Raw genomic sequence first — 72,089 nt, forward strand, 5'->3', positions numbered from 1 at the left:
ATAATTATTCAAATTGATTATGAGCCCTAATACCTATTCTTATAACATTGTTTGTCATATAATTCATATAAATATTAAGAAACATGTATGGGCTCAACTTTCATTAAATTTCTCATATGCATATACTTTTACACATCATTTATTCACATAACTTATAACAATCATATCTATGTATTTTAAGTACGCTTTCATAACAATTTGTCTTGATTTCAGACTATCTCACATTGGAACTTTACTCATCAAATCATTTGAAATACTATCTTTATACAAATAATACACTTGAGTTGCACAATTCTATAATTATGAACGAACACATTTATAAAATATATATTCCATGTTCATATATCATAGTCTCATGTCTCCATATATCAAATATATAATCATCATTTTCTTGTGTTTCAGATAAAAGTATATAACCATACATAAGCATGCCATTCACTATTTTTTCCTATCTATCACAATTTCAAATGACAGATTCATGTGAATGAGCTCAATAATTACCATGAAAATATTTACCACATTCTTTCACACATGTTCCACTTATAACATATTTTTTTTTATATTTGGCTTGACATTTACTGAGCAATATCGGATATTCATTTATTAGGCAATATCAAATATTCAAATTATTCTTTAACATATATAACATTTAATTCAAACATGAATTTATAACATTTTTCATTTTAACAAAGTTTAACATTTACCAAATATAATCGAGCATGTGATCAATTTATGCATAATTCACTCACATATTTTCCTCCTCCTCTCCATTCCACATCCTTAATGTATATAGCACGCTTATAAGTAATATTATCTATAATTTCACTATTTACTTATATTTATATTCCAAAACTGTCTATTTGTGTCATAGTTACTAAATTATTTTTAACTTGAGCTATGGAGTTCCAAATTAAGATCCGCTAATTTTCCCTGAAACTAGACTTACATATCTTCTTACCATAAAATTTTCAGAATTTTTTATTTAGCCAATAAGTACATTTTATTCTTTAAAGTCACCCATGTTCTGCTATCTGACAGTTTCGGCTCTTCTTCACTAAAAATTAATTATCTCCTCGTACGGGGTTCTAAAAATATAAATTTAAGCCCCTAATTATTTTTTTTCAATTTTTTATGATTTTCTAAATTCAGAATAGGGGAATCCGAAATCATTCTGACCTTGTCTTACAAAATTTATTATATCTCATGATTTACAATTCCATTGCTTACATCGTTTCTCTATAAGAAATTAGACTCAATAAGCTTTAATTTCATATTTTATTCATCCTCCCATTCGATTTCTACTATTTTTGGTGATTTTTCAAAGTTAGACTATTGATGCTATCCAAAACAGTTTTAATGCAAAATGTAGATTTCCATTTTACCCCGAATTTCACAGTTCATACAATTCAGTCCTTGCTCAATTAACCCCTCAATTGAGCTAAATTTTCTCAATTAATACTTTAGTATATCATTTTAAACTACTTCATAACCCTTGAAATTCAGAACTTTAGCACTAAACCTTAATTCCAAACTCTTTCATAATTAGGTCTTAAAATCAATTTCCATCAATTTTACTTGATAAAATCATCATATATCAAAATTAAAGCTTCAATTCTATATTTATTCATCATATGATTCCAGCACTCATCCATAGTTACTTTAAAAATTAGCCATGGAATAAAAAACTAATGACATATTAAGTTAGACCCAATTGTAAAAGCCCAAAATCTTAGAAATTTCAAGGAGAAAACAATAATTAAACTTACATGAAGCTAGAGTATGAAAACCAGCTTGAACCCTCTTCCATGGTTGTTTTTCAGCTGATGAAAATGAAGAGAAAATGAAGAAAATTCTAAATATCCCAATTTGGTCCCATTTTTATTTAGCTAATTTTGGCAATTTTTCAATTTTACCCTTATTTCACCCATTTCCTGATTTTTCTCATCAATTGCCGCCCAAAATATCTTCTTTGGGATTATTTTCACTTCAGATCCTTCCTCATTTGACAATTAAGCTATTTAATCCTTCTAGCAACTTTTACACCTATTTCAATTTAGTCTTTTTTTATTTAATTAATCACCCAAACGTCTAAATTTTCTAATGAAATTTTAGTACTACCTTATTGGCACTCCGTAAATATTTATAAAAATATTTATGCCTCGGTTTATAACACCGAGATCTCGATACTTTTTTTTCTCAATTTCTTGACCAAATAATTCTTTATAAAACATAATTTACTATTTCAAAAATCTTTTAAAAGCTACATTTGGCTCATAAATATTAAATAATATAATATACAAGTTTATTTTTTGGATTTGGTGGTCTCGAACCACTATTTCTGACATCGTTGACATTTGGGCTATTACAAATATAAGAACAATTGCCAAGTTTAGGACTAACTCAGACCAAAAAAAAAAAAGAAAAGTTGTGGCTCTAATGTGGGAAAAGTTATCAAGTTTAGGCCCTAAATAGTGATATAACTCTTTTTAAAATTTTCTTACTGTAAAAATATTTATTATTCCTTGTACTTTACGAAAGTTATGAAATTAGCCCATATATTTTAATTTTATCATTTTAGTCATTGTATTTTTCAAATTTCAAAAATTTAGTCATCACCAAACAATAACTATTAAATTCATTCAGTTAAGATATGTTAATTCTAAAAGTTGATGTGGCAAATATATTATCATATATGAAATGTCAAGTCAACTTGTTATTTCCATATATTACTCACTAAAATTTAGTTAATGAATTGACATCTGTCACTAAAAATTATTGTTTATTTATGACAAATATATGTTATAAAAATGTTTTAGCGAGAGGAAAGTTAATTTTGTAAAGGAAAAAAAGTTTTCCTAACTAATCATAATAATTTAAAATAAATTTAGCTTTACACGTGTCAATAACTCAAGGAGTTCACGTGTCAATAAAATAAGTTGTCTATGTCAACTTTGAGACTTAGACCTTATAATATATATGTGTGTATATATATATGTATATATATATAAATGCAAGGGCGAAGCCAATTTTTTTTTTACGGGGCCAAAATTAAATTGTAATTATTTTAATAGCCTATATCTTTATAATTTTTAAAATATTAAATCAAAATTTTATCATTTTTAGGAGATCAAAGTGCAATTTTACCTTTATTAATTTAAATTTTTAAAAATTTAAAGGGTCTAAATAAAAAAAATCATTTTAGGGGCCTTTCAGCCCCTAGCTACACCCCTATATAAATTTGAATTTTATTTTTATTCTTAAGAATTTGGCTTTTTATTGTTGGATTTAAAAATACAAATTTAATTGTTAAAATCATTAAAATTATTTTGTTAAATTGAAATCTATTATTGTCTCCAATTTTTTTTATTAGTTACTAATTGAGTAATTTTTTTAATTTCAAAATGTCTCACGAGTAAATTTAATAAAAAAATATTAATGTGCTAACAATTAGACCTGAATTTTAAATCCAAAAAATAGATTGACTAATTGCCTAGAAATAAAAGTAGGGACTAAAATTTTAATATATGAAGAGTATGGGGACTTAGAGTATATTTTACCCATATAAAAATTAGTATTTTTATTTAGGATCAAATTAAGTTCTTGATCCTTATATTTTTTGTATATTAGAAATTTAATATCTCTATTTTTTTCTTTTTAGAATTATTTTTAGTTTTTTCAGTAAAAAAGAAAAATATAGGATTTTATAGATGGGTTTTTGATAGAATTTTTTTTCATTTTAAAATTAATTTTAATTTTTTCAATAAAAAGAAAAAACATGTAATTTTACAGGAATTATTGAGGGGTTATAGGAAAAATCAATTTATCTTTTTAATTTCATTTATTTTTTTCCTAAATATGAGGTTTTATAGAAAAATACTTAGGTTTTTATAGAAAAAACTATTTCATATCTTTATTTTCTTTTATTTTTTCTTTTTAGAAATAAATTTTAGCTTTTTTAGTAAAAAGGGAAATTTTTGGTTTCTTCAAGGAAAAAATTGGGTTTTTAAAAAAATTTCCTATAAAAATTCAGGTTTTCTTGAAAAAAATATAATTAATTTTTAAAAAGTAGATGAGTGACCAAAATGAAAACTTATTAAAGTTGAGTGAATAAAATGAGTATACAATAACATTAAATTAATAGGGTGATCAGAATGAAAACTTAATAGAGTTGAGTGAATAAAATTAAAATGATTGTTTACATTAGTGCCTAATTTATAATTTTTTTATTTTTAGTGCCTAAAATAAAAATTTATAAAAATTCAATGACTAATTATATAGTTTATTTTAAAAAAAAAATACTCACGTAATTTTTTCATAGAAGCCATGTAAGAAAAAAAAAATCTCAATTGTCACTCAATGTTTTCTAAAATAATGATGAGCAACCTTGCATAATCAAATCAAGAATAAAAAACCTTATAATTGCATATTCAACCTTTTCATTTGTTTATTTAGCTTTAAATACATGTAATATTTGCCATGTGAGTAAAGGAAAAATATTTAGAAAATGTTATATAATCAAATTCAATAAAAAGTATTTTCCATTATATTAGAAAATTTATCACATATTATATATATATATATATGAAAATAACATATTTAGAATACAAAAATGTGTTTAAAAATAATATACAAGAAATAATAAAATATATAGTTTGAAATTAATTAATAATAACACATGATATGATATTAAAATTAGAAAAAATAGATTAAATTATGAGTAAAAAGAAATTTAAACAAAAAAAATATAATATTAAGAATACTAAAATAATACAATTATTTATCATGGTATTGTCATCAATATTGAGTTGGTGTTGAGTTAATTTGTGACACATCAATCAACAACATTATTAATACTAGAAATTTTATCACACGAGTATGTTTGTGAAAATAATGTATTTAGAACATAGAGGTGTATTTAAAAGTAACATACAATAAATAATAATAAAAAGTATGATTTTGAACTAATTAATGGAATCACATGAAAATGTACTATATTAAATTGAAAAATATTAGATTAAATTGTAGTAAAACTAAATTTAATCATAAAAATATATCAGATTAAGAATACTAAATAATTACAATTGCTTATTATTGTTTTGTCATTAATCCTGAGTTGGTGTCTAGTTAATTTGTAACACTAACCGAATCAACATTATTAATATAAAAATTCCATTACACGTGTATAAGTGTAGAAACCATAAATTTAGTACACAAATGTGTATTTATAAATAATATACAATAAATAATGAAACTAATGGTCTGAAACCTATCAATAATAACACATGAAATATGCACATTGTAATATTTAAAAAATTGATTAAATTATTTATCATTTTGTTGTGATCAATCTTGAGTCAGTGTCGAGTTAATTTGTAACACTAACTCAATCAACTGCATTATTAATATATACAATCGGTGGAGGTAATAAAATACGTATAATAAAATTAAAATGTACAAAAATATCAAGATGAAGCTTTAATTGAGTGGTAAATTAAAAATTTTACTAATGCAATTGATGTGGGTTTAAATCCCACTATTTGCATATTTTTATTGGTTTTTGTTAAAATGAAAAATTAAAATACCCTCAAACAATATGACTTATTTTACATACGGGATGATATTTTTGTAATTTACGTAATCAAATCAGTGAACGATTGACTTGTGACACCAACTCAGTAAGAGATTTGATTAATAGTATATATATACAATTGATGGAGGTAATAAAATGTGCATAACAAAATTAAAATGTATATATTGTTAAAATAAAATTTTGGTAAAGTGATAAATTTGAGGTTTTACTAACCTAATTGGCATGGCTTCAAATATCATTTTATGCATCTTTTTATTAATTTTTTAAATAAAAAATAAAATACCTTAAAATAATATAATTTACGACATCAAATTAATTTCACTTACTATGTTAGAACCTGATTGATTGATGGGTGATACCAACTCAATAAATGACCTTATAAATAGTATAGATATACAAATATATAACAAACATGTTTATTAAAGTCAAAAACACCTACTTAATCATATAATTTAATTTGCAAATAAAATGATTTTTTATTTTATAATTCCTTTTTAGAGTGGGCACCTACTTTTTATAAATAAAATAAGTATAGATGCAAATATAATATGATAAAAGAAAAAAAATTTATTCACATGGTGTACTTGGTCCAAATCTTATTATAGACAAATTTTTATTGATTTATAAAGATATAAAAAGTAAAAAATACCCACATAATCATATAACTTTTTAAATAGAATGTGTTGTTTTTATAATTCTTAATTGAATTGAGACTCGGTTGATTGGTGACACCCACTCAGTAAATGATTTTATAAATAGCATGAATATAGATATATAAAAATAAAGTGAACAAAACATAATAAAATAAAACTTTGATTGAACGATAAAATTAAGATTTTATTAATATAAATGACATAAATTCAAAATCTCATCGCATTACATTTTTTTATGAATAATGTAATATCTTAAATATGAATGAATATTTATATAATTTTATTAATAAAATTGATGTTGGATTTCACTCGTGTTTAAGTGTTTAAATGGTATTATATATTATGAATTAAATAAACAGTTAAAAATTTAAGATGAGTAGTAGTGTTTCTTCTTAAACAACGGCATGGCACTTGATAAAAAAGTCACGGTTTGATTCACGGGAAGGAGATAAATCGGGTGAACCGGGTAAAGGAGTCGGTTAGGGCAGTTTTAGAAGATATAAAAGTAAGAAGAAACATCTGGAGAGAGCGGCTTTAGGGCGTAAAAGAAAAGAAATATAAGCCGTAGAAGAGGGCTCTCTCTTGGTTGAGCTTATTCCCCCCATTATTTCCTTTACTACTCCTTTTCCAAATCCTTTCAGGTTGTATTTTTCAGATCTAATCCTATTTTTCCTTCGCTTTTGCTTCTCTTTCATCTTTTCTAATTTTTTTTTGGGCGGTGGATAGATGGATCGTTACCAGAGGGTGGAGAAGCCGAAAGCAGAGACACCCATTGACGAGAATGAGATTCGGATTACCAGTCAAGGAAGGATGCGTAGTTATATCACTTATGCTATGACTCTGCTCCAGGTTTTCTTTTTTCTTTTTGGTTTAATTTCTGGGTATTTAGAACTTTATTTCATTTGGGTGTTCGATGCTTTTGAGAAAACTTTCGATGCTTTTGAAAAAAGTCTAATATCTTCAAGTGTTCGTAAAACGATTTTTGTTTTATAGGAGAAGGGATCGAGTCAAGTAGTTTTTAAGGCAATGGGAAGGGCCATTAACAAGACTGTGACCATTGTGGAGTTAATTAAGGTAAATTAAATTACCTTTTTAATCTATGTGAAGGGTTTTATTCTTTTGATTCTTGTTTAAGGAGGCTGACAATGTCTTCCATGTACTTCTAATGCAGAGAAGAATCGTTGGTTTACATCAGATTACATCAATTGGATCCATGGATATAACAGATATGTGGGAGCCTCTGGAGGAAGGACTTCTTCCGTAAGAGCTATATTTAAAACCTTTTTGCAATAAAGGTTTAGAGTTTTCTATGAACTTAATCTGTTTCTTTAGGGAATTTAGTAATTTGTTTAATTATCACAGATTGGAGACCACCAGGCATGTGTCAATGATCACTATAACCCTTTCGAAAAAAGAATTGAATACGTCCTCTGTTGGGTAACTTCCTGCACTTGTTTTTCTTTACTGATACAAGTACATTGTTCCTCATTATACTTGTTTAGCTTTAATTTTTAAGTGAAGGTCAAATGGTTTCTTTTTGTTAATATGAAGCAAGTTGGACTTGGCTTTTTTACAACCGTGCTAGTTTATTTACATTTTTATGAATGTGGGAAACTGGAGAATTTTAGCAAATGGAAGGTTTAATGCTCTCATGATGGTGGCTTGATGGTTTAGTTGACTTTGAATTCTCAAAGTTGGTCAGTGACTCATGAATCACTTCATCCAGGTACCAGCCTCCATTACCAGCTGATCAGGTGAAAGCATCCACAGAAGTCGATCATGAAGGAGGTACTGGACACATTTCTTTCCTGCACTATTTCTTTGGGTTATGCTGAATGCCCATATTTCCTTTTATAGATTTCTTTTTGTTTAGCAGAGGGCTCACCTAATGACCGAGGTAGGGGCCGTGGTGGTAGAGGAAGGCCGAGGAGTAGAGGTATGCTGGTTTTGAGTGTTTGATATGCACCCTGTTAGATGTAATGTTTTGTTGTGTTTGGTTCAAGACTTACCATGGCTCTAAATTTTATTGAATGTAATGTAAGAAATATTGAGGCAGATATTTAATTGTATTCTTATTCAGGGAACGGTTTTGTCTCTGCTGAGTATGAGGACGGAAGCTGGGACCGCACTCGTGGCTATGCTAGGGGTAGAGGTCGAGGAAGAGGACGTGGGGTCCGGGGCCGTGGACGTGGAGGATACAATGGACCTCAGTTCGATAGGCTGCAAGATGAAGGCTACAATTATGAAGCCCCTCCCCAAGGTGGCCGTGGTGAGTTTTCCATGTTTTAGTTTCCATAAAGTGTTAGCATGTTTAATGGTTTTCCTCATGGACTGTGGTGTGCATATACATAATGACCCATTTTTTTGGTTCTATTTTTTCCCTTGACGTGTTGCAATTTGAACTATTTTAAACACGGTGAATAAAAAAATGCACTTGGAATACTAGTAAGATGATGTGGCACTAAAAGAAGTTAATGAGGAGATGCAAGCATAGACTTGTTGGCCTGAAGGGGACTTGCTTAATGGTTCTTGATTTGCTCTTTGAAGGTCGTGGTCGTGGCAGGGGATACCGTGGAAGGGGCCGTGGGTTTAGATCTAATGGGCCAATCCATGCAGCTGCATGAGGTGGTGTGTGGCATTCCTTGAATGATATGGAAATGACGGTGGTGGATGCTATGCTTATCTAGTTATATGTTTATGAATTTTTTCTCCTTTTCGTTTATCTTGTCTGTTCTTTATTTTATAGTCTTAGGGTGTTCTCATTTTTTTCTTCGTTGTTTATTACTAGCAGTTTTAACTTTAGGATGTTGAATTTTTTCTCCTTTTCGTTTATCTTGTCTGTTCTTTATTTTATAGTCTTAGGGTGTTCTCATTTTTTTCTTCGTTGTTTATTACTAGCAGTTTTAACTTTAGGATGTTTTCGTGTTGATGTTCATGGGTAGTCTTAGAATAGTTGCATTTAAGGTTTTCAATAGTGCAGCCGCCTCACACCATAGGGAGGCAGAATGTCTTTCTTTTTTGGTTTATTTTGTAGCCTTAGCTTTATATGTTTTGAACAATTGTAAAAGAAAATTTTTCCCTTTATATTTTGTTTTAGAGTTTGCTACTTACACTTCGCCTTCACTAAGCTTGGGTTAAAATAAAAGATTCCATTATTTGTTCAACCCAACTTATACACAAATCACTAGCCATTTGAAAGGTCAGTAGTGATACCTCCGCACTTTTGTTTCAGCTAAGTTGACTAATTTAAGCTTAATGCAGTAGCAACTGCTCGGTATCCAACCTTTGTTGAGGAGCAAAACACTGCACCTTATATTTTTGAGGAACAAGAAATTGAAACACAATAAAAACAAATAACCTAGCCAATAGCGGAAGTGATCACAAGCCTGATCAAAATTAAAAGAAATGAGAAGGCGGCTGTCATGTTCACGAGCAATTTGAAGACCAAAACAAGAGCTGCGATTGAGATACTTTAGCAGTCGTTTTACTGCCTTCTAGTGTGCTTGGCGGACAATACACGAATTGTGAAAGCAGGCAACGTCAGGTCACGTGAAAGCTAAATATTGAAGCTTGCCAACAATCTTTCAATAGTAAGATCCATCAGCAATGGGGTCGTCAGGAGGAACACTCCAAAGTAGTACAATCTTTCATACCACCTTTGGTATCATGTATACTGACATAATGCAAAAGATCAGCAATATATTTGTGTCGAGATAGGTAAAGACCCCTAGTATGTGGAATCACCTCAACATCCAAAAAAAAACGCATGAAGTTTACCAAGCCGTAGAGAAAATGTATTAGAGAGATTATGAATAGTATGACGAACTCTGGATAAATTATTACTAGTGACAATTATGCAATCCGCATAAATAAGTACATGAACAATGAGCCCAAACTTTTTGAGAATGAATAAAAATTGAGTCTAATTTAGACTTGAAGAAATTCTGTTATCAAATTATTTCATAGTATTAGACTCGTGAAGCCTATTTGACGCCATAGATTGCCTTGTTGAGCTTACAGGCACGGGTAGACAAGAAAGTATGTTCAAAGATCGCTGGTTGTTCCATATAGACATTTTCCTCCATGTGCCCCTAGAGGAAAACATTGTTGACATCTAATTGATGAATAGGCTGGTTACATTGAACAAAAATATTGACAATTAAGCGAATAGTTGTGGGTTCAACAATTAGACTAGAGGTGGAATGTTAATCACGTCTCGATCTCTGAGTAAATTCTCTAACCAACAATCATGTGTTATACATGTTAATAGAACCATCAATAATGTTTAATATAAAATAACCATTTACAATTTTTATTTGAGTCATCTTGTTGTCCCAAAATATACCCCATGAACTGACACTACCAAATGTAAGATCAAAGGCCTCCTTTGCACTAGTGACGTAATCAAATATGCTTTTATATTTCTACCATTGCTATTTTTCCGGAATAATTTGAAGATAGGATCACATTTGGCAATTAACTGAGAGATGAATAGGGATATACAATTCAATCCTAAGAATTCTCTCACTTATTTTTGAGTTCGTACCAAATTTTGATTGTGTTGACTTTGTTTGGATCTACTTCGATGCCTCGTTTGCTCACTACAAAGCCTAATACTTTCCTCGACTTCACACCAAAAGTACATTTTGCTGGATTTAATCTCAATTTGTTCTTCTTAGCCTTTCAAACAATTTGTGAAGGTTTTCCATGTGATTCTCTTCTCTTGCTAATTTGGTGATCGTGTCATCTATATAGACCCCTATCTCTTTATGCATCATGTCATGGAAGAGTGTCACCATGGCTTGCTAGTATGTAGCCCTAGCATTCTTCAAACTAAATGGTACAACCTTGTAACAAAAGTTCCTTACATCATAATAAATGTGGTTTTTTCCATGTCTTCTTTGGCAATTTTGATTTGATTGTCCCTCAAGAAAGCATCCAAGAAGGAGAAGGTACAATGTCTAACAATGCTATCTACCAATGGGTTAATAAATAACAAAGGGAAATTGTTTTTGGGACTGTTTCTATTTAGATCTCGGTAGTCCACATACATTCTTATTTTTCCATATTTCTTCGGCACCGACACTTTGTTTATAACCCCCTCTGGCTATTTGGTTACTTCCAAGAATCCTGCATTGAATTGTTTGTTGCCTTCTTCTTTGATCTTAAGCAGCTTCGGGCTTCATTCTCATCAACTTTTGATAAATCGGTTTACAATCTGACTTCAAAGGAAATCTATGCTCAACAATGCTCACATCTAACTGGGCATATCTTGATATGACCATGTGAAGACATTTGAATAATCACAAAGTAAATCCTTTAGTTGTTGGTGCTGGGGATTGATCTGTATAAACAACGAGATAATAAAAGTTGAGAAGAGTGAATACAAATATTTTACGTGGAAAAACCCCTCTAAAGAGGATAAAAAATCACGGGCAAAGATAATTTCACTAAAATGGAAAAAATGAAGGGTACAAAAGATGGAGATAAAATTAAACTCAAAACCCGAAATAAGAACCCCCAAAGCGTAAACACAAAATTCTCTGAAAGCTTGTAAAACCTATACCTAAATGTGTTATAAGTTATCTTCTTAAGGTGAAAAAAGGAGCTATTTATAAGCTAAATTCATAGGTCAAATAATATTAAAATAACCTACACTAATAAGAGTTTAGGTGGGAAACTAATATTAAAATAATCTACACTAATCAAAGTTTAAGTGAAAAACTAAAAATAGAGTTTAGCTGGGAGAAGACAAGTCAAAAAATGCGAGGCATAACTCAACAAATCTCCACATTGACTCGTATTTCCATAATGCCTTCTTTGCCAAAGCCAGCTACGGGCTTATCCTGAACTATGTAGGATGTTTAACTGATTCGAAGCTATGCTTAGAAGTTGGAAGTCTTCTAGTCTTCGACTTGTGCACTGCCAAATCAAAACTGACCTGAGTCTGATTTCCACGAACGCAATGCCCTATCTTTTCAAAACTTGTATCCAAAAGAGAACCTCTTTTCTACAAAACAATCATACTGTTAGCTCGATAAATCAAACCGAAATTGATAAGAGGGGTGAATTGACTTTTAAAAATTTTGTGAAAGCTAAAAAGAAAATTGGAAGATGAACACGATAATTTAGAGTGGTTCAGCCCTAATTACCTACTCCACTACCTTAGCTTTCTACAATTAAGGATTTTTCCAAATTCACTAATTTAATAACCTTTAAGGATAATGTTTAACCTTACAACTCCCTTAAGATTTCCACCCCAAATCTTAAGACACAAGCCCTTTCAAGGTACATATAAGCAAACAAAGAAATAATCTTTACAAGATCAAAGTGTTTACAAATTAAGCTTAAATACAATGAAATACACTTGAGCAAAAGAATAGAAGTAAAACTCACAAGTGTATGTAAAAAGAATATGGAAATAGTAAGCTCAAAGGTTGTTTGATTGATGATTTTTGCTTGAAAGTACTTTATTGTTGTTGTAGGATCTTAAGAAGTTAGTATTTATACTTCCTAATTGATTTCCAACCGTTGAGGTTGTTGGTGTTATGAATAGAGCCGTTGGGGATGTAAAAATCAGATCATATAATCAACCCACAGCACCGAGTATCGATACCATAAAAAATGGTATCAATAAATTTTGCAATAAATGCTAAATTCAGTGACTGTTGGAGTTTTACTATCGATATCAAAACAATTTTATCGATACTTTATAACAAGGTATCAATACAGTATCGATACTTTGTAGGTTTTGTGAGAAACATAATGCTATTTTGATATTGCTTTTAAGAAGGGGTATCGAAATTTCAAAAAATATTGACACTTAATCAAAAGGTATCGATACTTATTAGGGTTTGTGAAAACAAAATTCCACTTTGGTATCGTTTTTAAGAAAATGTATCGATAATTCAGAAAATATCAATACTTGGCCAAAAAAGTACCGATACTTTTTGGCCTAGTGCAATTTTGACTTGTTTAAAATTTGTTTGATTTATTAAAAGTCTTTTTACTAAGTGAAAATCATTTCAACTTTGATTTTAAAGTTGTTTCAAAAAATTTTTAAGAGTTCAAAGTAGATGTTCAACATTTTATCTCTTAGATTTTAATTTTAAATAAATCATTCTATCAATTTTGTTTAATTTTAATTTTTATTCAAAACTAGTTCAATTTCTTATATAAAAACATTTTATCAAAAAAATCTTGGTTTAATACATACCTTGTTCCCTTCTATGACCAAGTTGTCTCTGTTTTAAATGAGTCCACTTCAACTCTTTAACAGATGAGAGACGTCTTGTTTTACTAGTCACCGATTCTTCTAGAACATAAAGTCTGTCAATATTTTTACCTTTCATCGAAATAAGAGCCCCATGAGATACCTTAATGTCACTTGACTTGATGTTAATTCTACAACCTTTCTTGTCCAAAATTCCCATGGAGATGAGATTTTTCTTTAAGTTAGGCAAGTGTCTGACATCTTACAGTGTCCTAATTGTCTCATCGTGCATCCTGATCTAAACAGTCCATTACTGGTTACCTTACTAGGTGAACTATTCCCCATGTGCACAATTTCACCTTCAACTGAACTGTATGTGGAGAACCAGTCTCTATTGGGAGACATGTGAAACGAGCACACTGAATCTAGGATCTAGTCAGACATCAGCTCGAAGCTTTCACTTGTTGACACCTACAAGAAATCATCACCCTTGCCATTGGCCAAATTAACACCAGTTAAAATTTCCTCGTCGCTCTCAGCATTCATTTTATTTCACAGTTTGTAACAATTTGCCTTAACGTGACCTAATTTCTTACAATAGCAACATCTTTTGTCTTGCTTCCTTGATGCTACCAAAATCGAGGTTTGCTTATCTTACTTACTATCCAAACCAAACTTAGTGTCGAGTTTGTCTTTGCTCAACAGATGACCCTTCACATCCTCAAATGAGAGATTATCTCTGTTATAAATCAAGGTCTTCTTGAAAGACTTGTATGAAGGGGGTAAAGAGTACAATAATAGTATAGTTTGATCTTTATCGTCAACCTAAACCTCAAAATTTTTTAAATAATTTAAAAGAGTAATAAATTGACTGATGTGACCTCTAAGGTGCTCACTTTCGTCCATACGGAACGTGTATATACGTTGTTTCAACACCAATCGGTTAGCCAAGACTTAGTCGTATAGAGGGTTTCTAACCTTTTTCCATAAGGTGAATTTCGTTTTCTCCATCAAAACTTTTGCAACACATTAATTGTTAGACATAATTGAATCGTGGACAAATCCTTTTTATCTAAATTTTCCCATTTTGATTTATCCATGTTTGGAGGTTTGTTCTCTGTAAGGACCTTTTTAAGATCACCCTGAATCAAAATTGCCGTCATTCAAACTTGCCTCAGATTGAAATTTGTGATGCCATCGAACTTATCAATATCAAACCTTGTTGTTGCCATATTTGAATGGGTTGATTACGGAAATCGAACTAATTTTGATAGCAGTTTGTTAGGGATCGACCTGTATAAACAACGAGATAATAAAAGTTAAAAAGAATGAATACAAATATTTTACGTGGAAAAAACCCTCTGCAGAGGATAAAAAACCACAAGTAAGGATAATTTCACTAAAACGAAAAAAACGAAGAGTGCAAAGATGGAGATAAAAAAAACCCTGAAACTCGAAATAAGAACCCTTAAAACGTAAACACAAAATTCTCTGAAAGCTTGTAAAAGTTAATACCTAAATGTGTAATGTGTTATTTTTCTAGTTGGAAAAAGAGCCTATTTATAAACTAAATTTGTAGGTCAAATAATATTAAAATAACCTATACTGATAAGAGGTTAAGTGAAAAACTAAAAATAGAGTTTAACTAGGAGAATAGAAGCCAAAAAATACGAGGCATAACTCCATAGTTGGCATTGATCAGGTGCGAGGGTTGTCCTTATCTTAACTTCTCTCTTTAACTTCATCATCCCCCAAATTTATCATTTCTATCTCTTCTCGATGAGGCTCCATGGGTTTTTTCTCCTACTCCACCAATTTCAAGATCTCTTCTAGTATGTCAACTTTGTCTTTAGTTTCAAGATCATTGGAATGGATTGTATCATGAAAATTTGGTTCGATAATGTCATTAAGATAATTTATTTGTTCATTATGAGAATCCTTAAAATATCTATGAATACATATATTGGTATACATATAATGGAAACAAATGAACAAATAATATAATTTAACGAGTGAAAATATAATCTGAGCTCAATTTCATTAAAAAAGAACCATTTTACATAGTTTAGAAATACAAAAAAAGGGCCTCTCATTTACATAGTTTAGAAATACAAAAAAAGGCCTCTCATTAAATCATTGCCTTCATTGCCTTTGTTATTAAACATACAAGAAGAAAAACCTTGAAAACAAAAATGTTGAAAATTATATCTCAACAATTTCACGGATAATAGGCAACAATATGAGTTGCCAATTATTTAGCCCAGCCGGGTCATAGTGGACCTAGTCGTTTTCCTCTAACGACTCTTCCTTTCGCACTATAGTTAAATCCAATATGACTCCATCAATCTCCAACCTACTTGGAACACTGTTTAGATCCACATACCTCTTAGAGTGAAAAGTCTCGTAGAGCAAAAGAATTGCAAGCCTTTTAACTTTTCGGTTCCTATCCATTTAGCTGTGCCACTATCTTCTCTCCATTTTCCTTCCTAGTTCTTTCAACATCTTTCCTTGTCAATTTGTGGCCCATTCCTCTCATGTCTCTTTGGGTGGGAATATTTAAAGGCTTTTAGATGACTTACAAATACTTTTTCAATCTTGATTTAATTTGCCAAGCGTTCCTAACTATTTAAGCATATAATATATTCGTAGTTCGAGGCACATGAGGCTTAGGAATTCTCGCTTCTTCTGCAACATAAGAGGCATGATCGTGTCCCAGCGTGCGTGTGCGGAAGCTTAGAAACATGCAATTAAATATAAAAATAGATGTGGTATTTATAAGTGTACAAGTCGAATTGTAATATAATTTTGTTATTTACAACGAAAGACTTTGGAAATATTTTAAGGAATTATTACAAGCAAATTTGACATGAGCTTGTAGTAGTATTGGGCCAATCCCAGCTTTACAAAATTCAATTCGGAGTTCAGAAATGAACCCACTAATTTGGGTTTCGGTTGTTTTGGGCCTAAACAAAAGGATTACAGTCTTCTAGAATCTGGAACAGTACAAAGGAGATCAGTTAAGGAGCAATCAAATGTTCAAAATTGAAAAAAAGAGGAGAGAGTGAAAAACCCTTGTTCTCTCCCACGTTTTTATATCAATGTCGGATGTCATGGTCGACCATACACAAAAACTGGAAGAAACAGCCGTCCCAAACAACTTAGAGCAACAGGACAAACAAGACGAAGAACAACCGCAGCAATCAGTACAAGAAAATGCAGAATATGAAGATGAAGAGTTACACAAGCATCTGGTCCCTGACATAATCCAACTTCCTCTCATTCCCCCCTCTGCTGTTGAATTCAACTTTGCCTCTTACTTTGCTCCAGGTTCTCCACCCCTCTTCTTTTTCAATCAATAATGGATTATCTATTTTTTGTGGGTTTTGCTAAGGAACCCATAGGGCGTAGGCGCTTTAAGTTACATGATTTTATTTATAGTACCGGTTTTGTGTTAAACGCAATAGCTAATAACTTGGTTCGTGATTTTCTACGCATTGGTTGAAGATGTCAGTGAATAATAATTATTTTTAATAAAGTGTTCTGAGCCCTAAAATAAAGTTAAAATTTACAGATTTTATGAAACCAGGAAACGATCAGTATGTTTATCGTCATGCCAATGGGTAAGAATCCCAAACTTTTCTTGGGGTTTTATAAAATGGAAATTTTGAATTGAGAAAAGCCTTAAGTAATATGAATTTGTAGATTGTGTGTTGTTGGCCTGGCTTCAACTCATTTGGCATTTAAGGATAAGGGTGGGATCACGGCCGTTGATTTCAATGTTGGCAAATCCGATCGCAGTGGTATGAAAGTCACCGGAAAGAGAAAAAAGGTATATCTCTCTCTCTCTTTTATTTCTGTAATTCATTATTAACAATTTTTTTTTTGGGGGGGGGTTAAAGAGGTTTATCCTTGTGATACTTAATTGTTAGTAATTCTTTTAAATTGTGAAAACAAACATAAAATGCATTATCACTTGTTATTAGGATATCCAAGAGTTTAATCCCTGCATTTAGCTTTGACGAAGTCTTATTGAAGTTAAATATGTCACTTTTCTAGAATGCTCAACACTTCGAGTCCAATACAGCTTTGTGTAAGGTTTGCACCAATGGTGATTCATATATTGTAAGGTGGGTATGATTATTTTCGCGTTTTATCTCTCCCTCCTTTCGTTTCCTTTTTTGTCCGTATTTGAAATGAATAGCAGTTTCGGGCAGGTGTTGTGTTAAAGGCTCTCTTTTGGAAGTGAATGAAAGATTAATCAAACAGCCAGAGCTGCTTCATTCATCAGTGAGTATAATAATTAGCTACTCTTTTTACTGGTTCTTCAGTTCATATATGTTCATAACATCGGCATTTTGTGGTTGAAATTGAATGCTTGTGAGTTGTGATGGTGACATATCTTTGTCATCTCAAGCACTCCATGCTCTTCCCAATAATTCGAAAGGCATATGTTACGATAAAAGACAATTAATATTTTTAAAGCATCGCATAAGTTGGTGAATCAGACTATACAGTTCATGGAGAAGAAAGAAATAATCATATAACCTATAATATTGGTGTAAATGTTAGTCAAGAAAATTCCAAATATATTCATGCGAATTGTGAATAAAAAATTGTGGAGAACTGGTAATCTAAATCTTGTAAGCTCTTCGAGGCAAAGGTCGAATTTTTGTTACTGGGAACAACATTGTAATATTATTTAGCTTGGAACTCGTTTAGTTTAATAATGTCTTGTGTAAGTGTGACAAAGTTTCTTCTGTTGTTAAAACTAGGATTTATTGTTGTTTTTGAGTGCAGGCAGATAGAGAAGGATACATAGCAATTATAATGCCAAAGCCAGCAGACTGGCTGAAGGTCAAGGCTTCCTTGTTGAGCCTTGAAGAATTCAAGAAATTGAGAGTACTTTGCTGAACTTAAACTGCAGAAATACAGGAACCAAGAGAAGCCTGCTCTATACTTGATCGCAGAATTCAAGCAGAAGGAATCCCTTCATCAACGGTTTTTCTGATTGCGAAAAGCTCTATACTTCTACTTTCCTAGATTTGGGTCGGGTGAATTATGCAACACAATGCTTCATTTTTTGTTTGTATTTTCTTCAGCTAAATAATTTAATAGTAGAACTGTTATTTTCCAATCCCATGAATGATAGAAGCAAAAAAAGTAAAGCCATTTTCAACTTCTTGATGCAGATGATTAATGATGATTTTTACATTTACAAAGACAAAGTGCAAACTTCTCTATGCAAAACTAACTTTCAGATTTTAATGTAAATGGAGCCTGCATGTATATTATATATATTTATACAAAGAATGAAACAATTCTTGATCCAAACAGGAAATAAAAGAACCGGCAATGGCTGAACTCTATAGCTGTCAATTCTTTAACCTTGATAACTGTAAAGCCGGAGAATTGACATACCTTCAATCTTCAAGGCACATAATCATGCCATGATCAATGTCTTCACTTCACTCTATGAGCATTACCAAGGATTATGCTTGAAAGCATGGATAAACTATGGCAGCGAATCGACTATTTCTTCTATAACGTGCCTTCTGGATCTGTTAATCGTATGAAAACATAACTTAGTATGTTCCTCAAGCTCTTTCAGTTGTTCCAAGAAGCTTGAATTGTGCATTCGAAATTCCCTTACAACCTCCTTCAGTACCTCAATCTTTCCATTTCTAATGCACATATTAGCTATGGCTTTAAGGTGCTCGATCTCATCGTGCAGTCTCCATACCAGTCTACTTATGGTATCGAAATCATTGATCAAAATGTAAATCCCTTTAGCTGAGATATCAAGTTGCTCACCAAGTCTTTGAAGCAAGCTTGTGTTATGCCCTTGCTGAATAGATGATGACCCGGTTTTCTTCTTCTTCTTCTTCTTCCTTATGCCGATGAACCAGGCGGCAACTCCCGGTGCTGCTACAATCCCAATCATGCTGTGGAATGCAAGTATGAGCAAGGCAATCACGAGAGTTGTATTAGAAATTACTAAACAAAGACTCCCAATCTGTTTGGAGATCTTTTTGGATTTGGCTTTCCGTTTTATCTTTTCACGTTTGGATGTTAGCTTTCGGAACAAATCCAGGTTATTCTCATGAATCCTCCGGAATTGCGGTGGAGTAATGATCGACAATGGATTTTTAAGCAATGCAAATCCTTGTAGCTCCTTGAGTATGACGCTGCATTGTTCATCCGAAAAATCTTGAACCCTCTTGCTTATCTTGATCACCTTTCTAATCTTTTGATAATAAACGCGCGTTTGATGGATGCTTCGAAGGAGTAGTTCACACAAATTACAGGCTTCCAAGCCAGCATCGAAATAGTCTAGAAGAAGGTGATGAACATTCAAGCTCTCTATTTTATCTAGTGTTTCTTGCCTTGGTTTAAGCAGGTACTCCGACAGGTTTTTTTGATGACCAGGAATCGATGACGTTGAAGGGAGTCTATCAAAGCTAGTAATTTGATTAAACTGCCCATGAACTTGACTCCACATTTCCACATAAGACTTGGTTCTAAAAGCTTCCTTGTATTCTTCATTAACATTTGTCTTGTCACTCAAGTTACTTCCACGCCTCATCTCTGATCTCCCTGAGATAAACAAGAAATCTAATCAGCTTTTCAATCCATGAAACCAAACAACCAAAACCCAGAAATCCATTTCATGTGAATATCAACTGACCTGATGTTATCTTCGTGAAGCGGATCATCTTTTTCCCTGAAGACAAGTTTGCTTCTGATTTTTAAAACTTTCTCGTCAAGACAGTTTCAGTGAAACAGATCAAGGATTGATTGCTTTAGCTAATATTTATATGCAAAGAGTTGGATGACTTGGAAGGGTTCGAAGAGTTAATATAATATAAACAAATGGCAGTTAATCAGAGGGCCGAAATCTTTATAGCTTTGATAACACGATAGCGTCGCTCGTCACGGTTGTTAATCTACGTGTAATGGCTTGAGACAAAGAGCAAGCTTGGCCCTTAACATAAAATAATGCAGCACAGTTCGGAGGTTACGAGTTTTGAAGTTTTCTCATACGCTATTAATTTGTTTAGTTTTCTTTTCATTTATCCATTTCAAATCAATATTTTTTTTTATTTCCTTTTCTGGTAAATTTAAATCATGCTTTCAAGTCTAACCCTATAAGTTATATAAACGTGTTCTCGAAACTTCAGTTTGAAGATGCTGACCATTATTTCATTTATGCTTCAAGTTGAAGCTCTTTTTTTTTTCCCTTCTTTTTTAGATTTTAACAAAATTGTATTTGTTAAAAGAAATACTCTTTCTATTCCGAAAGGAAAGCAATTAAGAAGATATTGGATATTAGTTGTAAAATGCGCATTTATTTTTTAATTCATGAAATAATATATATTTAAAATTTCAAGAAAATAAATTAATATAATTAAGACCTTTTCAACAATAAATGCTCTCTCGATGGCTATGGCTCATTGGGTAAGGTTACAAACGAGGGTGGAGTGGCCATGGATATGGACAATGGCAGGTGACCCTCGTTCAAGGACATTCTGTTGAATGATGTAGGAGATGGTTAGGCGGATATGACTAATTTTGAGGATGAAGATATTGATCTTTTAGAAGGTGATGCTGAAACAGGGTCAGTTACGTGTGTCCCCTCTATTCGTTTCTCCTAGAGAGTACATTCTTTCCTTGAGCAAAGTATGACAAAAACTGTTATTGTCTAACTTTTTGGGGGGAAGATTATTTCAACATTTTGTCTAATAAGATTCAGGCTTTATGGAACTCATCTCAATTGATCCAACTTATGGACGTTGAGAATGATTATTTTCTGGTAAGGTTTAAATCGATGCCTGATTGTAAGAGAGTTCTCTTAGAAGGTTTAGGCAATATTTGTCAACACAACTATGGTCCCCTCCTTTCTCAACTGCGCAGCCATACCCTTTGAAGGTGGTGGCTTGGATTAGGCTTCCTGAATTGCTTAGAGAAATGTATAAGCGTAGTATCCTGCATGCAATTGGCGAAATGATGGGAAAAATAATCAAGGTCGACTACATGTCTGAAGATGGTTTGAAAGTCAACTGTGCAGCCATACCCTTTGAAGGTGGTGGCTTGGATTAGGCTTCCTAGATTGCCTAGTGAAATGCATAAGCATAGTATTTTGCATGCAATTGGTGAAACGACAATGAAAGTAATCAAGGTGGACTCGAGGACTGATAAAATACTTCGAGAGGATGCTTTGTTCAAATGGTAGTTTGTGTGAATCTTAGTAAGCCATTTTTATTGAAAACCATGATTGAAGACTTGTTAAAGAGGGTTGAATGTAACGACCCGAATTTCAATGGTGACGGAAAACGTAATTTTAGAATCTTATTTCCGTAAATCGAGTCTGTAAGGATGAAATATAAAGATTTATGAAGTTTTTATGAAAATATAATAAATTTCGGTCAAGTAATTTAACCGAAATATTAGTTAATTAAAGCTTAGGGACTAAATTGTAAAAGTCCAATCACTGTTAAGTTTTAATTAAGAAAAGATTTGAGGACCAAGATAACAATTATTCAAAAGATCAAAATGATAAATAAACCAATTCATAAACATAAGATAGTGGATGTTGATGATGTTTCCACTTAGACTAATTACTAGTTAGATTAGAATAATAAAATTTTAATTAAACTAATTAAATAAATTTAATTAAAGCCTAAACTAACTATAAATATAAAAGTTAGTGGGATGATAACCAAAAATGTCATCATCTTCAAGTCTTGCACTATCCACCATAGATGAAAAAGAAAGAAGTTAAAAAATTTCTTCAAACATTGGATAAGGTAACCAAACTTTTGTAATTTCCATAGATTTATGGTCATGGGAGCTTGATGTAGCTAGCCCATGTATCAATTTGTTTAATTGTTGAGTTTTTAGAAATTTGTCATTAAAGAGAAATTGATGAATTAGACTTGAATTTGATAGATATTAAGCTTGGATCATGATAAGGACTAACTTGTAAAGCTAATTAAGCTTGTTAGATAACTCTGTAACATTAGGGAATAAATTGAATAAATTGAAAACTTGTTATCAAGGTGTGCTATAAATAGAAATATAAAGTCCCTAATTAAAGAATAAATGTGAAATCGAATTTTGATCTGAAGCTAATTATAGAAATATATGCATATCTTGAGTATAAGGACTAAATTGAATAAAATTTATAACATGAGTGGCTATGTATTGATTGTGAATTGAGTGTAATCTGATATAGTTTTATTTATTGAATTATCGAATGTAACGAAAGACGACGCAAGATCATCACAAGAGAAAGAAAATGTGAGAGTCATTGGCAAGTAGCCGAATTATCGATTTGTACTTTTACGATTCGAGATCATTATATATACATTTACATGTTGACTGCATGAATAACTATTGAAGTAAGTTTATATTATTGTTTAAAATTATTTGTATTAAATGATTATGAATGTCGAGAAAATTGGACTGAATTGAATATAGTATAAAAGGTGTGTGATATAATTGATATATGATCTATAATGTGAATATAGTATGAACTATGTTATGTGAAATTAGATACACATGAATTGATTATGAAATGAAATGAGGCTATGACATATGAATGGTTGATGCCCATGTAAATTTAGTAGAAAGACTAGGATAAAATTGACATGCTAATAGGGTCACATGCATATTTCTATACGAGTTTGTTAACGATGTGGAGATTATGATGTCATTTGGGATCCAACATTTGTTGCGGATCATCAAGTATTTATTATCTCTCTGGAGACACTGGTGTGGTGAAAGGATATATTTGCATATGTATATGCATTTTTTGCCTACGGGCTTTGCATGTAGGTGAATTGGTGTGGTGTAATTTATGCTTATACTAGCTATCTTGATGTGGTGTAGTTCACCTACGTTTCCAAGTCCGTTTTTACTAAGGCTGCATTAGGCGAAACGTTAAATTGAATTTTGAAATCGGATTATAAAATATGAATTTGATGAATGAGATTTGAATTGAATGATGATATGCATTGACATCATAAGTATACATATGTGAAATGTGATTTATGATAGCATGTGAAAGACCATATGAACTGGTTTATACGAGCCCGAAGGGTCAATATGGAGATGTAACGAATCAATATATTTGATACAAAAATAGGATAATGATACATTTAAATGGTTTGAATTGTAATGAGATTGAATGTATTATTGTAATAGAAATAAAAGGTATGGTATATATATTGATTGTTAATGGTGATAATATATGAAACGTGTAACCCTCTAAACTCGGCCTAGACGTTAAGACCGAATTTGAAAGATTACATTGGCCACTGAAATAGCCTAGCAGAACTATCAAAGTTTAAAAACAGTTGTTTAAAACATTTGCTTTAATTTCTGAAGAAAACTTATTGTGTTTCAAAAGTGTTACAATTTAGTTTCAAACATTGGTTGATCTTAATGATTGTTTTGCAGAAGTTGAATTCTAAAATTATAAATGTATATATTTTTCAAACCTTATTTACTTAGTCATGTAGCGAGAAAGTGATATCGAATATAGTTTTAATAAAAACCATATTTCATGCATAATTAATTAAAGGCATAATTGTAAAAAATACCCTCAACGTTTGGGGGTTTTGGTTTTTGTGCTCTTGACCTTTTTTTTATTGAAACCTTTAATATTACGATTTTTTCAGAAATCAGCCCAATTTTAATAATAAACATGAGTTGACCATTAGTTTAACAACAGGTAAAAAAAAGTCTATGTGGCATGTCATATAAGCATAATGTCATAGATGACATCATCAAAAATTTTTTTCTTTTTCTTTTTCCATCTTCTTTCTTCTTCTCGCTTCCCCTCTAAAACATTTTTTTTTCTCAACGCTTCCCTAGATTTTCTCTTTTTCCAAACACATCTTTAGTTTCTTTCTTTCTTTCCAGATTTTCTCAACACCTCCATGGTTATTAGTTTTTTTTCTAATTAACACATCTTTGTTAATGAAATGACATATAACAAACATCTAAAAGGGCGTGCAAACTAATGAAATCCATCTTTAGTTTTCTCACCATTTTCTTTAGTTTTCTCACCAACCAAACAAAATAAAATGAATCTATACAACAAAAAGAAGCTAACTTTCTAGTGTTTTAACAAAAACCCAACAAATCCCACATCCCAATTTATACTAATTTAGTTAGATCTACCAACTTTAACCTCCAAATTCAGCATTGAGAAAATCTGGGAAAGCATTGAGAAAAAAAATCTAAGAAAGCATTGAGAAAATTTTTTTGGAACACATACTTTTTCTTCTTGATTTAAAGTTCAATTATAGAACAAGACGAGAAGGCTTTTGATTGAAGCTTAATTATGATGCATAATTTGATATTGCAGTGATTTGCAGGGGCTCTAATAGTGATAATGCCCTTACACCTCTGTTGAAACCATTACAATTCGTCAACTCTGCTCCTTGGCAAGTCAGAGAGGTTGATCTCATGTTATTGTGAAGTTTTGATTGCCTGCAGCTTATCCAAAGATTAAAGAAGTCGGTTTCTTGTAAAGATTGGATAATATTAGGCTCTTAGTGTAATATTGTGTTTTCTTGGTTAGCTGGTTTGACAGGGTAGGTAATTAGAATCATGTTTTTTTTTGTTGTAAGATTGTAAGATTGTGTTTTCTTGGTTAGTCACATGTTTCTCAAATCCAAATCATGTTTCTAAATAAGATAATTCGAATTTGGGTGTTTGGAAAGAGAGAAAATCTGGGAAATCATTGAGAAAAAAAATGTTTTAGAAAGGAAGAGAGAAAGAGAGAAGAAGAAAAAAAATGGAAAAAAATGAAAAAAAATTATTTTGATGATGTCATCTATGACATCATGCTTATATGACATGCCACATAGGCTATTTTGTTGACCTGCCATTTGACTGATGGCGTTTACCGTTAAAATTGGGCTAATTTTTGAAAAAATTGTAACATTGAGGGTTAATAAAAAAAAGGGTCAAGGGCACAAAACAAAACCCCCCCAAACATTGAGGGTATTTTTTTATTTTTATTTTTGCAATTTTGCCTTAATTAAAACCCATATTCCTACCTCTTATAATCAAAATAAATGTCATGCATGCTATATAAATCCCAAAATCTAAGTCTCATGCCATAGTTCAAAATAGTTCAAAAAGAAAACAATATATTTTCTAAATAATAAAAACCTTCCAATAATAAATCTAAAATATTCTTAAAAAATGATTTGAGCTGAGACCTTTCAGATGCTAAGTCCGCCTCTTAACTTGGCGGGTTGTCTGTAAAGATGAAAATTTAAGGGGAGTGAGATCAAGAAGCTTAGTATAAGTCCGTTCTCAAGCGAACCATTGCAGAACAATAGTCAAAGCATAAAAATAATAGTTCTTAGAACATTTGCAATTGCATAGCATAGCGGAATTCGACAATTCATTCAGGCATGCTGAAGAATTTCAATGCAATGCATAAATAATAGGAAAATACTTACCTATACTCCACTACACTCCTTAATAAGAGTTCCTCAAAACTCTTCCAACCATAACACTCCAGTTTGTGGATGAACCACTAGTATTTGCAAATAAATTGCTAATAGTAAAAATTGTGGAAGAACCACCAGTATTTTAAAAAAGGTTTGTAGATAGTCTGCTTGTAAGATATGGATGAACCACCAGTGTTTGCAGATAAATTGTCAATAGGTTGTGGATGAACCACCAGTGTTTGCAAATTATTAAACTGCCAATACTTTCTCTTTACAATTGTCCCACCCCATGCAATGCAACATGACATACTAGTAACAGTACAATACATAAACAGTAGACATGCTTAACATGTATTCAGTCTAACAGAGGCAGTAGACATGCTTAATATGTATTCAATTCAACAGTAACAGTAGGCATGCTGAGCATGTAATCAGTAATACAGTGGTAAAAATAACAGTAACAGTTTATCAGAAATATAGTGATAATAGTCATGTAACATTCACATATCATACATTATAATAGTAGCAATTCAGTCATCAACTCACAGATTTTAGCATATTTATAATAACAAGGACTTAATTGAGTGAATAAAATTTATAAAAATAATTTGGGGACTATACAGGGACTAAATTAAACAATTTAAAAAATTCAGGGCAAAACTGTAAAATAGGGGTCATACGGCTATGTGGTCAGGCCGTGTGAGAAGCTATAGGCTGTGTGGAAGGGTTACATGGCTGTGTGGGCAGATCGTGTGGCAAACGTAAAAATTACCCTACAGGAGAGACACAACCATGTGACAGGCCGTGTGGTTCATGGACTAGCCTAGGGTTTACAGAGGCACAAGCCCATGAGGTCTACACGCCTATGTGGGAGATCGTGTGGCCCTAATCCTACACACGATCACCACCGATTCACTTGGAAAAGAATACACACCTTTCACTATAGGTTCGACTGACGTTTCTCACGATCGATTTTGATCCGATTCACCTAGATTCGGTCCTTCAACCACAAATATACACAATTAACAATTGGCATCAAGATTTAGGCAAGATTCACAAAATATTGATTAATCAGATGAAAGATTTACGTAATATATTTGTACAATGGGATTACAAAATCTAATAATTGAAATAAAGAATACTTACCACTTCTTGGCTAAGATATCAAATGCTACTGACGAAGGTTCTAAATACCAATAGAAATTAAACGAACAAGGAACGATCTGGTAGGGAAAGAAAAATAATTAACATCACAAAGATTTGCAAAATTTGGTACAAGAATGAGAGAAAATGACAGAAAAATTAAATAACAGAAGATGGAGAAAAAATACTACTAGGGTTTGAAAAAAGACAATTTGAAAATCTAATTAGTAAAAGAAGAGAAAAAGATGGTGAAATTCTAATTCTATTTGAATTTTGAGGATGAGCAATATATGAATTCTAATTAGGAAAGAATTGGTTAAATTCCTAGGGTTTGTAAATCCTAGAGGCAGCACATGCATTTTTCCCAAGTTTTTCCGAACTTGAAATTAAAATGAAGGAGGAAGGGGAGAAGAGGTGGTGAAACCTAGGATCTCTAGGAATACTGATGCTTTAACCATTGAGCCTGTTTCTCATTTCTTGTTTATTTTAAACACTTAATTGTATATATATCTTTTAGGGCGTATTTGATGAAATTACGAAATTAAAAAGGGGAAGGAGGGCTCGAACTTAGGTCTTTTGGGAAGGGCTCTAGCGCTTTAACCATTTAGCTTATCGCTTATTTCTTGCTTAATTCAAACACCTAATTGCATATAAATTTTAAGGCAGTAATTTAGGCATTTAAACAAGGCTTTGTTAAAAATTAAAAGAAATGAGAGAAAGGGGACTAGAACCCAGATCCCTAACAAAATTCTACTACTAGATAACCACTTGGCCAGATACTCAATTTTGTTTAAACTCTTACAATATTTATTCTTAAAACGAGGTGTGACACTTACTAGGGTTTGGAGAAAAATTGCACAAAATAAAACTAATGCAAGGGAAGGGATTTGAACTTAGATTTCCAGGACAAATTCACTAACACTTAACCACTCGATAACTCGTTTATTTTCAAATGCACAAATGTAACCTTTATAAATTCGGGCGTGGCTACTGTCAATTTCACAAACCCTGATTTGACTAACCCTATTTTTGAGATGTGACAAAATGGTTCATATGACATATATTGGTGGAAATGTTATTGTTAAAATTTAACCTACACTAGTTGTATTTATCGTGTTACTATTTTGTTTATATGAATTTTATCAATTGAGTTGATGAAGATCGAATAGAAAGAAATGAATAGATAATATGGTATAGAATGAAATGAATGAGTTATGAATTGCCATATATGACTTAATAGATGTGTATAAGCTTGGCTAAATGAATTTATACCTCATCTTGGTATTTTGGTTTGAATGGTACATGAATTGGTTGAATCTAAAATATGTATTGAATGTGTTCATGTTGCTAATGCTTTTGAATTAGTGACTTGAATCATAAAAATACCACTGAGCTTTATCGCTTAATGTACGGTTTGTTTATTTCGTGTCTAGATTGTAGTAGATTCTAAAGTCTTGAAATGTGATTCAACATCCAATCAACAGTCTTCAACTTAACAATGTTTGTATAGTCCCTTTTTGTTTTGATATATGGCATGTACCTAGGTATTGAGTCGATTCGTATTATATATGATCCTGTTAATAATTCGTATTATAAATTGATATTTTTGAAGTTAGAATGAACTTGATATGCAAATGTGATAATAGGTGGGATGTATGAAATGGTACCAAATGGTTAATTTGGAAGTTTGAATAATCATGTTAACATGAATTGCATAATTGTTGGTTTTGTGTAAGTGATATTGGTATAATAGTACAAATGCATGAAATGAGATAAATATTCATTTGTTTTAGGTCTTATAAATTGGTACCAATTCGACTCTTTGGAAATAGACAGTCCGGTCACGAAGTTGGGCTTTTAGAGCTGTGAAAAGAGCAAATCAGTGAGTTACATTGTGACCTGGAACCTCCGAAGTCACGTTAATCCGATAGTTTGAAAATTTTATAGTTTGGTCCTTATTCAATCTCGAGTCATCTAACGAGCTTTCATAAGCTTTTATAAGGTTTGTATATAATTGTGTAACATGTGGTAATATTGTTTTGAACTTAATAATATGTATTTACTGTTAAATTGAGCTGTAATTAGATCGTAGCTGCTATAGAAATAAATTTGGCATCCGATAACTTGGACATGGCAATTGGGTCAAGTATGGGGTGTTACATTGAATATGAAGTATTTTCTAATATATGTTTTCATTATGGTGTATATGATCATCTTAAGGAAGTTTGTCCTAATCTCTAGAGTAATGTAAGTGATGTGAGTATGGAGAAGGATACCCTGTTAGCTTCTTATTCTATTAATGCAAAAGTAGAGTTGGAGAAGTTTGGACCATGAATGGTTGTTGATCGTTAGCAAAGAAGACAAATAAGGAATGTGGTTGAAACTGGTATGGATATTATAATTTTAGGAATTTTTAAGGTGAGATCAAGATATTTTTCAATAACTAATTTGGAGGATAGTTGTATAGTATCCAAACGAGCTAATAGTATGGATGTATCTAAAAAAACTATGTCAAACATTTGTGTGTATCTTTTGACGACTAGCCTTGCCTTATACTCGTTTATACAATCATTAGGGTTGAATTTGGTTTTGCAAACCCATTTAACCTTGATAGGTTTCTTGTGTGAAGGTCTATCCACTAACTTCCAAGTGTCATTTTTTTTCAATCATATTTATCTCCTCCTGCATTGCAACCCTCCATTTTTCATGTTCAACAACTTCAACAAAAATGACTGGTTCAAAAACAGCTACATTACATCTCTAATAAATATAAAAAAATGTTCTTTTGTCGATAATTGGAAGGTCATCAATGTCTTCATCAAAATACTGCTCACATGACTCATCCTAATTCCGTTTCTCTATTTCCAAAAACTTGATATCTCTACTTACCACAATTTTATTAGTATGTGGTAAGTACATTTTGTAAGTTTTGAAGTGCTACTATATCCAATAAAGACCCTTAGTTTTGAATTTTTTTATTATCTAAATTGTCTCTTTTCACATGAGGAACATAAGAGAAATACAGACAACCAAAAGTCTTTAAATTCATTAACAATAATTTACAACTAGACCAAGCTTCAAACAATTTAGCAGAAATACTGTTGTTTTTGTAGCTTCAGCCTAGAAATTCTTTTGCAACCCTTTCTCATGCAAAAGACATCTTTTCGTCTCCAATATTGTCCTATTTGTTTTCTTTCCATGACCCCATTTTACTGTGGACTGTACAATATAGTGAGCTAATGATCAATTCATGCATCTTCAAAGAATTTGTTAAAATTTTCAGATGTGTACTTTATTCCATTGTCAAACCTTATAACCTTAATCTTGCATTCACTTTGATTTTCAACCAAAGCCTTACATCTCCAGAATACATAAAAAACTTTAGATTTGTAAGTAAGGAAATAAATGAAAAAATCTTGTAAAATCATCAATAAAGGTAATGTAGTATTTACCCCCTTTTAAAGATGGTGTCTTTTAGGGTCCACTAACAGTTGAATGGACCAACTGTAATTTTTGTGTTGCTTTCTAAGTTGATTCTTTTGGAAAAGAGAGTTTTGTTTGCTTCTTATACTGGTAGGCTATACATACAAAATGCTCTTTTTCTAGGTCAAGAAGTCCAATAACAATCTAGTTCTTTATCTAGAGCATAACATTATGATGGAAATACCCATGTTGTTTGTGCCAGAACAATGTATTGCTCTCTTGTTGTGAAACAACAACTTTCTCATCTTTCGCTATATTTAAGGAAAAAACTTTTATCTTTCATTTTCATGTTGAACATCTCTCTGCCTTCAACATGTTGAACACCTCTCTACCTTCAACATCTCTAATCAAACAATATTTATTTTCAAAAGAGACTTTGAACCTTTTCTCAAGAAACTGTCCAACACTTAACAAAATTTCGATCAATGTCAAGCACAAATAAAACATTAGAAATGAGATTTAAACCTATTTGGTTTTCTACAGCTACTATTCCTTTGCATTTTATTGGAATATACTGACCATTTTCGATTCTGACTTTATAAATAGTTGTTTTATGAAGTTCTCGAAAAATATCTTGATCATTTGTCATGTGGTTTGTATAAACACTATGCACCATCCAACTCTTAGAAGTGCTTCTGCTTGGAAAACATGTTGCAAAAAATAGTTGCTCCTCCTAGTATTGCTCAATTGTTGCACTAGTTTCTTCCTAATATTGCTGACTTCTACAAATCTTTTACACAGGTCCTTGTCTACCACATTTGTTGCATTTCATATTTGGTCTCCACCAATATTTTTCCTGAGGATGATTTTTTTTTGTAATGAGGACAAGGAAGATAGGATCCATTTCTTTGGTTGTTGTTGTTGTTTCTAGACTTTTTAACATTCTTTTTGTTTCCATTTTCCTGTGTGCCAACTTGAAAAGCTCATTCTACAAGATTCTCTGGCCTTATGAGTCTTCTATGTTTTAAAACTTGCAAAGATGTTCGTAGCTCTACTAAGGTAATACTTGAAAAATCTTTAGAATTTTCCAAGGAAGAAATAATAGCTTCATATCTTTTAGAAAGCTTAACTAAAATCTTTTCAATAATTTTTTATTAGAGAATTCTTTACCTAGCAATCTCACCTTGTTTGCAAATGTCTGCAGTTGATCAACATAATCTTTAACTGCTTCAGACTCTTTCATTCTCTTTATTTCAAATTCTTGAATCAAGTTCATCACTTAATGTTCTTGATCCTTTAATTCCCTTCATATTTTTCAATAATTTTTAGCTGTTGATTGAAATTTAAAAATTCTAGTTAGCATTGTAAAGCCACTAGAGCTAATGATTTGGCCTTATACCAAGGATAAAAAACATATTGTTAAAGCAATGTATAGAGTGGCTATTAATAATTTCATTTATATTCCCAATTTGGCTATTATGAGTTATTGACAACACATATGGAATAGTAACTTACCTTCCCAGTGAAAGTTTTTTTTTGGGAGATGATTTATTCTATAAAGGTGGTTCTTGGTCGTAGAGGCATCCATATTAATGTGAGCTATGGTAAGTTGTATGGTGCTGGTAGATATCGATCATGTTTTATTAAATTGTCTCAAGGTGAGGGTGGTTTGGATAAACTTGGAGTTCATGCTGATGCAACTTCTATACCAGATAGCATCTTGTTTCGATAGGAGCTTTGGTGATTTCAGGAACTGACTTTGAACTTACTTATGGGCTCTTTGGTTTTATAAAAATATCTTTGTTCGACAGCATAAAGATGCTGAGAGTGACCATATTTTTTTTACTAATATTTTCTTGTAGTTAAGGAAGGAGTCGAGGGAAGCTTTTGCCAAAATACCAAGCACGACCAAATTAGAACAAGCGTTGCCTAAAAGTTGGTATGTACCTCCAATAGGTTTGTTAAATGCAATACCGATTCAATTTTTTATGTTGAAGAGGTTATTAGGTTTGTTACTATCAAAAGAGATGAAAATGGGAAATTTGTTATCAGAATGATAAACCATTTTGCATATATATTAGATGTCTACTTAGCTGAAGTTGACTAAAAGCTTAAGATTTGACAAAGTGACTTTTGAGTTTGATTGCAAGGATGTCTATCCAACTGTTATGGAATATAATAAGAATTAATTGTAAAATTTAGTTAAGATTGTTAGTTGGGTTTAGTTGTTAAATGGTTAGTCAGTTAGCAGTTAGTTAATGACTTTCTATATTAAATACTCGGCTTATTCTTCTTTTGAAAGTGAAAATGAAGTTAGTTTACTTATCAATTGGGTACTTTAACATGGTATCAAGAGCCATGGATTCTTTAGTATAATTTTTTCTCTTTCCTGGTTCCTCGTGTTCATGGCAACAGATGCCGTCCCAACAGTTGACACGCCTCGGCATTCTACCAATACTAGTGAAGCAGTCCATCAGCATGGTCCTGGCAGCCTTCCTTCATCTGATGGTCATTACTTTTCCAAACATGATACTATTAAACTCAATGAGCATAATTTTCTTTTGTGGAAGCACTAGCTGCTATTGATTCTTGAAGGTTATGGTCTTGAAGGGTTTCTTAGGCACTGCTCTTCCTCCTTCTTCTTTCCTACCTAGGATCGATGGTCAGCTTGTTAATAATCCTGCATTCATTGTGCATAAAAAGCAGGATAAGTTCTTGGCCTCTTGGCTCTTGTCCACAGTCATGGATGAAATCTTAGTGCATCCAACAGTGGCAAAGACCAGCTTTGACATTTGGACAACCATTGACAGAAAGTTTGGTACCAAGTCCAATATCAAGATCTCGAGTATGCGCCATGCACTATACTCGATCAAGAAAACAAATCTTACCATCAAAGTTTACCTGTCCAAGGTCAAAAGTCTAAGTGATAGTTTGACTGCAGCTAGTAGCCTAGTTACTGAACAAGAACAAGTGAGCATTATCTTGGCAGGTCTCCTCATCGAATTTGAGTCCGTTCAAGTACTTGCTTCTACCACTCCCATGAGTCTTGAACTAGTCACTGAAATGCTTCTTGATTGTGAAGCACGACAAATGGCCCTATTGACAGAAGTGCCTTTGCAAGCTAACATGGTGTCTCAGTTACAGCAAGGTAATCTCGACAACATGAAATCTGGTTCAGATTCCAATCGTGGTTTCATCAAGGACACAGGGGTCAAGGTCGTGGGTGGTCTCGTGGTCGAGCTCGTGGTTCAGGTCGTGGGTGGCCCTGCTCTATATCACAGTGTTAGCTATGTGGTAAAATAGGATATATGGTGCAAACGTGTTATCACAGATTTGATGAGAATTTTTTTGGTCTTGATTCGAGTCCCTTAATGTCAATCAATTATCATCAGCTTAATGAGTCTCCTACATCCCATTACTCCTCGACTCACTGTTGTGGCTCGTTTTCACAGCCTTCCTCTACAGCTCCTCACTCGTCCTTTCGAGCTCTATCTTCTTCATTTCCTACTGAAAACTGGTACCCTGATTCTGGTGTAACTAACCACATCACCCCAACCATGGCTAGTCTTACCAATGCTTCTCCTTACACAGGTACAAGTCAAGTCTCCATGGGCTCATCAACCTTTATGGCTGGTTCTCGGTTGTTACACCTCAAAAATATACTACATGTTCCTACAATTTGTAAAAATTTAATATCTGTAGGGCAGTTTGTAAGAGATAATTCAGTCTATTTCGAGTTTCATCCCTTTCTGTGTTTTGTGAAGGACATAAGGACAAGGAGGACTCTACTGGAGGGCCACATGCATAATGGCTTTTATAGGTTTGACTTCTCTCAAGTTGCTTCATATAAGCCTGGTCCTGCTCAAAGTTCAGGGTCCCCTTTTTTGTGCAACGTACAGGCTCCTTCCTCCTTTGAGTTGTGGCACAACAGACTTGGACATCCTTGCCATAATACACTTGCTCGTGTTGTGCATTCTTGTAATGTGTATTTCAAGCATAACAACTTGCATTTTATGTGTACACCTTGTAATTTGGGCAAATCTCACAAGTTGCCTTTCAGTGCTTCACAAACAGAGTACTCGTTTCCCTTTGAATTAGTCGCATCTGATGTTTGGGAACCAACACATGTGCCATCAAGTGGTTTCTCTTATTATGTTTCCTTTGTTGATATGTATAGCAAGCATACTTGGCTATATTTTCTTAAAAACAAGTCTAAGGTTCTTCGTTGTTTCCTTCATTTTCACAAAATGGTTCAAGTGTAATTTGGAAAATCTATCGAAATGCTACAGAAAGACTGGGGGGCGAGTATCATTCCTTGTCCACTAAGCTCTCTCAACTTGGTATTCAATATCAAATAACTTGTCCTTATAACTCAGAACAAAATGGGGTTGCTAAAAGGAGACATTGACATATCGTTGACATGGGGCTCACACTACTAGCTCGGGCATCCATGCCTTTGGAGTACTGGTCAGCTGCCTTTTCTCATGTAGCTTATCTGATCAACGGGTTACCAACGCCTGTTTTGCAAAATCAAACTCCTTATGAGAGGCTATATAAAGCTTAACCTGACTATTCTCAACTAAAAGTGTTTAAGAGTGCGTGTTTTCCTTACCTAAGGCCCTTTCAGCACCATAAGCTACAATTTTGATCTCAGAAGTGTGTTTTTCTCGGGTTTGGTTCTAACTAAAAATGTTACAAATGCCTTGCTGAAGATGGTCGTATGTTTATCTCTCGTCATGTCTTGTTTGATGAGACATATTTTCCATTTCAAGCTGGCTTTTCTTTACCAACAATCTTGGCTCCTGTCAGGTTCCTTCATCAAATTTCTCACGTTCCTATAGTGGCATCAACTAGTCCTTCTTCTCTTGGTTTCTTACATTCACTTGAAGTTCTCCCTGCTCAGCTTCAACCCAGCCTCCTTCTATCATGCGATCTCCTAGTTCATTACCTTCACTTAGGGATTCTTCTGCAATGGCTAGTTCACCTGCATCTGGTGCTCCAGATGCCATTTCTGCAAGGTCACCTTCTCTTGTCAACTGCTATCCTACGTGCACTCGATCGAAGAATGGCATTTTTAAATTAAAACTTTTCTCCTCTACCTTGGAAGAAAAGGAGCCATCTAACATTGCTGAGGCCTTTAAAAAGTCCTGCCTGGACTACAGCTACACAAGAAGAATATGGTGCCTTAATAGCCAATAACACATGGGACCTTGTACCTCTACTTGCAGGCCGTCGAGCTGTTGGTTGCAAATGGATTTTCAAGGTTAAAAGACATGCAGATGGATCAGTAGCTCGATACAAAGGATGGTTGGTTGTTAAGGGCTATCTACAAGAGGCATGTATCAATTTTTCAGAGACCTTCAGCCTTGTGGTCAAGCCAACAACTATTCGGGTAGTGCTGGTCCTTGCTGTTTCTCTAGGGTGGTCCCTCAGACAAGTAGACATCAACAACGCGTTCTTGAATGGGGACCTGCATGAGGAGATTTATATGACACAACCACTAGGATTTGAGCAACAACAAACTGATGGTCAACAGCTTGTCTGCAGACTACGAAAGGCTCTTTATGGCCTTAAACAGGCACCTCGAGCATGGTTTCACAAACTGAAGGAGTTTTTGTTGGCTACTAAGTTTGTCACCTCTAAAGCTAACAATTCTCTCTTCATTCGACGAGCAGGATCCCAGCTACTCTATGTTTTAGTCTATGTTGATGACATAATAGTTACTGGCACTAACTCTCTTGGCATTGATCAGTTTGTCAAAGACCTTGATGTTCACTTTTCTTTGAAAGACCTGGGCCAGTTGAGCTATTTTCTTGGAATTGAAGTAACTCATATTCCGAATGGTGTTTTCTTGAGTAAGAAGAAGTACATCTTAGACTTACTTCAATGAACTTCCATGGATAGGTCGAAATCTTCTCCTACCCCAATGATGACCACTTGTCAATTGTCAGCTCATGAAGGAAGCCTAATGAGGATGAATGCTTATTCAGAAGTATTGTGGGTGCCTTGCAATATGTTGTAATAACGAGGCCAGACATTGCCTTTTATATGAACAACGTTTGTCAGTTTATGCACAAACCCTTGGATACACATTTCAAAGCTGTCAAACGGATTCTAAGGTACTTTCAAGGGATGCTAGATTATGGGTTACAGTTCACCCGAACCTTAAAGTTCCTTCTTGAAGGCTATTTTGATGCAAGTTGGGGATCGAACACTGATGATTTTCGGTCAACCTTAGGGTTTTGTGTCTTTCTTGGAGGAAATCCAATTTCATGGAGCTCCAGGAAGCAGCAACTAATGTCGAGATCCACCGCAGAGGCAGAATATAGAAGTCTGGCCCATGTCACTGCAGAAATAGTTTGGATTCAGTCATTGTTGTCTGAACTCGATGTTTCAGCTAAAAACAAAGCACTGGTTTGGTGTGATAGCTCAGTCGCAGTTGCTGTAGCAAGCAACCCTGTCATGCATTCCAAATTCAAACACGTTAAATTGCACTTATTCTTTGTCAGTGAAAAGGTTGCAAACAGGTCCTTTCAAGTAGGTCATATATTTGGACAGGATTAGATTGCTGATATCTTGACCAAGCCCTTATCATTAGGGTTGTTCGAAAAGTTTAGAAGAAGGCTTAGAGTTGTTTCCGCAAGAGGTGATGACATGAAGAAGCAGGAGAATTCGATAAGCATGGGGCATGTTATGGAATATAATAAGCATTAATTATAAAAGTTAGTTAAGATAGTTAGTTGGGTTCAGTTGTTAAATGGTTAGTCAGTTAGCAGTTTGTTAATGACTTTCTGTATTAAATACTCGGCTTATTCTTCTTTTGAAAGTGAAAACGAAGTCAGATTACTTCTCAACTGAGCACGTTAACACCAATCGACCATACAATGTGTAAATAAATAAGTTTACTCTCTTACTAAGGTAGCTTTATTATACGCAAAATCGTTTTGTTTGTCCTTTTCTCTTCCATGTTTAGCTTCTGTCTTAGGTTCAGATGTGATTCACAAAATTTTTAGGATAAGTTTAGACAATAGAAACGAATGTACAGAGTAAATCTATCAACTTGGATCTTAAATTTGTCTTTTTATCTTGATTTATTGCGAGCTGTACCATACTTTTTTATTTTTTAATGAATTTTTCATTAAAAAAGTGAACGTAAAAGATAACATGCACAATTAGTTACTATTTTTATCATGACTTAATAATTAATAATATATGTAAATCTATGCCTCATTTATTTGATGCGCTGAATATATAATGAGTTATTAATATGTGAAAATATATTAAATACCACAATTACAAGTCTTGGAACCTTATCCTTATAGATAAAGTTTTGAATCAATTTTACTTGGAGCTGAAGTGAAATTTGGAAAATTAAATTGGGAGAATTAGTTTAAATTTGGAAGTTAATTTATCTATATTATTGGAGGCTAATCATTTATGACCTATAAATAACTGCCATTTCCCATATGGTGGTGTGCTAAGTTTAGTGTTTTGCTTACATTTTATTTATATTTATATTTTCTTATGTTAGCTATTTTTTAAATTGTTATTATTGTTTGTAAGCAAAGATTTTTGAGTGATGATAATAATTGAGTTAATTTTTGGGCTGAATTTTTTTTTTTGTAAAGATAGATTGGATTTAAGTTGACAGGTATTCTAAAATAACTGTTGAGTAAAATAAGATTATTGATTAAAATTGTATTAACAAATCTCTTGCGTCAATCTATTTCTCTACCTCACTTTCGTCGCAAAATTATTTTATTATTTTGTTGTTGCAACATTAATTAGAACATCTAGTTGGAACACTCAAAATCGAAATTTTTTTCACTAGTTTCAAATAATTTTTTTTAAATTTAGTTTATTTTTCCTTTTTCTAAAAAGCCCGTTATAAAAAAAAAGGATAATTAGGTTGAAAAAATTCATTGAACAAAAAAATAAAATAAAATAATTAGTTATTTTGATTAGCACATTTTATAATTTAAAATCTATATTTGATATTTTGATTTGATTTTGTTTTTGCTTGATGAGGAGGTATATTGAGTTGGTTGAAGAACCAATTTCCCCCAATATGGAACACTCCATACAAGACATAATACGCGCAAAGACAAATAAAAGCTTGCCAAATTGAATGAAATCATTAGATCATTGCTTTCTTCTTAGTCTAAAAATAGCACTCTGGAAATTCTTGCGTCCACTTTTGATAATCTTAATTAGATATGGACAAAATGTAGATTTGTATATCAAAATTTGAGATTAGGAGTTGGCCACGTAACTTAGTTTAGGTTTATTTTGGTCCCAATTATCTTTGCACAACCCACTTATAATCAAAATTAAATTACAGGAAAAAGAAATAACTTAATAGTTTTACAAAAATATCCACGTATTGGTTACGAAAAGGACAAAGAAACAAAGCAATGATAAATGTCATTGCCTGCCTTAAACAGAATATATGGTTGCAACCGAAGGGGTAAATACAGGTAATGATATGAAATGCTCCTACTTAATGAAAAATAAAACGAAATTCTCCATTAATAGCAAGAGAGCTGTTTATATTGAGATTTAAGAAAAAATAATCATAAATATCTATGGCTTGCTAACTGCAACACATTGGATTATAGGAAAGAAAGAAGAAAACTCAACTATAACACGCATTCATATTCACAATGGTTTTTTTTTTAAATATTAAAGTGAAAAATAATAAGTTCTCAAACAAAATTTCCCTTAATATGTCTATATTTTAATAAATAAATTTAATTAAAAATATTTGAAGTTCATATTTATTACAACCAAATTTAGATTGGTATGTCCGCATTAGACTGTTTTATTAATAGTATATGTATACACTAGTTTTTCCCCTTAATATGTGGATAAATTAAATGAATTGAAATTATTATAATTTTTTTATACTAATTATAATCTTAGTAATGAGTTGAAATTGGATAAATTTACTATCAACTTTATAATAATTAAATGATAAATCAAGAAGATAAACTTTACACTTAATTATAAATATTTAAAATAAATTAGAGTTAAATTATATGCCTAATAAAAGTTAAAATACCTAATATGAAAATATATCAAAAATAAAAAATTTCAACCCCATTCACTTTATTTGGGGGAGGTTTTTAATTCATAATAATTAAATTAAGTTTACGGGGCCTTAAAAATAGTTTGGGATTAATTAGGGACTAATTTAAAACAAAACAGAAAATTTTTAAAAACTCTGAAAATTTTGAAAGCAGGGGTCACATGACCGTGTGACAGATTCTAAGCCGTGTGGCTTAGGAATATGGCAGTGTAGCCAAACCATGTATAATTCGAAGTAAGGGTTACACAGCCGTGTCACAACCCGTGTAAAAATTGAAATAGCCCGTGTGCACTTTAAAAAGCTTACAAAACAAGGCACATTTTCATCTAAAACTTAGGTGTCAAGTTAAACCAAAATCAATCCTTTCCAAACCCTAAAAACACATTTAAACAAGCTTAAAGCATACCAAAACATACAATTTAAATACTTAACCAATGTGCCTTCATTGACACTGCAATTCAATTGTCAAATCAAAATCACATTTTGTACCAAACTAGCTTGCATTCAAAGTTCTCAAGTATCTATAATAACTCATGCCAAGTCTACCATTTCATTCAATCCATTCACATTCCAATATACCTTATTTCAAACACTTGCATGAGACTTATACCAAATAGCCAAAAACAAATTCGCAAGAACATATACATACTAAAACCAAAGGCACATATATAAGCAAGCTTAAACAATTTTACACCAAGCTAAGATGTAAAGTATGAAATAAGTATCCGAACATATACAAACACACCTATTACATGTTATATAACCCAAAGGTAAACATATCAAAAACTATCAAAAGATATTTGGATAGTGTGATCTTCAAGTTGACTTGTTTGCTCGATTCCACAAAACATAATCTACAAGGAAACAAAAAAGTAACACAAGTAAGCTTCAATAGAGCTTAGTAAGTTCAATGGTTGAAACGATAAAACTTATTATATAAACATATCGATCATACAATAACAGTTAATAAATGATAATATTGTCAACCACAATTATTCAAAGGAGAGTGTCGTGAATACAAGTCATTTAATCACCTCATTTATACAGTATCAACCATTTCAATAACAATTCATCTACCACTAGAAATTTTCCTGATGAACGATATAAACTTATTCGGATACACAGTTAACCATCCAAAACACACCAGAATGCTCAAACGAGCCAAGCCGACCTATAACACACCTGGACCAAGTGCTTAGCTTGTAGGCTAACATCCCTCTGGAAACACTATTTTCAATTAAATCATTAAACTTGAAAAGTATACAAAATCACTTAACAAAATATTTCCATTTAACACCCAAGCATCATATTCTACCATTAAACTTCAAAAACAGACTAAATTCATCAATGACATCTTCCAAAATATTTAACAGTTTTACAAATTACCCCCCAAGTTAGCTAGATAGAGTTAAAATAATCCCTAAAACATAAAATTCATGAAAAATGAGTGAAAAATACTTACCATGCAGGTGAATTAATCCAAGGCTTAAAGGTTCCTTCACATTTCCATGGTGTTTCGGTTTCAACAAGGCAAAATAGGAAGATGACAACTTGATTTTACTTAATTTAAGTTTTATTATCTATTTACCATTTTACCCTTTAATAAACATTCAAATTTCACACCAAAACACCTTTTAACCGTCCAGTATATATAATTACATGGTATATTTACCATTTAAGTCCATTAATTTTCATTTCCATAACCATTTTGTACTTAAAACTAATAGGAACTAACTTTTACAGCTTTTATGATTTAGTTATTGTTAATTAATTAACTACCTAAATATTAAAATTTCTTAACCAAAATTTAATATGACACTAATGACCTAGTAAATATTAAATGATTAATATTTATGAATTGACACGTTAGAATTGTGGCCCCGAAATCATTATTTTCGACACCACTGAAAAAAGAAATGTTAAATAATTTGTAAATGTATGAAATTAAATAGTATATTCACAACTAAAAGGACATTCACGGGAAAAAAAAACTTGAAATGTTTTATTTGGATATTGAATATCGTTTTTTTTTTCTAACATTGTTAAAGAAATTTGAGATATAACAATCTTCTGATATTGAATCAAAGTGAGTTATATCTTTCTTTTTTGGAGATTCACCTTCAACAGCTTCTCTGCATATATATATATTTATTATAAGTAATATGCATGTAATGCATAATATATGATTAATAATTACAAAAAAATTATCATCACTCTATAGTTTACTAACTTCTTACTATAATTGTCCAATTCGAACCTACTTCTTGTTTGTATTGCATACCCTAACATGAAATTTGTAGAATATAATTTGTCTTCCGTTGTATGCAACTATAGGAAAGAAAGCAATTTGCGAATTGAATTTATTGTGTCACATGCAAAAAGTAAAATTTAGTTATTTATATGATGGTTAAAGTGAAATCTAGTGTTCAATATATTTATTACTTACCACATTTTATATTTTTTATTTTCTTACTCATAATATGAAGTCAAAATATTTAAATTATGTTAATTATTATTGATCAAAATAATTATTAAATCCTTTTTATTCCCATGATTTCTTCCTCATGTCTTTGCAAATTTGAGGTTTTCAATATGACAAATAATATTATTTTATAATGACTAAGATATTTATTGTTAAATTTAAAATATACATCTTTAATAAGAATGTTAATTTCATATTGGGTAGTTGATTTAAGGTATTTATTCAAAATTATTATAGGCAACTTCTAGAGTTAGAATATATGCACATGTCAACTTGTTAGAGTGCAAAATGTTAATATATAAACTATGACACATTATATTGTTTCCTAAATTTCAATTTTCATATTGCTATATTGTATATGATTATTAAATTTAAATTTAGACTTGGTTTTGGAGAAGAGCGGAGTACGTGCATGGACTTTGGCAAGTCTTTGAAAACGAAGGTTAAGAGGATGTTAATTGGATTAATAACTAAACTGTTAGAATTAAATGACTCAAATCTTTATTTAAATAAAATACAGTGGTAAAATAAAATAAAAGTAAAATCCATATAGAACTACACTTTTTTTATTTTATTTTAGAATAAGATTTTTTAAACCTTATTAAACTCCATCTATTTTATATTAATTAGACTAAGGTGTTTCAATCTTACTAAAATATGGCTTTACAAGCCTATAAATAGACATAGTCTATTCCTCTGGTAATCATTCGAATTTGACATAGTGAATTTTCTTCTCCTCTACCCGTGGCTTTTTCCCGAAAGGGTTTCCACGTAAAATCTGTGTGTTCTTTATTTTATTTTATTTTATTTTCTCAAATTGGTATCCGAGCTTCCTGATAGTTCATCTCGATCACGGTAATGGTGTCTTTGAAGTATGAAATTTCTTTGTTGGATCGCAACACCAGATTTACGTTGTGGCAGATTAAGATGTAAGTAATTCTTACGCAGATGGATCTGGAGGATGCCCTGCTAGGGATAGATAAGATGCCTTCGACATTAACAGATGAAAAGAAGAAGCGTAAGGATCGAAAGGAATTAACACAATTACATCTTCATTTGTCCAACGAAATTTTGCAGAATGTGATGAAGGAGAAGACTGCCGCTGTATTATGGAAGAGGCTAGAACAAATATGTATGTCAAAAACTCTAACAAGCAAGTTGCATATGAAGCAGCGTCTTTATGCTCATTGTTTGGAGGAAGCTGTGTCTGTACAGGAACACTTAACAGTGTTTAAAGAAATTCTGTCAAACTTGGAGGCCATGAAGGTTCAATATGATAAGGAAGATTTAGGGTTGATTCTACTTTGTTCGTTGCCCCCGTCTTTTTCAACCTCTAGAGACATGATTTTATATAGTCGCGAGTCTCTCACAGTTGATGAGGTTTATGATTCTTTGACCTCGTATGATAAGATGAAACATCTTGTGGTTAAACCCAACTTTCAGGGAGAGGGTGAGAGGCAAGATTGGAATGCTGATGATGATCGTGGAAGGACAAATGAACGGAATCTTCGCGGTAAATATAAGGGTAGATCGAAGTCTTCATACAGAGGTAAAACTTGTAACTTCTGTAAGAAGAAAGGACACATTAAATCTGAGTGTTATAAGCTACAGAATAAGATTAAAAGGGAGGCTGCGAATCAAAAGGGAAAACAACCAGAAAATTCCGATGAAGCTGATGTTGTAGAAGACTACAGCGATGGTGAACTTCTAGTCGTTTCTGTCAATAATTCTAAAGTGAGCGAGGAATGAATACTTGATTCAGGCTGCACCTTCCACATGAGTCCCAATAGGGATTGGTTTATAACTTACAAAAAAGTGTCTAAATGAGGTGTTTTGATGGGAAATAATGCTTCATGTAAAATCGCATGTGTTGGAACAATTAAGGTTAAGATGTTTAATGGAGTTGTTAGATCTCTTAGTGACGTACGACATGTTCCAGAATTGAAGAGAAATTTAATTTCGTTGAGTACTCTTAATTCAAAAATGTACAGATACACAACTAAAAGTGGAGTTTTAAAGATTTCCAAAGGTTCCCTTGTTGTGATGAAAGGGCAGAGAAAGACTACCAAGTTATATGTTTTATAGGGTCCTACTGTTACTGGTGACGCAACTGTCACTTCCTTTTCCTTGTCAGATGATGATATTACTAAACTTTTGTAGAATTGAGCAAAAGAGGACTTCTTGATAGGCAAGGAATTTGCAAACTGAAGTTCTGTGAGCATTGTATTTTTGAGAAGCAAAAGAGAGTTCGTTTCACCAGAGGAATCCATAACACGAAGGAAACACTGGAGTATATTCATTCTAATTTGTGGGGGCCATCCAGAATGCCTTCGAGAGGTAGAGCTAATTATATACTAACTTTTATTGATGATTTTTCCAGAAACGTTTAGGCGTTCTTCCTGAAGCAGAAAAATGACGTGTTTTCTGCATTTAAGTCTTGAAAAATTATGATTGAAAAAAAGATGAGAAAACAAATAAAATACCTCCACACAATCAATGGCTTAAAGTTCTATTTTGATGAGTTTAATAAACTGTGCAAGTCAAAAAGGATTGTGAGACACTTGACAGTTCGTCATACTCCATAGCAAAACGACGTTACAGAACGAATGAACAGAACGATCATGGAGAAGGTTCGATGTATGTTGTCAAATGCCAACTTACCAAACTCGTTTTGGGCAGAAGCAGCCTCTACTACATGTTTTTGGATCAACCATCTCTCTCCGTTGCCATTGAGAAAAAGACTCCACAAGAGGTATGGTATGGTAATCCTGCTAATTATTCTGACTTAAAGATCTTTGGGTGTCCTGCGTATGCTCATGTTGATAATGGAAAATTGGAACCGAGATCCATTAAATGTTTTTTCTTGGTTATAAAACTGGTGTAAAAGGGTATAAGTTATGGTGTCCTGAAAATAGAAAAGTTATGATTAGCAGAGATGTTGTTTTTGATGAAACTGCTATGCTACCTAACTTATCTCTTAAAAACTCTTACAATAAAGAAAATCAAAAGCAGGTGGAACATCAGATTAATACAAAGCCAACTCCTCAAGCCAGTACAAAAATTGAGAATAGAGTTGCTTCTTCACCACAATATTCTATTGCCAAAAATAGAACTAGAAGAGAAATTAAACCTCCAAAGAAGTATGCCGAGGCTAATCTAGTTACTTATGCTTTAAATGTGGCTGAAGATATAGATGCAATCTGAGAGCCATTTAATTATTCTGAGGCAATTAGCTGTGAAGATTTAGAAAAGTGGATGTTTGCTATGCAAAAGGAGATGGAATCACTCCACAAAAACAGAACATAGGATCTTGTGAAACTTCTTAAAGGTAAAAAGGTTGTTCGTTGTAAATGGGTGTTTAAAAAGAAAGAAGGGACTCCAGGAGTTGAAGAACCCATATATAAAGCAAGGCTTGTTGCAAAGGGTTACAATCAAATTCTAGGAGTGGGCTTCACATATGTGTTCTCCCCAGTTGTGAAGGATAGTTCGATTCGAGCTTTACTTGGTATTGTGGCTAAGCATGATTTGGAGCTTGAGCAGTTAGATGTAAAAACTGCATTTTTACATGGAGAACTTGAGGAGGACATTTACATTAAACAACCAGAGGGTTTTATAGTCTCAAAAAAAGAGAACTATGTTTGCTTGCTAAAAAAGTCTCTTTACGATTTGAAATAGTCACCAAGACAGCGGTACAAGAGGTTTGATTCCTTTATGACCTCTCATGATTTCAAAAAAAGTAGTTTTGACAGTTGTATTTACTTTAAGAAAAATAGTGATGATTCTTTCATGTATCTATTTCTTTATGTTGATGACATGTTGATAGCAGTAAAAGATAAAGGAGAGATAAGAAAGGTCAAAGCCTAACTAAGTGAAGAATTTGAGATGAAAGATTTGGGACCAGCAAAGAAGATACTTGGTATAGAGATTCTCAGAGATAGAAAAGCAAGTAAATTGTACTTAAGTCAGGAGGGGTACATTGAGAAAGTTCTTTGCAGGTTCAATATACAGAGTGCTAAGCCTATTAGTACTCCTTTAGCAGCCCATTTCAGACTTTCATTGCCTTTGTCTCCATAATCAGATGATGAGATTGAGTACATGTTACATGTTCCATACTCTAGTGCAGTGGGATCTCTCATGCATGCTATGGTTTGTTCATGCCCAGATTTATCATATGCAGTCAGTGCAGTTAGCAGATACATGGTGAATCCCAGTAAAGAACACTGGAAAGCAGTTCAGTGGATTTTAAGATACTTACGAGGTACTACTGATGTTTGCTTACAGTTTGGGAGAACTAGAGATGGAGTCATTGGGTATGTTGATGCTGATTTTGCTGGAGACCTTGATAGAAGAAGATCTCTCATAGGTTATGTTTTTACAATCGGAGGTTGTGCAATCAGTTGGAAAGCCACTTTGCAAACTATAGTCGCTTTGTCTACCACTGAAGCCGAGTACTTGGCGATTATTGTGACTTGTAAAGAAGCTATTTGGTTGAAGGGACTCTTTGGTGAACTCAATGAAGACCTTCAAATCAGTACAGTATTTTGTGATATCGGAGTGCAATCTTCTTTACAAAAGATCAAATGTTTCATGAGAGAACAAAACACATTGATGTTCGGTATCATTTTGTTCGTGATATTATTGCTCGTGGTGATATTGTTATGAGCAAAATTAGTACTTATGAAAATCCTGCAGATATGATGACTAAGTCACTTCTTATAACCAAGTTTGAGCATTGCTTAGACTTGGTTGGTGTTCATTGTTGAAGTTAAATCCTTAAGGTGTTTTATGGAAGAGGTGGGGAACTTGTTTGTTGAGAGTTCGCGATGAAGAACTTGTTCATTGAGAATTCGTGTCAAGGTGGAGATTTTTAGAATTAAATGACCCGAATCCTTATTTAAATAAAATACAGTGGTAAAATAAAATAAAAGTAAAATCCATATAAAACTACACTTCTTTTATTTTATTTTAGAATAAGGTTTTTTAAACCTTATTAAACTCCATCTATTTTATATTGATTAGAATAAGGTGTTTCAATCTTACTAGAATATGACTTTACAAGCCTATAAATAGACATAGTCTATTCCTCTTGCAATTATTCGAATTCGACATAGTGAATTTTCTTCTCCTCTGCCCGTGGATTTTTCCCGAAAGGGTTTCCACGTAAAATCTGTGTGTTCTTTATTTTATTTTATTTTATTTTCTCATGACCCAAATTAATTTCTAATTCATTTTTCAAAAATTAAATGAGGTAGCTATTACCTTATTATTTTTTTGTTATCCTTAATTCTGTAGTGACATTTGATCTTATAGATTTTCTTTACCAAATGAAGTTGAAATTTTATTGAAATATAAAATCCATTATAAAAGAAGGGAATTTATAAGAATCCCATTACAAGGGAAAGTTCAAAAAATAATATAAATTAAACAATATGCATGTTTGATTGAGAGTCAAACCATATTAGAGATGGGAATAATCTTTACTTGAATCAAACCTCCATCGCTGAATAAGAGAAACAAATGAGTATTCTGACAAGAACAAATGCATACGAATGCATGCCGGAATAAGCTGGCAAGCCATCAAAGCGAACAAAGTCACTTTGATGTGTAGAGTCCTAATCCAAACTCTCGCTCTACAGTTGATTGAAACAACACAACAAACCTAAAATAAATGTGAAAATAACTCCTAAACAAACAACCAAAAAATGAGCCATACTAGACTTGAGAAAATGAGTTGTTGATGATTCGACGAGATGAGGTCACCATAGACTTGAGAAAGCACAAGTCTATGATATCAAGTTAATTGCAGTAATTTAATAAATTATTAAAAAAATTAGTGCAACAATAAACTTTTGTGAGTAAACTCAATTTAGGTTCGGTATTGAGTTCATTCAAATTTTTGGTGCTGGGCCTAATTTTGATAAATATGAGTGGTAGTATATTTAATTGACATATTTTTTTGTGGTTTATTTCGATGAATTTTGGATATGGATGTTATTAACGGCTGCGTAAATGCTATAATTATTAAAGATAGAAAAAATGGTTAAAAGGCTTAATTGATACAATTTGTGAGTTTGAGGGCATAATTGATTTTTCCTCAAAGTTTAAAGGCTTATATTACCCCTTTAGCCTTTTATTTTTTTATTTTCAATTAGTTTATAAATATATTTGTTAAGAGTTTAATTAATATTTTATTTTTTTATTTAATTAGATATATAGTATAATTTTACCTTTTAAGAGTTAAAATATAATTAGAACACCCGTTTGGCAATTTGAAATTCACAATATGAGAGAGCATGCACAAATAGGGGATATTTTGGCAATTCTTGGGATCATTTTTTAAATTATTGGTATTTGCAAGGCTCTTTTCCTTTATTTTTCTTCTCAATTTTAAAATAAAATGCTTCTTTTATTATATTTTAGGTTATTATTTTATGCTTACTTCAAAACAGAAGACAAAAATATCTACCAATGTAAGCACGACAAAACTACAAGCATGACCTTTTCAAATTGTAATATAGTTGTTACAAAGAAACACTTTAGCTATTATTTCAAGGATCATTCTTCTGTAAGGACTGATAATGGAAATTATGTTGAATGACCTACTAATCAAGCAATTACTAGTTTACTCGATACAAAAAATATTAGTGCAAATCAATTAGAACATCATAAAAGAACTAATCGAACTTATCATTCAAGTAACCTAAAATATGTATCCTCTTTCTTGTTTTAGACTATGCAAGAGAATAAAGTGATGGTCGATTGATCAACTAGCTATTCCTAAATCTACATATATGCTTCAACTACACCAATCATCAATCTTATTTAGAAATCTTTTCTTGGTCTCATTCTAACCTAAGAGCTACCACTTAGGATCTCTCGGGCTCACCTAGTTTATAGCTTACTTCTTAGTCTCGCTATTTGGCACAATTAAATGAAGATTTACTCGATAAAATCTCCTCTCAATCTCATCTATCTAAATCTTCAACTAAAGTTGCAATTCTAGTTTACTAAGCACTTTGATACAATCAAACAATTAATTAAGCAAGAACATACATCATAACTTCAATCAATAACTAGCATCACAATCAATCATCATAGGAATTTAGCACAACATAATAGTCTTAAACAAATTATCATTCTAAACAGTTGGTTAATAGAAAATGATGAATGTGTAACGCCCTGATTAATTTATTTTTGTTTTTGTGAAATTTGACATAAATTTTTATCTACTTTAGTGGCTAAGTGTTCTGAGTGTGTGTGAGAGGTCTTGGGTTCAAGTCCCACTTCTGCCAATTTTGTTATTTTTGATCCAAGCTTCACCTTTGTGGAGTGGGCTTTTATTAAATTGTTTGTAAATCCATATTAGAATGAGCTTGCTGGTTCGAATTATAATGAGGTTAGTATGTTAAAGGTCCTGTGTTCGAATCTTTGGACGAGTGTGAATGTTAATCTTTTTACTTAGTTTTTTGATAGAGTCTTGATTGAGTTGAATTCTAAGAAGTTGGATGTTAGTGGGTTAGTGGGGAGTAAATTAAAGGATTTCGGATATCTACTATTTTTTTTATTTTTTTATTTTTATTTCAAATTTTCTCTTCCCTACGAGAAAATCATGTAAAATTTTTTTCTATCTTCCCATCTCTAGCATTTTTTCCTCCATCTCTGCAATTCATTGTTTTGGTTTCTTTTGTTTCGGCTCGGGTACTCGTTGTTCAATTGTATTGTGGGAATTGTTGGATTCTCTTTTTGATGTGGTAAGTAGAACCCTTTTTGTCATTGATTTTTGGTTTGAGTTTTCTTTTATCGATGTCAATCTGGGGAGATTTATTGATGGATTCAATGTTTAGTTGAAGATTGTGAAAGGGGGAATTGCATTCCGGTGGTTTAGTGCATGTTAGAGGCGTTTTGGCATCGATGGTAAGTCGGATCCTTGTCGATTCTTGTGTCAAGTTTGTTAACCAATTCACTGAATCGATGTTTGGGTACTTTTTTTTAGGTCTTGAAAGGCTCGGTATAGTTCTCGCACCAAATTGAGACCAGGTATGTACATGAAATGCAGAAAAACTTACTTTGGCGAAAGCTAAAAAACCTCACTGTTGAAGCCAGACGGGCATGTGCTTGGCCGTGTGCGAGACATGGCCGTGTGGTCGACGAAGGCATGGCCGTGCGTAAGACATGGCTGTGTGGTGGCATGAGTGTGGCCATGTGAGCCACACGGGCTAGGCCAGGTTAAGAGTGTGGGCCCACATGGACAAACCACACGGGCATATGGGCCCATAGTTCTGAGATTTTCCCTAGTGTCGCACGGGTCGCTCCGATTGACTGTGGGCCTACTATAGGGTCAATAAGGGCTAATTAAACCTTGTTTTGTATGATACGATATTCTGATAGACTGAACTGTGTAGGATACTAGATGTATGCCTAACTATACTGCAATATGTGTATCTATATATAAGCATGTTGAGCATGTTTAATCTGTTATATCTGTATCTAATTTTTTGTATTTGTTATTAGGGTTTGATTTGTATATGAGGAGGAAGTGTTCTATATTGAGGTCATCGCTCATTTTCTGGCAGCTTGGCTGCGTATTATCTGGTATGTATTGTAATGGCACGATATGATGTGTAGGGTTGGGTGGGTGTTTTTAACCCTACATGGTGTGATGGGATAGTCAGAGATGGCGTGTAGAGGATGAGGGTAGGATTTTGATTATTTGATTTGTATATATGTATCTGTATTTGGGATGGACATGAGTCCGAATCTGTATCTGATTATATATATATATGATTTATGTATGTTTGCATGCTTAATTTTATTGGGTTACACACTGAGTTTATGAAAACTTACATCTGCTTATCTGTTCTGTTCAGGTAATCCATAGACTTAGACGGATCGGTGTGGCGGAGACTCAGCGGTGACCACTCGACCGTAAACTGTTAAAACTTGCTCATTTATGGTTTTGCTATGGTTTTTTGGTTTTCAATTGAGAGTTTGTAATTTTTGGGGCTCTCTAGACTTTATTGTTTTTAAACTGTTGATTTTTGGTTTGTTGATAATCTGTATGTTTTGATTAAATTATTTTATGAAATTGACGATTTTTATGCAAAAAGAGGTTTTTTTTCTAAAAACAAGAATCGAGTTTCTAAAATGTATCGATTTTGTTAGACTTCCATTGTAAAATAAGTTTTGGAAAATAAACTAAATAATCAACGTTTTCAAAAATGGATATAATGTACATGATTTCAATAACTGAAATGATTTTAGGTAGGTAAATCCATTCTTTGTGACATCTCTGGATTCGGCCGTAACATCTAGGCTGGGTTTGGGGTGTTATAAAACATAAGTTTAAAATTTCTTAGCCAAGGTATCATGGAGTTGGAGTTTACATCAACGTCATCCTTACAATGTCATCCATAAGAAAGAGATAACTAAAACTAACAGAAGATCAAATTCTATAGCAAACTAAGAAGAATACGCTACAAAATCTCAAAAAAATATTCTCTCTAATATCTAGTCCTTTTTCTATATCCATAACTTCTTTGTAACACCTTATGCCTAACCCATCCTTCAAATCTGGGTGTGCAGCATCACAAAGGACCTATACTTAATTTTTGCTAACTTACCTACTATAAATAGACTAAAGTAATTTAATCTAATAAATAAATCAATTATATGAGTTCTTACAACTAAGGCCTTAGCCATTGTTTGTTTAAACCTTCACGAATTCTGTCTCAATTCTAATTGTATACAGAGAAATTCCTAACAATTAGCTAAGAACTATCTCCCCTAAAGGTCCAGATTCTAAGTATGCTTTCTGGCTTCGCTAAATATAAAGTTTGATGCAAAGCTTCCAAGAATACCCTCTTCCCATGTGCATGACTCAATCCAATAATGATCCCTACTGTCCACAACATCTAGCTTGGTCCCTACTCAGAGTCCTCGATCAACTTCGTAAATCCTACAAACATAAGCCAACCATTTATAAGTTTGATTGAACTTAGTGAGTTCCTTCGCTGCATCATATATAAACCCCTTCACACGAGGGTAAACAATGACAAATAACTAAATATAAATACTCACTGCTTGCCCAAGGAGAGTGTTCTTTATCGAGGTGGTGAACTCCACCCGATCTTCCACGCCTTATGGCTCCACTTGGCCATATCCCAGGTACTTTGCCATATCAGTGAAACATATCCTTACCTCTTATCTTTCCTTCCTTTCACTTTTCCCTTTACACAGGGTATTCGTTGTCCTCTATCTAACTTGGCTTTGTGTATGTTTTCCCTTCTTGTACCTCTATGGTATCGCTCTTGTAACACTCCAAACTCGACGTAAACATTATGACTGAATCTTAGAAGTTACATTAAAACCATTGGAAAACATTTACTTGTTGAAAGTAACTAAGTTTTAGTTGTTTTTATGAAAACTTTAAAATTTAAATACTGAATAGTTTTGTTTTTGAAAATATTTTTTATAACACGAATATTTGAAAAAAGCAGTATTTTATTTAACGTCATTTTAAGTTATTAAAACAAGGAATTTGCAGTTTAATTATTTCTTAAAAATGATTTTGGGTAAAAACCTTTCGCAATGGACTTTCAAAAATGCTTAGAAAATCACAAATTTATAATTATGTTTAAAACCAAGTAAAAGCATAAATAATTTAAATAAACCCAATAATTTACGATATTTGAAATCTCATCAAGCATGCATGCATAGAAGTTTAAAGTTGTAAAATAAAGAAATAACCCAATAAAAATGTCCAATGTCCAAAATAACATCCTAATAGTTTATAAACTCATTAAAATTCATCCGAGAGGCTCGAAAAAAATGCTGAATCCAAGCCCTAAGTCTGAGTATTACCTGATAGGTTATGAAACTAAAGGAGTGAGCTTTTAAAGCCCAATGTGAGTCTTTTAACAAATAAAAATCAATAAACATATAATCATCATACAAAACAATCAATTCTCTTTATGCACATGGTCATGGAAATGCAATTTTTATAAAACAATTATGCAAATTTATTTTAAAACATCCTACCCATCACTGGTACACTCAAAAATTGAGTTCCCCAAAACTTATCCATCCAAGCATGTAACAGCCTATTTTCAGTGAAATCGGAACAGTGGTTTCGGGACTACAAATTTGATTCGGAAAGAAAATTTATTTTTTATATTTTTGCATGGTTTTCATTTTTATGGGAATATTATATGAAAATTTTGATAAGAAAATTTTATCGATTATGTGCTTAATTACGGAAAGGACTAAATTGCATAAAATGTAAAAGTTGAATTCTAGTAGATAGAAGAATTAAATAGCTATGGAATTCAAAACTTGAGGTCCTTATATGTTAATTAGACCATTAAAGAAAAGTTAGTAGATATTTTTGATGATTCATCAATGGAAATTTAGAAAAGGGCAATGACTAAAATGGAAATGAGAAAAATTAATGGATGATAAATAATTAATAGGAAATAAAAATAATTTTATGTCATCTTCTTCCCCAAACATTCAATGGAAACCTTAGGAAAGAGAAAACAATCTTTCTTGGCTTAATTGGGTAAGTATTCAACCGCCGTTTTTAGTAATTTTTATATTTTTGAAACCAGGATAGTTTAATCTATCTATTTTGGGGATCAATTTGAAAAGTTATAAAAGTATAGAAATTTTTCAATGGATGAATATGTTGGAAATTTGAAATTTATGGTAGAATATGAAAGGTTATTGATAGATAAACAATTTTTACAAAGTGAATTTTGATGAAATTGTGATTTAGGGACTAAATTGTAAAGTTGTGAAAATTGAAGAAAAATTCTAAATTTTATAGAATAAATGTGCTGTAAATTTTATACTGAAATTTTTATTAGGCTTGTAAAAGGAGTAAATTGCATGAATTTTATTTTCCGAGCCTAGAGATAAAATTAAAATTTATGGAAAGTTTAGGGGCAAAATGTTAATTTTTTCTAGGATGTAAATTGAGTCCAATTGAATATGACATGTGATAAATTGATGATTAAATTAATTTATATAGATCCGAATAACTCAAATTCGAAGCTAGATCAAGGAAAAGAGAAAGTTTCGGATTAGTAGATTTTCTTATACGAACTATTATCGAGGTAAGTTCGTGTAGCTTACTTGTACATGTTATTATGTTTGAATCGAATGTTGTATTTGAATTGAATGTGATATGTGCTTGTATGAATTATAAGAATATTATAAATGCATTGAATATACATATGCCTGAAATAAGTCCCAAAAATGTTACATTCTGTTTGAATATTGAATTTTGATGGATATATGTGATTTTCCCACAATGAAAGTGATCGTGCATATGTTGCAGATAGGATTTAGCTCGAACGAGTAATCTTTATATAGTCCTTTTGAACATTCTGATAAATAGTTCATGCGAGCATCCTGATTGGTAGTGATTTAGCATGCGTTGCGCACTACCACAGCTCTTTGTGACCGTCCTGACATGCGCTCGGTTGTGATCCTGCATTTAGTGCAGACACAAAAGTAGCTATTCATGAGCGTCCAGTTAAACTTGCTTAAACTCTCTGTTACCTTGTCCGATGCTCCTTGATAATATCTCTTTGGAGATATCTGATTAGCTCTATGAGCTCCCTGAGTAAAAACTCTTATGCCCGGATAAGTGTCCTGTTACATGATTACTTGGCTCATTTGAGCATCCTGACATGTGGCTCGAGAGTGTGCTCCCTGAGTATGTGCCCTAATGGGTACCTCTAATTAAGAATTGACGGTTTACGGATATGTACACCTCGAGTGTACTATTTGAGTATCCATCGATAATTCAATAATTCAATGGAAAAAATTCTTAACATGAGGAAATGATAAGACAAATAGATTTATGTCTTGAATGATTCTGAATTTCCCGATGAAGTGTTTCATGATGAGCTTATCTATGATTTTGTGATATACATGAGATTTATGTAACTAACTTGTTTGATTGAATGCTTGTGTTTAGGTAATTTGCCAAATTGATGGAAAACGTGTTATTGTATGCTTAAATTTAATAAACGAGATTGGTAAGTTTAATTCCTGTTATACGAACTTACTAAGCATATAATGCTTACTAGGTTTTATTTTCTCTGGTTTATAGTGTTCAGAAGCTCGCGAAAGTTGGAGATCCGTTGGAGCATCATCACACTATCCACTAACTTATTTCGGTATAAATAGTAAACTTATTTTAGTATAATGGCATGTATAGGTAACTTGGCCATTGTTGGCATATGAAGGTGGTTTGTAAATTAGCCATTGGTATGGCTAATAATGTTTTGTTTTGATATACTTATAAGGTTATATTATGGACAATATCTATGTGTTAAGTATATTGAATATGATTGATCAAGTTATACTTAATATATAAGTTAAACAAAGGTAAGATTATAATCATAAATGCATATGATAAAATAACATATTAGATGTTAAAATTAGCTTGGTTATAATGCTTGGATTGGTTGGTATATGAATGTAAATTTTGGTGTAGGTTATTGGCAAAGTTTGGGTGTTAAAAAAAGCCAGGAAATGACTTTATTTTGTCCACACAGGTTGACACACGAGCGTATGCCTTGACCGTGTGTGACACATGGCCTGGCACATAGGCATGTGGTTTGGCCGTGTGTCCTCTGCATTTTAAAATTTAAGAAACAAAATGCTCAGAATTGAGCACACGGGTAGAGACACTGGCGTGTGTCTTGGCCATGTGAAACCTGCACTTAATTTTGAAAAATTAAATTACCACATGGCCTAACACACGGGCGTGTGATTGGCCGTGTGGCACAAGTTAGAGAGTTACATGAGGTCAAACATGGCCAGCAGCACGGGCATGTCCTAGGGTCACACGGGCGTGTCCCTTGACTGCACAGGTGTGTGTGCCCTGCATCTAGGAAAATTTTTAAAATTTTGCGAAAAATTCTTGGAGTTCCCAATTTAGATCCGACTTAATTCTAATACTTGTATTGGGCCTCAAGGGTACATTTAAGGGACGTTATGAATAGTCTCAGAAAATTTATAGTACTTGATATGAATTATCTGTAAGTGTTTTGAAAACTCTAGTAATGCTCTGTAACCTTGTTTAGGTGACGAACACTGGTTAGAGGTGTTACAAAGCACTCAAATTTGTGGACAAGACATCAATAATGCAAACAAGCTGCTAGTAATTTGGTCAAGCCACTAGTAATGCAGATAAATTGCCAGTGGTACAGACAAGCTACCAGTAATGCAAATAAACTGCTAGTAGTGCAGAAAAGCTGCCAGAAATGCAGATAAACTGCCAGTGATGTAAAAAGGTTGCCAATAATGTGGTTAAGCCACAAGTAATGCAAATAAACTGCCTGTACTTCGTCCTTAAACATGTCCCACCTCATGCATGTGATATGGCCACAATGAATATGTTTTCACTTTGTTATGGAATTTCACTTTTAGGCATGTGGATCATGCTTATCCAATTGTTTAAATAGTATCATATAGGCATGTTTTGACATGCAATTTACACTGTAACAACCCGTTTTTAGCAGTGTTAGAAACATTGGTTTCGAGATCACAACTTCGATAAGTGAGTTAATATTTTATTATTAGTTTAATGTTTATATGGTTAAATTAAGGTAGTATTAAATTTTTGTTAAGAAAATTTGAAGTTTAAATAGTTAATTAGGTAAAAAGGACTAAATCGTAAAAGTTACAAAAGTTGGATTCTATTAGTTAAAAGGATTATATGACTATGGAAATGTCAATTAATGGAATTATATGGTAATTATTCATATATGTTAATAGTGGACGAATATGGACATGAATATGTTAGTTTTTAAGTTGTATTGTAAGGGTAAAATAGTAATTAATTAAATAAAAACAAAACAAATAACTAAAATGCTATCAGCTTCTTTCTTTTACCTTGGTTTCAATCGAAAACACTATTTAAGGGGGAGAAAGTTTAGATTTTGATTTCTTTCATGCATGGTATGTATTTGAGACTCATTTTTATCGATTTTTATGTTTTTGAAATTGTTTTAACTTAATCTAGCTAGCCCAGGGATTAATTTGAAAAAGTGTTAGAGGTTGAGGGGCTTGTCATAGTTGAATTTGAATGTGTTTTGATGTTAGTTAATAGATTATTAAACTTGGTGGTTAAACAAACTTATGTTGTTAAGTGGTTTTTGATGAATTTAGGATTTAGGGACTTATTTTTGAAAATATTAAAATTTCATGGTAATATTATGAAAAGATTATTTAATTGGGCTGGCACGGGTCCCTAAAAATTCGGCTAGCATGTATGGAAGGTAAAAATAACATTTTAACAAGTTTCGAGCTTAAGGACCAATTTGTGAAAAAGTTAAAATAGGAGGGGTAAATTCATAATTTTATGATAATGTGAATTATGGATTGAATTGAATGCTTGATGTTAATTTAAGTACTTAATTGAATTTAATTATCTATTTAGATCAAGATAAACCACAACCAGACTTAAATCGGGGAAAAGCTAAAGCTTTGGACTAGATTTCAATTCGACTATTGTAACCATAGTTATCGAGGGAAGTTCGTATGGATTATAATTGTATTAATGATGGTTAAATTGATTTTCTGCTATGTCATATTAGTTATAAATGGACTTGAATATACATATATTGATACTTTGAGTAATTAATGGATAAGTAATCCTGTTTAAACCTTAAGAATTCTTAGGATACGAATGATATGTCAATAGGGATTTCATGTTTCTGGTGCTGGTCTTGAATGTCTTACCGATGGCTAAGGTCTTGCATTTGTTGCGGATTCTCCACAGCTCATGTGAGCAGCATCGTGTAGCTAGCATTCCGACCCACAGCTCGTGTGAGCACTATTGGAAAGGAAATGTTATGGTTATATGGAAAAGCATACTATGTGTAAGTATTCCCGAGGATCCAATGTTATCCTAGATGGTTCAACGGGTATGCAAATGTTAATGGTAAGGTATGTATACAATTGGATAATGGTTCATGATCTTATGAAAAGGTTAATGAGTTAAATGATGTGTACATGAAATCTACTTATGATATGGTTGAACTCATATGTATCATGTATGAACTTACTAACTTGTGAGTTTGATGGTGCTTGTATAGGATTTTACTAAGCTTATGGACTTTGTAATGATATTATGTTTATTTTATAATGTGTGCTTAGGAAATATTAAGTTATGTTTGAGTTTATACGAGCTTACTAAGTACTAGTTGCTTATGTAGTTAGTTTCCTTTGTTTCATAGATAATCAAAAGCTTGATCGATTGAAAGCTTGTCAGAGATCTATCTCTCTATCCAGCAATCATTTCGGTAGTTTTTTTGTTATTTTGGCCAAGGTTATAAATGGCATGTATAGGACCTTTTATAATGATAGTACTTAAATGTGTTAATGGTCAATATAGTATGTATATGTTTTTGGAGTTTATGTTTGCTGATGGACTTTAATGCCTAGACAAGTTAAGTCATTTTGGCCACTTTTGGGTACTCGTAAAATATGATCCTTTTTGTTGTGTTTGTGATGATATGTAAATGGTTATATGTGATGTCATTTGGTGGTTAAAGGAACTAGGTGTTCTGCTTGAAATATCACTATATATTGATTTATTTTGGTTAATGATGTTTTGGTATAAATGTAGTGTCTTTGAAAGGCATATTGGTTAGATGAAATTAGATGCTTGAAATGGTATGTTTATAGGTCTTTTGAATGTGTGCATAAATTGGATGGTTAATTAAGTGTGTTTTGGCCTTGAAATGGCTTGGTTTTAGGGCCAAATGATGGAGCACAAGGTCTAAGATACGGGCTGTCACATGGCCTGGCTACACGGCTATGTGTCACTCTTTAATTTTGGTGTATCACGTTAGAGAGTTACATCGTCTGGAACACGGCTGTGTGGCTTTACTTAGTGAGTTACATGGTTTGAACATAGGTTGGGACACAGTCATGTGTCCCTTTGTTCAATTGTTACACGGTCTGGGCTATGTTACACGGTTGTGTGGTCCCTATTTTCAAATTTTGTAACTTATCAAATATTCTAATTTGTTTCAATGATTGCTCCCAAACTGATTTTTGGGCCTCGAATGCTCGATTTAAGGCCCAAATGTACATGTATGCTAGGATGTTGATGAGTTTTCAATGATTGTTGTTATATGACATTATTGAAATGTTTAGATATTAGAGTGATTAGATTTGCATGGTAATGCTCCATAACCCTAGCGGTAGAGACAGGTTAAGGGTGTTACATTTAGTGGTATCAGAGCTACGATTGATTAGATTCTCGGACTAAACGTAGTATGTATAAGGTTTAGAAATACATGCCATTATATAACCTATGATAGTGTGATACCTCTTAACTAAAATTGAATTATGTTTTCATATAGATAAAAGATGTCATCCAACCAAGTTGATTCTGATGAGGTTGAAAGTAATGCGCAAGCCTCCATTCAAGAAGAAGCCAGTAGTAGGCCCGTAGTTGAGAGTCGGGAAAATGAGGCAAAATAAGCCTTCTTTCAGATGATGTCTGAATGGTTCTCTAAGTTTGTCAGAACAAACCCTATAGCTCGACGACCTCTACCTCCACCCCCTCCCGTACCCCAATCTGTTCCATCTGTTTCTCAAGGTCTAGAACAAGTATGTCTAAGCGAGCCTCTGGTTGATAAAATATGTAAGTATGGGGCAAAAAAATTTAGTGGAACAGCTGAAGATGACCCAAAAAAGTCGAGTTTTGGTTAGAAAACATTGTGAGGTTTTTTAATGAACTGTCTTGTTCTCTAGTTGAATGTTTAAAATGTGTGGTATCTCTGCTAAAAGACTCAGCATATCAATGGTGGAATACTTTGATTGCTGTGATACCAACGGATTGTGTGAATTGTGATTTCTTTTAGACAAAATTTAGAAAGAAATATGTTAGCCAACGATACCTTGACAAAAAGGGAAAAGATTTTCTTGAGTTAAAACAAGGTTATATAACTATAGCCAAATATGAAATGGAGTTCATACGACTTAGTAAATATACTCGGGAATGTATCCAAAAGAATCTATTATGTGTAATCGATCTGAAGATGGTTTAAGCAAAGATATCAAACTGTTAGTGGGGATTTTAGAATTAAATGAATTTATGGTATTGATGGATTGAGCACATAAGGCTGAAGAACTTAATAAAGCTAAAAGAAAGGTAGATTTTGAGGCTCATGAGACTGGTAAACGACCTATGGGAAAATAATTTTCTCTCTGTCGAAGAAATTGAAAGAATTTCACATTCATACATTAGCTTCAGTCAGACTTTCAGGAAGAGAAAAAGGGAAGCAACATTCAAATTCGAGACCTCAGGCTACTTCTGTAGCGAGTGTGGAGAGTGTTCGTAATAATAAACTTGCATGTCTATAGTGCAATAGACGACATTTCAGAGAGCGCTGATTGAGAGATGGATCGTGCTTCAAATGCGGCTCATATGATCATTTTCCTTGAGACTGTCTTGAAAGGTTTGATAGGGAGAAAGCTTAGAACACACGGTCGTGTAATACGCCTGTGAGAAGGAGACCACCTAGAAACAGTGGTAATGCTAAAAATAGTTGAAGTGGAACGAAAGATTTTATAGTTAGATCTAAAGTTCGGGCACCAGCTAGGGCCTATGCAATTCGAGCTTGTGAGGAAGCTTCGACACCTGATGTAATTATCCGTACATTTTTTGACTTTGATACTAATGTTAATGCTTTGATTGACCCGGGGTCAACGCACTCATATATATGCACAACCTTAGTGTCGAATAAGAAAATACCTTTTGAGTCAACTAAATTTTTAATCAAAGTAATGAATCCTTTAGGTTAGTATGTGTTAGTTGATAAGGTTTGTAGAAACTGTCTTTTGATGATTCGGGATTGTAACTTTCTAGTTGATTTGATGTTGTTACCATTTGATGAGTTTGATGTGAATCTTGGCATGGATTGGTTGACTTTTCATGATGCTGTTGTGAATTGTAGACGAAAGCAAATTTTATTGAAATGTCAAAACGGTGAAATTGTCTAAGTTGAATCAGATAGTTATGATAGTTCAGCTAATATCATTTCAGCCATGTTAAGATAGAAATATGTCAGGAAATGCTGTGAAGCATATTTAGCTTATATATTTTATTCTAGGGCTTCAAAATTGAAATTAGAGTCAGGAAATGATGTGTTTCCAAAAGAGTTACAAGGGTTACTACCAGTCAGAGAGGTTGAATTTTCTATTGAGTTAGTACTGGGAACTTCTCCGGTATCGATAGCTTCGTATAGAATGACACCTATAGAATTGAAAGAGTTAAAAGCACAGTTACAGGAATTGACAAACAGAGGGTTTGTTTGGCCTAGGTGTTCTCCTTGGGGTGCGCTTGTTAAGAAAAAGGACCAATCAATGCGATTATATAATAAAAAAAATATCCTTTGCCACGTATCGATGATTTGTTTGATCAACTAAAAGATGCGACAGTGTTTTGATCTCTATTCTGGATATTATTAGTTATGGTTTAAAGATTCAGATGTTCTGAAGACTGCTTTTAGAACCAGGTACGGACATTATGATTTTTTAGTTATGCCATTTGGTTTAACCAATGCACCTGCTGTGTTTATGGATTTGATGAACAAAATATTTTGGCCATATTTAGGCAGATTTGTGGTTGTATTCATTGATGATATTTTGATCTATTCCTGAGATGAAATCGAGCATGCATATCATTTAAGAGTAATATTGCAGACATTAAACAATTATTTGCTCAATTTAGCTGGTGTGAGTTCTGGCTTTGAGAGGTTGGATTTTAGGGACATGTTGTATCAGCCAATGGTATTAGAGTGGATCCAAGTAAAATATTAGCTATTGTAGACTGAAAGCCTCTGAGAAATGTTTTAGAGATCAGAAGTTTTTTGGGTTTAACCGGATATTATCAGAGATTTGTAAAAGGGTTTTTAATGATTTTTACACCGTTGACGAATCTATTTTAGAAAAATGTTAAGTTTGAATGGTCCCAAAACTGAGAATTCTTTGCAAATGAAGATATGCCAAAGGGGCTTCTTACTTCCCAAACAGATCCTCCTACATCTATATATAAACGCTAGTTTATCAAGAATACGCAATAAAAGCACTTCGAATTATTGATAGTCGATGACTATTCATAGCTATTACCTTGACACCAAAGAAGAGTTCGACCCAATGCTTTATTTCTATTTTGATCAGTTGAAAGTGTTGTTGAATGAAGCCCCTGTGTTGTTTCAGCCTAAGTCCAACAAAGAATTTGTAATCTATAATGATGCTTCACTGAATGATTTAGGCTGCATTTTGATGCAAGAAAGCAAAGTGGTAGCTTATGCTTCCTGTCAATTGAAACTGTGCGAGAAAAATTACCCGACTCATGATTTAGAACTTGCAGCTATTATGTTTGCATTAAATATCTGACGACACTATTTGTATGGAGAAAATTATCATAACTTCACGGATCATAAAATCCTGAAGCATTTGATGTCACAAAAAGAACTAAATTTGAGACAACGTAGATGGTTGGAGCTGCTGAAAGATTATGATTTAATCATCGATTATAATACATGAAAATCTAATGTTGTTGTTGATGCTTTAAGCATAAAATCTTTATTTGCTTTATGAGATTTGAATACTCTATTGATGTTGATTGATGATGGTTCCATTGTAGCAGAATTAAAAGCTAGACCAACATTTCTACAACAAATTTGTGAAGCTAAAAAAATGACTCCGAGTGTAACAGCCCGGTTTTAGCTAAATCAGAACAGTGGTATCAGAACCACATATCCAAGGTCGTAAAATTATTTTAATATTTTTTTATGTTTATGGCATGAAATTAGATATGTGTGAAATTTTTGTGAAATAATTTTATCGTTTAAGTGATTAATTTGAGAAAAGGACTTAATCGTGTAAAATGCAAAAATAACATGCTATAAGTTAAAAGTGCCTAATTGCTATGATTTGTTAAATGTGAGGTCCTTATGTTGATATTAGACCACTGAAAGTCAAAATTGTCATAAATGATATCCATTAAGTTGTTGTTAAATGGTTTAATTAAGTCAAATTGGTAAATTAGTTAATAAGGTTATTAATAATAAAAACAAAGTTAAAATAAACCATATTATCATAATTCATAATAAAAAATTAGCAAAAAGAAATAGGGTTTGAGCTTTCATCCAGTCGGCCCTTGTTCATCTTGATTGAGGTATGAAATTTGATCGGTTTTTGATGATTTTTATGTTTTTGTGATCGCTGCTTTGAGTACTAGCTAGCCCATGCCTCAATTTTTGAAAGTGTTGATGATTTTGAAAGTTGGCATTGATGAATTCATGTGTCTTTGGATGTTTGAAGATGAAATATGAAAGCCTGGTGTTTGATATACATGTATTGTTAAGTGATTTTGAGTAAAAATGCATATTAGGGATTAAATTGAGAAAAGTGTAAATTGAGGGGTTAAATTGTGAAATAGATGAAAAATATGGGCTGCTAGGGATCTATAGAGAATCTGACTAGCATGAAATTAGAAAGAAAATTGTGTAATGTGCGTTTTTATGAAATAGAGACTAAATTGTAAGAAATGTGAAAGTTTAGGGCCAAAGTATAAATTGGCTTAAATATGTATTTGTGGATGAAGTTGATTGAGATCAAGAACAAAAGAAATCTGATTTAGATTGAGGGAAATCAAAAGTTATCAAATAGTCAATCTGGTCCCTCTATTCCAACTACGAGGTAAGTTCATATGCAAATAAATGTCTTTAAATTGAATTATACATGTTTAATTGTCATTGAATTGCTATGAATGTTGATAAATGCCAAATTCTACATATTCTTACCCCAAATACTTAGCATATTTATGGATGTTTATTACTAGATTTGTGGATTTTGGTGCTCTTAATCTGGTTATTTCATGTTGTGTACTCAGGAGAGCACCAAGAGTCAAAAGGAGCCAAAAACGAGCAAAATAGGGACAAAACAGACCAAATTGAGAAAATGACACGGCCTAAGCCTTGCCACACGGGCAGCTCACACGCCCGTGTCTTTTGAAGGTGTCGACCAAGGCTTTCACGATTCACACGGCCTGTCTATTGACCCACACAGCCGTGTGCAATTTGACGGATCGAACACGGCCTGACAATCACATCACACGGCCGTGGCACACAAGCGTGTCCCTTTTTCAAAGAATTGTATTTTAGATAGAAAAGGATACTTAGGGAGGAAGAAAGCCAATCCAAAATAAACACCCTAAGTATGACTTAGAAGGGGGTCCCTTCCAAAACTTGTCTGGAGAATAGAACCACACGCCGGGAATTACTCGAAGGAAGCAAGACGACCATCCCAAAAGCCGAAGCTACTCCAAGACTGAAGATCTCTCTCAGAATTCCTTCAGGGGTTTTAGAGTTTTCTTTATGTTTTGTTATTTTCATACTTTTGAGATGTACTCTTATTTTATTATGAACTAAACCCCTTAGATACCTAAGGGGGTTGAAACTTATGATGGATCTTGTTATTATTATCTGACTATATGATAAATACTTGATTTGTTCTTAATTATGTGTTTTTAATGCTTGAGTTAATATTCAAGATTTGGCATAATTAAGCGGAGTTGATCGAATGCCTAGAAATAGGGTTACGAGATTTTACCGGATTAGGTGAAACCTAATATGGCAGTCCATAGATCGATTTACTACTTCCCTAGGGGTTTTAATTAAGAAAGAGATTTCGATTAATTCAACTGAGGGTTAGACGTTATTAGTCTCGAAAGAGATAATAGTATAGGTTAGGAAGTCTTACGGATCAAGTCAAGTGAATAAATCGTCTGGTTTAGAGTCAGATAACAAGTGAAATCTAGGTGGATTCCTCATTGGGTGTCATCTTTATCAATTACTTTTCTTCAAGTCTTTTTCCAAATCTTCCCTTTGCCTTAGTTTAATTTGTTAATTAGTTTAGTTAATCAGTTTAATAAACAACCTCTTTTTATTCTTAGGCTAGATAATAAAAAGATAGTTATTACTAGTACTTTTGGTTCCCTTGGGTACGATATCCTGGTCTTGCTATTACTATACTATTGTTCGATAGGTGCGCTTGCCTTTTCGTCGTGGTAATAGTTAGTTTAGGTTTGATCTTCATTATCAATATTTATTACTTGTTACGAATCATGTGATTAAGTTTTTGGCCCCGTTGCCGGGGAACTAAAATATTAGGTACGCTAAATTTTTATTACTTTAGCCATTTATTTTTCTTGCAATTTAATTTCATTGTTTATTAATTTACTTTTTCTTTCTCTTGGCAGGTTTTTTAATAGTTTATGACTAGAAAAAATCCGTCGGGACCATTACTTTTGATGAAGAAATCGATTGCACAATTCGTAGAAACCAAAGAGAAATAAGGTGCAGCTTAAGATACACGAAGAATGAGCAAGAAGACGATACTCAACCCCCAACCGAAGAGATGGCTGAAAACCAAAACAATCAGCTACCTCCTGTAATTGCGGCTAATCAAAATCCTGCTCCACGTACTATGTATGATTATGCTAAACCTTCTTTAACAGGAACTGAATCTAGCATAGTTAGACCGGCTGTAGCTGCAAATATTTTTGAACTAAAACCTAACACAATTCAAATGATACAACAGTTTGTTTAGTTTGATGGTTTGCAGGATGAAGATCCCAACGCTCACTTAGCAAACTTTCTGGAATTTTGTGATACATTTAAAATCAATGGCATTTCTAATGATGCCATTCATCTTCGGTTGTTTCCCTTTTCATTGAGGAACAAAGCTAAACAGTGGTTGAACTCATTACCACGAGGGTCAATTACTACTTAGGAACAAATTACCGAAAAATTTCTATTAAAATATTTTTCATCGGCGAAAACGGCTAAATTACATAATGATATCTCTTCTTTTGTGCAGATGGATTTAGAAACACTTTACGATGCATGGGAGAGATGCAAGGACTTACTAAGAAGGTGCCTTCACCATGGGTTACCGTTTTGGCTTCAAGTACAAATATTCCACAATGGTCTGAATCCCTCGACTCAGCAAATGGTTGATGCAACTACTGGCAGAACCATCAATAATAAAACAACGGAAGATGCCTATGAGTTTATAGAGGAGATGTCACTGAATAACTATCAGTGGCAAGTTATGAGGACAAAGCCAACGAAAACAGCCGGCGTTTATAACGTCGACTCAGTTACTATGCTGTCAAATCAGGTAGAACTTCTCAATAAAAATGTTGATGGTTTACTCGTTCTACGCAGGTACATCCAGTAATGAGGTGTGACTCAGGTGGAGGAGGTGTGCATACAGAATATCAATCCTTCAATCCTACAACTGAAGAGGAACAAGTCAACTATATGGGTAACAATAACTTTAGATCTCAAATAACCCATACAATAATACTTATAATGCAGGTTGGAGGAACCACCCAAATTTCTCCTAGGGTGGTCAGGGTTTTCAATAGCGACCTTATCAACAAGAGAAGAAACCAAACCTTGAGGTGATACTCTCAAAATTCATATCAGTGTCAGAAACCCATTTCCAAAATACCGAGACAACACTTAAAAATCAACAAGCATTAATCCAAGGACTCGAGACTCAGATAGGCCACCTTTCCAAGCTAATCTCCGAACGACCACAAGGTAGCTTGCCAAGTAACACTGAACCCAACCCAAGGGAACAGCTTAACGCAATTAATATCAAAAATGAAGAAGTCGTTGAGCTTGAGCCAGAACCAAGGTAAGAAACAGTGGTAAACAAAGGGAGAGATGAGGTAGATCAAAATACAAACAAACCAGTGACTGTCGAATATAATTCTCGTATGCCATACCCTAACGCGACAAGGAAAGACCGCTCAGACGAACAATTCTGTAAATTCCTTAAACTTTTGAAAAAATTACATATTAACTTACCGTTTATTGAAGCTTTGTCGTAGATGCCACATGCAATGAAATTTTTAAAAGAGCTTTTAGTAAATAAGCGGAAGTTGGACGAAGCGTTGCATGTGGAGCTAAATGTAGTTTGCTCAGCTATTCTACAGAATAAGGTACCCCACAAATTGAAAGATCCAGGGAGGTTTACAATTCCTTTCTTAATTGGTAGTTTAGATATAAGTCATGCATTAGCTGATTTAGGGGCTAGTATTAACGTCATGCCTTACAAAATGTTTAAGCAACTAGGTCTTGGGAAACCTAAACAAACTAGGATGAGCATTCAATTGGCAGATAAAACTATAAGATTCCCTGGGGTATTATTGAAGATGTACTAGTGAAAGTAGATAAGTTCATATTTCCGATTGATTTCGTTGTTGTAGACATAGAAGAAGATAATAACACTCATTTGATTTTAGGGAGGCCCTTTTTAGCAATTGCTAAAACAATTATTGATGTTGGCACAGGTGAGCTTACATTCCGTGTGGGAGACAAAACGATCACCCTTCAAGCCCGTACTTCTGGCATTACATCAAACAGTGAAGGTAATGGTCCACACCAGTCTACTAAAACTGACAATATGACACAACCTGCTTTGCAGAAATTAAGTTTCAAAGAAGTTCATGAGCCATGTTCCAGTAATGATAGAGGACACATTCATGAAGAACGAAGGCTACGGATAGAGGAGCTAGACGAATGGCGAACACACAAACCAATAACACATGATAAACTGAAACAACGCCAAAACAAGCCCGATACCTCTCCAAATCAACTTAAGGTTGGTGATAGAGTCTTACTAGATGCTGCAGACCCCCACATTGTCACTACCACACTGAATGAGAAAATCCCTCTTACGGTACTCAGTATTTTTCCATTCGGTACGATGGAGGTGAGTCATCCCAAGTTTGGCACTTTGAAGGTAAACAACACTCGATTAAAACCTTATCTTGATAAGATTGATAGTAGGAATGAGGAGTACGGACTCCTCGAACCACCCTGACCATTCACTAGAGAGGTAAGTCGAGCTTAGACTATACATAAGCACTTCTCGGGAGGCAAACCAAGCACTAACATATTTTGATTTCTTTATTTTTTATTTCTAACACTTTAAATCATTAACGTTATCTTTGAATAAAAAAGTTTTTTAGCACACACGGCCAAGCACACGGGAGTGCCTAAAGCAGTGGCCAAATAGGGGAAGAGAAACGGCCGTGCGATACGGCCGTGTGAAAGCAGGACATGATTTCCCCAAAACACGGGATGTGATAAAACCCTACAACCGTGCGACATGGCGGTGGGTGAATTTGACAGAAGAACACGGGCGTGGGAATAGAAAAACATGGGCGTGCCAGGGGCAAGGCTTGATTCTGTTTCTTCGACATGGGAGTGCGACACGCCCGTGCCGTGAAGCCGTGGAAAACAATACACGGGCGTGGGAGAAGCGAACAAAGCTAGGCACGATCGTGCAATATGGTCGTGTGCCACACACGCCCAAGACACACGGGCGTGTGATAGTAGCCGGGCACGACCTAAATTTCAAAATTCAAAAAACACGGGCTCACTTTCAAAGTACAAGGGCGTGGCCCTAGGCCGTGTGGCACTCCCCTATATAAGCAAATCACTGTTCATTTTCTTCTTTCTTTCAAAACCCTAGTCGAAATCTCCCCTCCTTCACTCCCTAATCCTTATACCGGCCACCATTCCTTAAATTCTAACTTCCTCAACCCCCAAACTCCACTCCCCCTGCGTTAATCCTTACCTTCCTCTCTCTTTTCCCTCTATTTTTCCTCCACACGGCTGTAACCCCACGCCACACGCCCGTGCTCGCCACCAACATGCCCGTGTGCCACCCAACAGCAGCTTTTGTTTCACTTTCTCAACCTGAATACTTTAGGAATTTGCTTTAGTATTTTCTATATTTGAATTGTTTAAGTTACTAAATAGCATATACTAGTTTTAGGATTCTTGTTTAACTGATGATGCATCTTTGATTCCAATAAATGTTTCTGAATAATCATATAAAATTTTCACTTCTCGCTTGATACCGTTAAATGTTAACATATCTTGGACCTACTATATCAATGTTTATACATTTTCAGGTCCATTATGTCATTATCGAGAGGCAAGAAGGCCGCAGTCCCATCCTCAAATAGACATAGGGGACCGGGTTCTTCCTCAGTACTTGCTACAGCTGAAGTTCAGCACCCATTCATTGAGTTTTCGCAAGCTTCGCAGGAGGAGCTATTTCAGATTCTACGTACGCGACCCCCCACTACAGGTCGCTGCATCGACTGGGCTGCCATAAAGCGAGTCCAGTTAGCTGATTCCATCTGCGCCCTCCTGTCCACAAACCCATGGGAATGGTTCTTCGTTATTACCGAACCAACTTATTTAGAGCTAACTTTGGAATTATGCTCTACTTTTCATTTACAAGTGGTGATGACAAACAATGACGACCCCGGCACCATGCACTTCCTTTTAGGTGGTCTAGTTCGCGCGATGAGTGTCCCAGAGTTTGGAGTCATTCTGGGACTTTACAATGATGAGTTAATGGAGGAGGAGGACATGAATGCACTACCATACAATATCCACATTTCTCCCTCCTTGTGCTGGAAGGCTTTGGCACCACTCTCTTCCAACTACGACCCCAGCCGCTCGAAGGCCTCAGCTCTCGCCCCTTCCCTACACTATCTCTATGCCATATTGGCACACACCCTGACCAAAAGGAGAGAGAGCATCGACGTCGTCAACACCCACGACGCCTACTATTTATGGTACATGGCAAATGCACATGTGACTGACTTGGCATACTTCATCGCCTTCGCCATTCGCCATCAGGCAGAGCAGCATCGGAAGGGAGTAATCTCTATCGACCCCTACGTAACGCGCCTTGGCAGACACTTCGGCCTCCTTAACACGGTGGCGCAGTCATCAACGCTTACACTGATAGGTCAGATATCCCTACAGGGCATCACGACTATGTTACACATGAGGATGATCGAGCACCGACGTGGGACCGATCCTCCTTAGTACCGTCTCACTCATGCCATTGACGAGGAGGATCTTGAGGACATTCCTGATGATGTCCCCCCACAGCACGAAGAGCCTTCTACCACGCCACCTACGGAACGACCAATTCATGCGGCTGCTTCATTGGCACACTTTTCCGACCAAATCGCTCACTTCGAGCAGTACTGCACTACACAGTTTGAGATGATTCACGAGCGAGATCGGCGACGTGATAGATAGATGGATGACATGCAGGCCATGATGCAGCAGCTGTGCCAGCACTTTCACTTCGCCACCCCAGCGCTACCACCTGAGGGCCCCACTGACGAGGATCATTGAATCCTCTTATCTTTTTATTTTTAGTTTTTCAATTTTATTATTTTCTTTTGAAATACATATCTGTATTAGTAAATTTTACTTTCTTCATTTTTCTGGTATTTCTAACAAGGAATCCCACTACGCTCTCTTTCACACCAACTCTTAATAAGCTTTTCATGATTCTACAGACTTCCAAGAAAAGCTGTTAGGAATATTTTACAGAATAAGGAAACAAATGGGGAACAATACCTCACTAGTACCATGTTCAACAACCTAATTTCTCCATCTAGCCCAGAATAGTGACAGCTACCACTTTCCCCAAACACTCCAGCCTCAGAATCAAGCTCCGCATCTATATAATAGGGAGTTTCACCTCCTTCCCTCTTATGATTTTATTTATTTTGAATAATCTATCTTTTTACATTGAGGGCAATGTACATCTTAAGTGTGGGGGGGTGAACATGAACATGATACCTAACTTTTTGCATTATTCTCAAATCCCTGAATTTGATCTTGTGCTTAAGTGATTTTCTCATAATATTGATCGAATAAATTCTGAGTGATCTATAATTATGGTTGATATGTCATGAATTAGACCATGGGAATTATGCATGATTATTCGATTATAGGGCATTAGAGAATCGAGCATGATAAGTTGATATTTTGAGAACTAAAATTTTTAGATTATTTTCTTGAATTGAGGTATTATCTTGAAATCTTAAGTATACAGGAATGACATCAAAAACCCAAATTTTTGGTGAGATTTTTGAACCTTTTGAGCATATAACTTTCTTTCTTTCTCACTTCTTTTGTGGTTTGAGTGTGTCAACATTGAACTGTTATTCTAGAACTTGTTTCGATTATACATGTCGAGATCACACGTATAATTTGATATGCTGAAATGATAAAGACACTTAGAATTTAACCCACTTACTCCATAAAAAACCTTCCCACATAATTAAACCCTTAGTAATCCCCCTTGAGCCTACTAACCCTTTTTATTAATTAACCCTTATCATTAACCCATTTTTGTTGAAATCCTCCTACTTAATTTACCCTTTTTATCGAGATTATTTTTTAATTTTGTTACCTTACTATGTTTACCAATTTTTGTTACTGAATCATAAAGTATGATTTCTATATTGTATTGACTTGATTTGTTGTAAAAAAAAACTCAATATTGTAATTCTCAGCAAGCTAAAGTTGTCATCATGTAATATAGTTCTGGATATTTGTTTGTGATTCAGTAATTAAGTTTTTGAATAGTGGGGTAATATATTAAAATTATCTCGATTCTAACCTTCTCTTTTCAGATTGTATCTATACCCGTAGCCTAAACCCCATTACAACCATGCAAAGACCTTTTAATTTGTATATCATATCATTTACAAGTGGTGGAGATTTGATTTTCATGCAAGCCTATGGTAATAACTTCTCATGTTAGACAATCGAGTGTTTAATCTTGAACTTTAAACACTTTGAGTGATTTGAGTGAATCCTTAGTGAGGATGTCATCTCTTGTATATTTAGGACTAAAATTAATTACTTAGAGGAAGGAGATTACCTATGATTTTATTATCAAAATATTCGATTTAGATTGTTTGAGGCTTTTAATGCCCCTATAGTTGAATTCTCACTGTATGATTTTCCGTGGAATAGTTTGTAACATTATCAGTAATGATTATGTGATTGAAAAGAATGAATTCCAACAGTAAATGAGAGTTTTGCTTGAGGACAAGTAAATGCTTAAGTGTGGGGGTAT

The 72,089-nt window shown here is 33.3% G+C and overlaps 3 protein-coding genes and 1 non-coding gene across 5 annotated transcripts; 2 read left to right on the top strand and 2 right to left on the bottom strand.

Moving 5' to 3' along the window:
• Window positions 1-6,612: 6,612 nt before the first annotated feature.
• On the top strand, window positions 6,613-9,327 carry LOC107917987 (ribonuclease P protein subunit p25-like protein). Of its 2 annotated transcripts, none has more exons than XM_016847453.2 (9): window positions 6,613-6,884; window positions 6,970-7,092; window positions 7,237-7,317; window positions 7,415-7,503; window positions 7,606-7,680; window positions 7,970-8,031; window positions 8,120-8,179; window positions 8,324-8,512; window positions 8,791-9,327. In XM_016847453.2, exons 2-9 carry the CDS (start codon window positions 6,970-6,972, stop codon window positions 8,865-8,867), a joined length of 756 nt encoding a protein of 251 aa, XP_016702942.1. In that variant the 5' UTR covers window positions 6,613-6,884; the 3' UTR covers window positions 8,868-9,327. The 2 variants fall into 2 exon arrangements, with proteins under 2 accessions (XP_016702942.1, XP_016702940.1); XM_016847451.2 differs by having other exon boundaries at window positions 6,670-6,884; window positions 8,117-8,179.
• A 7,129-nt stretch (window positions 9,328-16,456) lies between these two features.
• On the top strand, window positions 16,457-18,632 carry LOC107916762 (protein Abitram). The gene is made up of 6 exons (XM_016846130.2): window positions 16,457-16,783; window positions 17,028-17,076; window positions 17,159-17,285; window positions 17,513-17,583; window positions 17,671-17,743; window positions 18,254-18,632. The coding sequence occupies exons 1-6, from the start codon at window positions 16,555-16,557 to the stop codon at window positions 18,365-18,367; spliced, it is 663 nt and encodes a 220-aa protein (XP_016701619.2). The 5' UTR covers window positions 16,457-16,554; the 3' UTR covers window positions 18,368-18,632.
• Window positions 18,618-20,492, bottom strand: LOC107916761 (UPF0496 protein At1g20180). The gene is made up of 2 exons (XM_016846129.2): window positions 20,142-20,492; window positions 18,618-20,050 (listed from the first exon to the last, which is right to left on the bottom strand). Exons 1-2 carry the CDS (start codon window positions 20,167-20,169, stop codon window positions 18,969-18,971), a joined length of 1,110 nt encoding a protein of 369 aa, XP_016701618.1. The 5' UTR covers window positions 20,170-20,492; the 3' UTR covers window positions 18,618-18,968.
• A 45,457-nt stretch (window positions 20,493-65,949) lies between these two features.
• Window positions 65,950-66,055, bottom strand: LOC121208247 (small nucleolar RNA R71). Its single transcript, XR_005903222.1, has one exon. It is a non-coding gene; the product is annotated as a small nucleolar RNA R71 (small nucleolar RNA).
• Window positions 66,056-72,089: the final 6,034 nt, after the last annotated feature.

Source organism: Gossypium hirsutum, chromosome A01, assembly GCF_007990345.1.
Source record: "Gossypium hirsutum isolate 1008001.06 chromosome A01, Gossypium_hirsutum_v2.1, whole genome shotgun sequence".
NCBI lineage: Eukaryota > Viridiplantae > Streptophyta > Magnoliopsida > Malvales > Malvaceae > Gossypium > Gossypium hirsutum.

Excerpts from the sequence above, each read along its gene's own strand:
- LOC107916762 (XM_016846130.2), top strand. The coding sequence starts at position 16,555 with ATGTCGGATGTCATGGTCGACCATACACAAAAACTGGAAGAAACAGCC. Across the intron at positions 16,784-17,027 it reads TGCCTCTTACTTTGCTCCAG|ATTTTATGAAACCAGGAAAC; the intron begins GTTCTCCACCCC and ends TAAAATTTACAG. Across the intron at positions 17,584-17,670 it reads GGTGATTCATATATTGTAAG|GTGTTGTGTTAAAGGCTCTC; the intron begins GTGGGTATGATT and ends AGTTTCGGGCAG.
- LOC107916761 (XM_016846129.2), bottom strand. The coding sequence starts at position 20,169 with ATGATCCGCTTCACGAAGATAACATCAG. Across the intron at positions 20,051-20,141 it reads CTTCACGAAGATAACATCAG|GGAGATCAGAGATGAGGCGT; the intron begins GTCAGTTGATAT and ends TGTTTATCTCAG.
- LOC107917987 (XM_016847451.2), top strand. The coding sequence starts at position 6,970 with ATGGATCGTTACCAGAGGGTGGAGAAGCCGAAAGCAGAGACACCCATT. Across the intron at positions 7,093-7,236 it reads ATGCTATGACTCTGCTCCAG|GAGAAGGGATCGAGTCAAGT; the intron begins GTTTTCTTTTTT and ends TTTGTTTTATAG. Across the intron at positions 8,513-8,790 it reads CCCTCCCCAAGGTGGCCGTG|GTCGTGGTCGTGGCAGGGGA; the intron begins GTGAGTTTTCCA and ends TGCTCTTTGAAG.